The 72,089-nt window shown below is 36.7% G+C and overlaps 1 long non-coding RNA gene and 1 other non-coding gene across 2 annotated transcripts; one reads left to right on the top strand and one right to left on the bottom strand.

Annotated features, from left to right (window-relative positions):
• Nucleotides 1-18,126: 18,126 nt before the first annotated feature.
• Nucleotides 18,127-18,233, bottom strand: LOC123942877. The gene has a single exon (XR_006818510.1). It is a non-coding gene; the product is annotated as a U6 spliceosomal RNA (small nuclear RNA).
• A 7,156-nt stretch (nt 18,234-25,389) lies between these two features.
• LOC123942289 lies at nt 25,390-30,397 on the top strand. Its single transcript, XR_006818393.1, has 3 exons — nt 25,390-25,498; nt 25,799-25,825; nt 30,377-30,397. It is a non-coding gene; the product is annotated as an uncharacterized LOC123942289 (long non-coding RNA).
• The last annotated feature ends 41,692 nt before the right edge of the window (nt 30,398-72,089 follow it).

Below are 72,089 nucleotides of genomic sequence, written 5' to 3' on the forward strand. Positions count from 1 at the left end.
AAATTTTACTATTAGGTGATGGGGTGTGGACCTATTCTTGTTGACTTTGAGGTGGGTTCTCTGCATCTCCTGGATTTTGATGCTTGTTCCCTTTGCCATATTAGGGAAATTCTCTCCAATAATTCTCTCCAATAGGGCTTCTGTTCCCTCTCTGTTTCTTCTTCTTCTGGAATCCCAATTATTCTAATGTTGTTTCGTCTTATGGTGTCACTTATCTCTTGAATTCTCCCCTTGTGGTCCAATAGCTCTTTGTCCCTCTTTTGCTCGGCTTCTTTATTCTCTGTCATTTGGTCTTTTATATCGCTAATTCTTTCTTCTGCCTCATTTATCCTAGCAGTGAGAGCCTCCATTTTTGATTGCACCTCATTAATAGCTTTTTTGAGTTCAACTTGGTTAGATTTTAGTTCTTTAATTTCTCCAGAAAGGGCTTTAAAATCTCCAGAGAGGGTTTCTCTAATATCTTCGATGCCTTTTTCGAGCCCAGCTAGAATGTTCAGTATTGTCATTCTGAACTCTTTATCTGACATATTACCAATGTCAGTGTTGATTAGGTCCCTAGCCTTCGGTACTGTCTCTTGTTCTTTTGTTTGTGGTGATTTTTTCCGCCTTGTCATTTTGTCCAGATAAGAGGATATGAAGAATCCGATAAAATACTAAAAGGGTGGCAAAGACCCCAGAAAAATGCGCTGTAACCAAATTAGAAGAGACCCCAAATTGTGGGGGGGGGGGGAGAAAGGGGATAAAAAGAGGTTCAGAAAAAAAAAAGAAAAAAATTTAAAAAATAAAACAAATAAAGAAAAAATATAAAAAAAGAAAGAAAAAATATACATATTTAGATAAACTACTCAAAAAATGTTAAAAAAGAAAAGGGTAAAAGTTTTAAAAAATTTAGCAGAAGAAGAAAAAAGAAAAAAAGAAAAAAATTGAAAAAAGAAAAAAAAATCGAATTAGCCGCTAGACTAAAGAATCATGGGGAGAAAGCATGAGTTCCGTGCTTTGCTTTCTCCTCCTCTGGAATTGCGCTGCTTTCTTAGGAATTGAACCTGCTTTCCTTCATAGATGAACTTCGTCCTGGCTGGATATTTTGTTGATCATCTGGGGGAGGGGCCTGTTGTAGTGTCTTTGCCCAAGGTGGGATTGCACCGCCCTTACCGGGGCCCGGACTAAGTAATCCGCTTGGGTTCACTTTTGGGAGCTTCTGTTCCCTGAACGCTTTCCGTAGACTTCCGGAGGACAGGAATGACAATGGCGGCCTCCTAGTCTCTGGCCCGGAGGAGCCGAGAGCCTGGGGCCCCACTCCTCAGTGCGCCCCCAGAGGACAGCACCCAATCACTCCCGTATCCCCAGTCTCTAGCCACGCTCTGAGCTCACCCAGCCCGCAACCAGTTCAAGGTAACCCTGAGCTGAGAGTTCAGTCCTTGGCTCTGTCTCTGTAGCTGGCTTCTCTGTTCTAATACCTGCGAGCTCTGCGACACTCTGACACCCCCGATCCTTCTGTGACCCTGCAAGACCTGGGGCCACGCTGACCCCGCGTGGGCTTCACCCTGGTTTAGCCTCTGGAGCAATGTCCCTCAGTGGAACAGACTTTTAAAAGTCCTGATTTTGTGCTCCGTTCCTCCACTGCTTGCTGGGTGCCGGCCCCTCCCGCTGTGGTCTATCTTCCCGTCGTTTTAGATTCACTTCTCCACCAGGCCTACCTTTCAGAAAGTGGTTGATTTTCTGTTTCTAGAATTGCTGTTCTTCTTCTCTTCGATCTCCCGTTGGATTTGTAGGTGTTTGCAATGATTAGATAGGCTATCTAGCTGATCTCCTGCTACTTGATGTAGTCTCAGCCTGCTACTTCTCCGCCATCTTGACTCCTCCCCCTTGAACACATTTTAATTAATTTTTTAATTTAAGGACATAAAAGTTTTTTATGATTCTAAAAATTGTGCATGGATTGGATATGACCTATTAAAAAAAAGATTTTATTATTTATTTATTTATTTACTTGAGAGAGAGAGAGAGATTGTGAGAGAGAGACAGCACAAGAGGAGGGAGAAGCAGACTCTCTGTTGAGTGGGAAGCCCAATGGGGGCTCTATACCAGGAGTCCCAGATCATGGTATACCCTGAACTGAGAGCTCACTTCCTCGGCTCTGTCTCTTTAGCCATCAGAGGTAAAGGTAAAGGAACTTACCAATACTTGATCGAGACAGTGCTAAAAGGGCCTGAAGGTAGACCCTTAGCTGACTGTGCACCTCCTAGATATGTGCTATTTTTTATTCCTAGTATCACTGGGTTTGTGCTTTCTTTCTTTGGTCATTCATCCATGCCAAAGATAGTTGTTTTTATTACTCTATCTGAAAATCAATTTTGGTTTTGCTGAATATCTACTAACTATTTTTTCTTATTTTATAACTTTCTCTTTTAAACTTTAGTATTTCCTTCTATTTTATTTTATTAATGATTTTATTTATTTATTTATTTGACAGACAGAGATCACAAGTAGCAGAGAGAGAGGAGGAAGTAGGCTCCCGGCTAAGCCGAAAGCCGGATATGGGACTTGATCCCAGGACCTGGGAATATGACGTGAGCCGAAGGCAGAGGCTTTAACCCACTGAACCACCCAGGTGCCCCATTTCCTTCTATTTTAGTTCCTTTTTCTAGTTTGCTATGTGAAACCCTTCATTAATTTTCAGAATTTCTTTTTTAATGTAAATATTTAAGTTCACTCTAAGTTCATTTGCTATTTTTATTGTTGATTATTAATTGTATTATGATTTACTTACAAGTCAGATGTGTGTGATTTATATTCTCTGAAATGTGTTGCACCATAGCCTGGGGCAAACAGATCACTTCCTAGCAAACCCTGATAAACAGATATAAATTTATAGTGGCCTCACAAATAGTGTTTTTGTGAGCCTTAGATATATAGAATGTCTTGTCCCATGTTCTTCCACAGCATGAGGTCTGTGGCCTTAAGTTTTGCTCCTGATCATGTATTGAAAAGTCAACCTCCCATTAAGATATATGGGTGATGAACCTTCTCACTTGCTATCAAAATTATGGGCTCCTTACTGATAAATGACCCTTGGAGACTTTTCTTTCTAGTTTTCAAGTTCAGCTTTATGTTTTAAAACTTTAAAAATTATCATGCTCAACTTTTCCAAGTGGTTAGAGGAGAGGGTGAAATATCCATCTTGACAACAAGTCCCTTTCCCCTGCCTTGACTCTTTATCTTTTAATACCTAGAGACATCCTTATTTTGTTTTCTTGTTATTGAGCATCCCTACAGGACGCAAATGATTCCTGAGAAGTATAAATCCCCTGTAGAAGCTGTTATGTAGTATTAGTTTGGTGCAAAGATCTTTCAAAGGGGGAAAAAGAGAAAGAAAATTGAGAGAGAAGAGGAGGAGGAGAAATATAGGTAGAGAAGGAAACAGAACAAAGGCAGCAGGATCACAAAGAAGAAAGTCAAAGAGGGAGAAAAGTTTCTGGGGACCAGAAAGCTAGCAATCCTCACAAATATTGTTATTCCCTTACTAAGAGAAATTAAAAGATAGGCTATATAGATGTTGTAATCCCACCCTGCCATGAGAGTATTAATAAATAAATACACAAAAGCCCAAAAAATAATCCATAGATGGATGTTCATCTACCCACCACACTGTGTTGTCCCTGGTAATAGAAAATGAGATGTGACCCATTGCTGCTCTCTTTCCCACAACCTTTTCCTCATATGTAATCTATGTTATCTTAGATTCTCCCTAAAATACACAAATCTCATTCTTGTTTGCTTTCTTTTAGGACTGTCTCGATCAAGTATTGGTAAGTTCCTTTACCTTTCTCCAACTCAATTCAAGGTATCCCCAGTTTTGAATGGCAACAATGGAGGAGATATGTGTCCCTGAGCCACAGCTGACACTCAGGGGTTGGTGCTCCCAGGGGTTCCCTGTTCTAATATTCCCAAAATGAAAAGCAGCAATAAAAAAAAAAAGCCAGACAACCCCATAAACTTTTTTGTGTTTCTTTTTAGGAGAACAAAGAGATAAGTTCCTCTAATTCCCTTTGGTGTATCACAGACCTGGAGGTCATACCCTAACTCTGCCTATCCTTGTCCGTCAACTTTTCTTCCTTCTCTATAATCAAGCACTTTACCTGAAGTTAATGAGAGCTTTGGAAAATGAAAAGTCAACCGATTATGAATACAGAGAAGATTCAAATAGTTTTAGCTGGCTATGAGGGTTTCAGCAAAACAAAATACCTTCTTTTGCTCAGAAGCAGGAGGAAAGAAGAAGGCTGTGAAAAGGGCAGGGAATGAGAGTAAGGGGGACAGCTGTAATTACATAAGTCATATTTGTTGAATCCATATTCACAGGTATTATAGATAAGAAACTGAATTCAAGGATATTATCTAACTTACCCAAAGGCACATAGTTCATAGAAGGTAAAATGGAGGTTCTACACACAGAGCTTTTTTTTTTTTAATTTTTTATTTATTTATTTGACAGAGAGAGATCATAAGTAGGCAGAGGGGCAGGTGTAGAGAGAGAGAGGAGGAAGCAGGCTCCCTGCCAAGCAGAGAGCCCGATGTGGGACTCGATCCCAGGACCCTGAGATCATGACCTGAGCCGAAGGCAGAGGCTTAACCCACTGAGCCACCCAGGTGCCCTACACACTGAGCTTTTAATTAAGTCATGTGCTTGTCCAACTATCCCCAGGACACCATTAAAATTTACTTTTTAAAATTTAATGTATCTTCTTGAAAGGAAATTTAGAATATTATGCATATGTAAAAAATATTACATCAATTTTTAATATGTAATCTAAGAATGCAAAAAATGTGAATTAATCTAAATCTCAAAATTATTTTTCTAGTCCATTACTGACATAACTGCATGTGATGAATAAGGTTGCTTTTTTACATAGACATATAATATGTATATGTAAGATATAGATATAGATATATCTTACACAATGACCTTGGAAAACCATCAAGCTCAATATTTCATTACTGCTATAATCAAATCAGGTTTTATTTATTTATTTATTTATTTATTTATTTTTATTTTTTAAAGATTTTATTTATTTATTTGACAGAGAGAGAGATCACAAGTAGGCAGAGAGGCAGGCAGAGAGAGAGGAGGAAGCAGGCTCCCTGCAGAGCAGAGAGCCCGATGCGGGACTCGATCCCAGAACCCTGAGATCATGACCTGAGCCGAAGGCAGTGGCTTAATCCACTGAGCCACCCAGGCGCCCCCAAATCAGGTTTTATTTAGTTTTGCTTTGTTTTCATCCAGTTAAGTCACAGAAATAACTTACCACAGGAACAAAGTCAAATATCTTCAGGTTGATATGTGTTAAACAATCAATTCAAGTCTTCAATTTCTCCTGCAATATTTCAAGGCCCCGTGGTATATGAGTGTGGAATCAAAAATAACCATTGCTCAGAGGGCTGCAAGAGGCATAGTACTTTAAAGGACAATTGGGCTTGTTAAAACAAAATGATGGACAGAACATTTGGAGAAATTAAAGATATAGGGGAATCTGCTGATAGTAATTTCAGACAGCATAGTGTACAGGATTTCAGAGTGTAAGAAAGAAAATCAGATTAAGAGTTATACTAATCATTATGATAATATGCTCCTTAAAATGAGAATTATCTTCTGATGGCGAATAAGGTAAATGGACATGTGATACATGTTGGGATTAATCTCAGAGGAAGGTGAGTAATTAGTTATTATATATAGTATTTAGCTGAAAGATGCATGGGGCCATTCACCCCTGAAGTTCAACACACTGTGTGGTCCTAGAGGATGAATGAGGCCCTCCTGAGAGGTCATTCTCAGAGACATCTCAGTGGACTATGGTAACTTAGGGAAGGGCTCTCATACCAGGCACACAAAGGGTTTAATTCTATTATTTCTCTGAAAATCTTAAACCAGCACTGTGCCTGAGACAGAGGAGGCTATGGTCCATCTGTCCCATGCAGGTGTATACAGGTATACATAGATAAGGACTGCAATTTGAAACTATTGTTATAATATAGATGAAGTATATGTGTTACACCTTCATAGCAATGCTATGAATTACATATTACTATAAATTTTGTACTTAAAATGAATACTCTAAGACACAAAAAATTAAATGACTTGTGCAAGGTCACACAGATAGTAAATAGAGGAATTAGGATTGAAATTCAAGCATTCTAGCATCTGAACACCCACTGTATGTATCTCATGAAGACTAATCTGGATCCCCTCTCTAAAAAGAGTTCCATGAGAATCATAAGCTTTTTACACTATTCATCCAAAGTCTTGTGGATTTTGCTATTATTCCTCAGTGTCAACTCCAGAATATTTAAGTCCCTTTCTATTTCTCAATTCAGGAAACACACACATGAGTAGGCAAGAGGTGTAAGGACAATTAAAGAAAGTGTAACCAAGACTTAACGTCTTCCACGTTCCCTTCAGAGTTTCAGCCTTTACAAAGAAGACGTAAATGACCTCCCTGTTCATCTCCAGTCCTCTGTCTGGCCTCTGTGCCTCTTTCATGGCACCAAAGCACAGGATCTTTCTACTATTTGTGACCAAATCACAGGGAAAGGGAGTGGAGAGCTTCTTCCTGAAGCTTCTCCTCAAAGGGGTTTAACTCTGATGACTTTAAACAGCTGATCTCATGAATTTACCAGTGTGTCATTTAGCACAGTTTACAAGGGAACTAAGCATGTTTGATTGTTTCTCTGCCATGAATCCTTGATATCTGGGGATCTTGTTCTCCCTGTCTTCCCCTTTCCAGGCAGGTCCTAAACTTAGAATGTCAGTCTTTTTGCTTCCCCATTATCCTAGATTTGATTAGCTAAGGAAAGCCCAGGAACACAGGACTTCAGTTTGTGGATTTAGACTAAATGAGTCATTAAAAGTTGAACCTAACAGAGCATTGTTAAATCTTGTCTTTTTAGAGGTTGGTTAAATAAATTTCCAAAAGGATGACGGAAATGATCTAAGATCCAACTTCACACAGGAATTTAACTTCCACCATAAGGCAAATAAGACAAATGCTCAGCCTTCTGCCACTGAATATAGTGGGGTTCATGCTATAGTAGTTTACATATTACTAGTACTGTCATGATTTAATACTGAAAGTTCCAGAAACATTCCTATTATTTAGGTTTTTTTAATAAAAGGAACACTCCAGAGAGTAATAAAAAGAACAAAAGAGAGAGAGAGAGAGAGAATGTCAATATGTAGGAAGAAGTTAATTTACTTTTTAAGGGAATATTCCAGAAAGAACAGAAAGAGAAAACTCTATGCAGTACAGAGGAAAGTGCGTTGAGCTTTGAATTAGAAAAATTGGAGATGAAAACTACATATATTTTTTTCACATACTCAGGCACAGACTCTCTCCACCTCGGTCTTCTTTTGTTATAAAATTGGAACCTTTGTAACATTGTCTTTCTTCAGTTCTTGAAGCTATTACTTCATGGAGAGGAGATTCTCCAAACTGAGAAGAGGAAAGAAAGAAAGAGGGAGGAGTGGAAAACAGGGGAAAGGAAAGGTGCTGGATGAAATCAGAATGTTGAAAATACAGTAAACCTGGAGACTTCCCTGAGAATTTCACTCCTGGGTAGTGTCCAAGGCGGAGGAAGATTCAAGATCCATGGGTGGTAACCCATGTGCCTACTGGGGAATGGAGAGTACAGTTTCTGTAAAGACTTCTGGGAAATGGATGGATTATTTAAAGCATTAACTCTAAACTGATTTGAATATTTGTTATTGTTCTTTAGTATTACTGCAAGGATCCATGAGTAAGTTTTTGTTCTTCTTTCAAAATTTGCTGTTATAGGGCTCCCAAACTAGGCAGAGGATATCTTGTCTTATCTGGGGAGATATGCTATGTCAGAGTGAGAGGGTTTGAGGTTCATCATTCTCGACCTTCTCCTTCTTTAGTTATCTTATCTGCACCATGCTCACCCATCTCACCTTTCTCCCCAAGACAATGACACGCCCCTCTTGCTTTCAAGCAAATTCCTGCACTCATGTTATGTCATGGGACCTCTACTCCCAGCCCCACCTTTTCTTCAGCAGCCATAACTTCTTTTTTCTGTAACCTTGTACTTTTCCATTAACTCCCTCTCCCTCCTAGAGCAAATTTGATTTTCTTCCCTCCCAAGAGGCCCTCCCTGGACTCTGTGTCCCTTTCTAACTACATCACTCCCCCACCCCCACAAAGAAGGAAATTATGCAATTTACTTTGGCTGTGGCCTTGGGAATAAGTTGCTGCTCACCCCATTATTGAAAATATGCATTATTTCTCCATGAATTGCGAGTGGCATAATAACTATTAAAAACCACTTTAAAAATAAGTTTGGTTGTTAATTAATGTATTATAAATATACAGGGAGACTGTTACAGATGGGTTCTGTAACAATGGGAACAATGGGTTCTGGAGCCAGGCTGCCTAGAGTTGTATTCCAGCTCCCTATTTACTGTTTCTTTGAACATAGGCAAGTTATTTAATTTCTCATTAAACTGTTACAATTTCAACTACCAATCGAAAAACTAACAGAAAAGTGAGAGAATATAGAATACATGAATGGAGAAAGAAGAAAATTGACGTGATAAGGCTTAAATCATTCTGCTGGAACTGATTTCCATTTATTTCCGAAGCAAAATGAATACATTTTCTAAACAAAGGGAAGACAGAGAGAGGAATGAGGGGCAGAAAAGTAAGGAATTAGGGAAAGTGACACAAAAAATTTTAAAAGAGATAATCCTGGTTGACAGATTTTTTTTTCTTCTGAGCTATATGCTTCTCATAAAATTTTTCATACTGAATATTATATTTTTGGTCACAGTGAGTAAAATTACTTCTTGCTCAAAAATCATGATTTAATGATTTTTCTAAAAATATCACAACTTCCAGGTACTTCACAACCTGAACAAGTTTGTGAATTACAGGTTTTAATTAAATGTGACCCAACCAACACCTATGATTAAATTAGTAAAACAAAGGAATTTATTTGGTCTATCCTGATCCAGGCCATAATCTGTGGTGATGTGAATCTCACACTCTACTATTGTTGAAATATGTAGGGTACTCACTTAAACCCCTTCCTTTTCCAAAGTAGAGCTCCCAAATTGGCAACCCACTAGCCCAGTGCCACCTGTACATGTGTTCTGGTTGAGGAGCATTGCGTTATTTTAAATTCTGAACGTGAATGCTTCTAGATAGAGTGCGCACTTTTCAAGTACCCAAATTCCCCACTATCTCCTTAAACTGACAGATTCACAACTCATGAGACTTGCTGCAGCAATTGGGCATGTGTCCCCCACAAAGACAACCAGGATTTCCATTTAGAGTGGAAACTTTGGCACTCTCTAGGATAACTAATTCTGATATTCTCATTAGGCAGACTGTGCACAGAAGCTATGCCCTTAATCTAAACATACATAATACTCTGTGATTTGGCAGGATATTCAAGTCTTACAATTAAGCTTTTTATCTGCTTCTTCACTTTGAAAGTAAGTGGAAACATTTCACTGTCATGCATAATTATTTGTCTTCAACTGGACAAGGCTACAAAACTCTAAGTTCAAAAATTTCCAAAAATATATGATATATGTTCCTCTCTGTATACTTTTGCCTGTGGCAGGTACCACTGGGTGATCATAGTTCTCTTTCCTGCTTAGCCCACATACAATCTAAAAATTTTCTCATGTCCTGGGATGCTACTAATCAATGCTACTAATTGATCAGAATTAGCCTATTAACTCAAATATATTCATCATGCTAATATGGGTCAATATTCTTAAATACTAAGTATATGGGTGCTATATTTTATAAATTATCTTTGTTTGGTAGTGGAAATGGCAGTACATTACCTTAGTCTATAGCACATAGAAAAGGCAGGATCTCTTCCCAAGTGCTGAGATCCTAACATTTCTGTGAAAAGCTACTATTTCCCCCTAAACTCAACAAACTGGCAAACAAAAACGGAGTCATAAATATACAAGTAAAAACTTTAATAATTTTAAGAGAAATAAGCTGCAAATTTTTAACTACCTAAAAGCTTTCTTACTAAATATAATTTTTTAAAATAATACATCGGCCCTTAAGCAACGTTCAATAGAGAAATAAAACTACATAAGGAAAAAAAGATTTGAATATGTAAAAGAAGAAAGAGTGGAGAAGAAAACAATAAGGAGGAAGAATTTCAGCAAAAATTTCCAGAACAGGAAAATAGAAGTCCAAAGTAGGTTTTAAAACTAAAACCTTTGAAATTCCATGGGAAAATTAATTCATCACATACATAAACTTGTTTCAGTAAAGATGTCTTGACATCTTAAAGTAAGATTGGTTCCTCTGAAGGAAGAAGCAATGGTTCTCCACTGCTGCCAATCTCACTGGAACATCAATGGGTATAACTAAGGTACTGAGATAACCACGGAATAAAAGGGATTTTTTTTTTTTAAAGTGAAATCACACAGATCAGCAAACCAAAACAACACAATGAAGTGCTCATGAAAATGCCCTGTCACCGGCATTCAGAACTTTCCAAATGACAATAAAAGATGTAAGAGGGTGCTATAGTGAATGGAATCGATTCTCTAATTTGCCTTTCTGTATTTTCATTGTTAGTGTATAAGAAAGCCACTGATTTCTGTACATTGACTTTGTATCCTGCCATGTTACTGAATTGCTGTATGAGTTCTAGTAGTTTGGGGGTGGAGTCTTACTATAGCACCAAGAACCATAAGATACCTGGGAATAAACCTAATGAAAGAGGTAAAGGATCTGTACTCAAGGAACTACAGAACACTCATGGAAGAAATTGAAGAAGACATGAAAAGCTGGAAGACCATTCCATTTTCTTGGATTGGAAGAATAAACATTGTTAAAATGTCTATACTGCCTAGAGCAATCTATACTTTTAATGCCATTCCGAACAAAATTCCACCAGTATTTTTCAAAGAGCTGGAGCAAATAATCTTAAAATTTGTATGGAATAAGAAGAGACCCTGAATTGTTAAGGAAATGTTGAAAAACAAAAACAAAACTGGCAGCATCACGTTACCTGATTTCAAGCTTTACTGCAAAGCTGTGATCACCAAGACAGCATGGTACTGGCATAAAAACAGACACATAGACCACTGGAACAGAGTAGAGAGCCCAGATATGGACCCTCAACTCTATGGACAAATCATCTTCGACAAAGCAGGAAAAAATATCCAGGGGAAAAAACATCGGTTTTTTCAATAAATGGTGCTGGGAAAACTGGAAAGCTCTATGTAGAAGAATGAAACTCGACCATTCTCTTACACCGTACACAAAGATAAACTCGAAATGGATAAAAGACCTCAATGTGAGACAGGAATCCATCAGAATCCTAGAGGAGAACATAAGCAGTAACCTCTTCGATATCAGCCACAGCAACTTCTTTCAAGATATGTCTCCAAAGGCCAAGGAAACAAAAGCAAAAATGAACTTTTGGGACTTCATCAAGATCAAAATCTTCTGCACCACAAAGGAAACAGTCAACAAAACAAAGAGGCAACCCACCGAATGGGAGAAGATATTTGCAAATGACAGTACAGACAAAAGGTTGATATCCAGGATCTATAAAGAATTCTTCAAACTCAACACATGCAAAACAGATAATCATCAAAAATGGGCAGAAGATATGAACAGACACTTCTCCAATGAAGACATACAAATGGCTATCTGACACATGAAAAATGTTCATCATCACTAGCCATCAGGGAGATTCAAATTAAAACCACATTGAGATATCACCTGATAGCAGTTAGAATGGCCAAAATTATCAAGACAGGAAACAACGTGTGTTGGAGAGGATGTGGAGAAAGGGGAACCCTCTTACACTGTTGGTGGGAATGCAAGTTGGTGCAGCCACTTTGGAGAACAGTGGGGAGGTTCCTCAAGAAAGTAAAAAAAGAGCTTCCCTATGACCCTGCAATTGCACTGCTGGGTATTTAACCAAAAGATACAGATGTAGTGAAAAGAAGAGCCATCTGTAGCCCAGTGTTTATAGCAACAATGGACACGGTCACCAAACTGTGGAAAGAACCGAGATGCCTTTCAATGGATGAATGGATAAGGAAGATGTGGTCCATATACACGATGGAGTATTATGCCTCCATCAGAAAGGATGAATACCCAACTTTTGTAGCAACATGGATGGACTGGAAGAGATTATGCTGAGTGAAATAAGTCAAGCAGAGAGAGTCAAGTATCATGTGGTTTCTCTTATTTGTGGAGCATAACAAAGAACATGGAGGACATGGGGAGATGGAGTGAAGAAGGGAGCTGAGGAAAATTGGAAGAGGAGATGAACCATGAGAGACTATGGACTCTGAAAAACAACCTGAGGGTTCTGAAGGGGCAGGGGGTGGGAGGTTGGGGAACCAGGTGGTGGGTAATGGGGAGGGCATGTATTGCATGGAGCACTGGGTGTGGTGCAAGAACAATGAATACCGTTATGCTGAAAAAAAAAAAGATGTAGGAGGGAAAAATTGAGAAAACAGAAAAGAAGTAAGCTAAAGCTGAAGACTTTAAACACAATGAAAACTTCCTATTTTGCATAAGAGTTTCATTCCTTTGTAGTCACTGAATAGTTTTATCCATAACAATTCTGAAAGAACTTATCAGCTTTCCTATCCATTATTATTCTTGATTTTTCACCGTAACCATGCCTCTAAGAAAGGAGATATAATTTGCATTTTAAAGATAAGGAAAGTAATGTTTTGAAAGTTTAGTGACTTATGTAGTCATAGAACTAGAGAGTAGTGAAGCTTGGACTCTCTAGTCTTGGATGTTTATTTATTTATTTGAGAAAGAGAGAGATTGTGCAGGAGAGAATGGGGAGGGGCAGAGGGAGAAGGAGAGAGAATCTTAAGCAGACTCCACACTGACCCCATCATGGGGCTTGATCTTATGATCATGAGAACATGACCTGAGCCAAAATTAAGAGATGCTTAACCGTCTGAACCACCCAAATGCCCCTAGTCTTGGATCTTTAATCTCAAGACTATGTGTACCACACACATGGGCAGGAAGAAGTAGGATTGCCTACACTTCATGCTCTCTGAAAGTCTAAATCTGGATGACATTATACTTGTCTTTTTTTTTTTCTTAAACAAAGCAAAACTTTATCTCTCATAGTTCTTGTCATTTTTCACCAACTCCAGAACCTTTATGTAAGTTTCTCTTATTTTTTAACTCCAGTTTTTTTGTTTGTTTGTTTTGTTTGTTCTTTTGTTTTTTGTTTTTGTTTTTGTTTGGTCTTCTACAAAGTGCCTGCTATGGGGCAGTGGCTGGAGCAGAGGTTAAGTAGGCACATAAAGGAGGAGGAAAGGAGACATCTCACTATTTTACTGTTCTCCTTTTCTTTAACAGTGTGAGGAGCTTGAGGATGATTTCAGGATCCCTCTAAGTGACAATTTTCTTATTTAGCAAAGTGGAAACTCTGCTAATAAAATTAATTCATAGGTGAAAGGAAAAATCCTGTGATTGGATGAAGTTGTTTACCAAAAACAAACAAAATTTTAGAAGGATTTGATAATAGGAAGATAGTAAACATTGAGAACAAGAACAATAATTGTAGGAAATATGATTTTAAGAGTCTCCTTAAGGAAAAAAGGGGAGGAGGGTAGCCAGAATTACTTCTTCCTGCTTTCCATGTAAATATAATAATGTAGTAAATGCTTGACCTGAAGTTTCCTGAAATGTACATCTTTCAGTCATGCTGTCTCCAGACTTACCTCTTTGTGTTTGTATTTTAGCAGGTTCAGCAGGAACCATAAGTAAGTTCCTTTCCTACGCTTTCATTCCCATGTGCTTTGCTTTACTACACTTTAGAATATGTAAGACTCTGCTAGTCATGGATGTTTTTATTTCCTCCTGCACAAATTGTCAATTCTTTTCTCCTTCTTGATTCCCTAGTCCTATTTTAATAAGCTGGGAGCCTTCTGAGGAAGTACTATTACTTTTAAATTTCTCAAACTCTTGAGACTCAATTGGCAAGGGAAAAGTGTTAAGAATAAAAGTGTTAGAAAGGTAGGACGGTCCCTTGCTAGAAATCCCAGTCACACTCAGAGGAAGCTAGCAGCAAGTCCCAGCTCACTGACTGAGGGTCCCCCACTGTTAACAAAGAATAAGTCTGGAAGAAGTGTCCTGGTAGCATCTTAATGACATTACAACAAACATTTCTGGCAGAAGCACTGGGAATGAGGGATGGGTGAGAGACAGTTGATACAGAAAAGAAAAAAAAATCATAAATGTAAACAGTGACCTATACATGTTCTGAGATTTTACCAGTCACTTAATGGCCTGTTGCTTAAATTGGGCCCAGGGATCTGCATTAGCCTCACCTTGGAGTTTCTTGGCAGTGAAGAATTACCACCTAAGACCCACTAAATCAGAATCTGCATTTTTAAGAAAATCCCCAGGTACCTTAGAACCATTACTAACAGAATTTCCGTCCCTTATAGCTAGAAAAGTAATAGAAATTTGAGTGCACTACATCCAAGTTTAACCAGGTCTTCCATCCCTTCAGATCCTCCATAGCAAGAGTAACCTTAAAGTCAATGACAAGAAAAATGAAACTCACCAAGGGTTCATTCATTTATTAACGTATTTCTATCCATCACTCCTGAGGATCTTCCTAGGGCAGGGGCAACACTAAAGGAAGAAGAAGAATTTGAGGGTTCGAGCTCATGACAAATCACACGCTGAGTCTGCTCTTCCTGGAGCATTTATACACATGAAACCTGATTAAAATAAAGTCAATCACGAACAAACACTGGGGAAGTGTCACTAAAGCACATGTGGCCCTAGAGGTACAGAGAGGTGTCTGTATGTATGGTGTTTGTAAAGAAGGCTGTTATTGGTAAGCATGTGGGTCTAGTGCCTCAAGCTCTTTACCAGCCAACTGCACCTATGAAAGTCTTGAGCCATCTGAGAGTTCCTATTCCCTTTTATGCTCAGATATTGCAGGCCAAATTACTCTAATTAATAAGGGAGCTGAGGTCACCCACAGGAGACAGAAATTCCCACTGCCCCCTTCGGAAGATGAGGCCATATGTTCTGGCCAAACAAGTTCAAATTAGCCCAGCTAGAAGAAAAGCAATGGCTTGTGGAATCTACTGAGTTTCAGGGATTCATCAGGAAAGGCACCCTGAGCACTGCATCCCTGCAACTCCAGCTGTCAGATACCAGTGTTACGGGGATCCTCCATGGTGGAGAATGAAGAAAAGAATGTATTTATTCTTCTCCTGAAGTAGAAATTTTGTTCCCTGTGTCTGCATTTATGATGTTCTCCCCAAAATAATTTCAGTGCAAACTAAATTTTCTGCGCCGAAGAACAATTCTAATTAGTCTGTCTTGTTTTTCTCATATTTTAGCTGGAACCATTGGACCCATAAGTGAGTTCCTTTTCTGCTTCTTAATTCTAACACTCTTTGGTCTTCTGTGAGCTATGGGACTTCTCCTTACCCAAGCTCTTTCTATATCCAGGCTTTCTTACTCAAGCTAATTGCATGATTACATTTGAATTACTGACCCCTCCTGATGCTCAAGACATCAGAAAACAAAACAAAACAAAACAAAACAAAACAAAAAAAACCACCCTGAACTGTCACCGAGTTTAAGACAAGGGAAAGTAAAATCATTAATATTTAAAATAATATGAAATACAAATAAATATTTAAACCCGGGGGAAACCCCTTATTATTACGAAAATAATTAAAATAACTATTTGTGGACTTCCTTAAACTGAGGAAGCATCCCAAGAGCAGGTGGTTCTAGAAGAAGGCAAAAAAATAAGCATGATAAAGACAAAAGAGGAGATGGTGATGGGAAAAAAAAACACAGAACTGACATCCCACTTACCCCAGGAGTGTCAGTCCTTTGAGAGAGCTGAGTATTGGGCTGGGCAGAGAGGGAAAGGGAGGAGGAATGAAAGTGAAGGAAAGATGACAACCTTCAACCCCAGTTTTATATGTTTCCCTCTGCCATAGTTTTCTCATTGAAGATGAATGCCAAATGACTTAATCTGGAGGGAGGGCTATGGGGCTTCTTTGTTAAAATTATCTACTGATATGCAGTAGTAATTCTCCCTCTGGTTCAGCTGCTTCACAGTTTCTTTAAAAAGAATATTGGTGGCATGAGCATTCTGGTAATATCAAACCTGCTGATTTTCCTCTTCTTTGTATTTTAGTGCAATTCACAGCACCAATTCGTAAGTATCAAATTTGCTTCTGCACTCTGGTTCCTTTACTTTCTCACCCACAAAGTCTTAAGTACTGATCTGCCCTGCTTTCTTGATGCCATGTTTCTCAACTTCTCTAGTATTCCCATTACACAGTTTCCAAAGAAGCCATGCATGAAGTAGAGAGACTACAAAGCCCATGGGCTAGCATAAGAAAATAGAAAAGAAAAGGATCCTCTTAATAGCAGTCACAATACCCTGTCAAAAAAGGAAGGTTCACTTTTCAAATAACAATAAGATCTTAATGGAATGACAGAAAAAAGAGAGGGGAATTTTTAAAGAAGACATTATGAATTAGTATGGAATAAGTCTATCCCACTCCTCTAAATGTTGCAAATATTACTGAAAACAAGGGACGGCCCCATTCCTGGAAGTCCCCTATATTGTACAAAACGGAGCCTGTCTGAGGATTGCCATGCAAACAGCCCGTGATTTTCCTAGGGTTTCTACTTAGGACACTCCCTCTAGAGTGAGGGTTGAAGAATGGTTATTTCCCTCCAAGTGATAAAGCATACTGATTATCTCCCTCTCCCCCCACTCTTCTCCTCTTCCTCTCTCTCTCCCTTTCTCTCAGCAGGCCCTACGGAACCTATCAGTAAGTTTACTGCCTGATTCTTCACTGTAGAGAATTTTAATTTCCTATAGTATCTTAGGGACCTTTCCCTGGATTCTGTGTCGGGATTTCAGTGGTTTGGGGTCCACATTTTCTCGGACTTTTTGTTGTCGTCTACCTACCGTTTCAGTAAATCATTAATGATAGTGTGGATGTACATTCCAGTGCCAAACACAAACTATAAAGTGGAAGATGAACTCTTGAATGTTTCCAGGGGCTTATCAACATCACACGAAGGACTTTTAAAAACAGAATGAGATAGATATAAGTGAAATTATAGGGGAAAGGAAGAAAATTAAGTTTAAATGTAGAAGGATTTTTCCAACCCTCTGCGGGGTTTAAATGGGCCAAAACGGTGACTTCTGTTTAGTACCTTTGCTACTTAGCCTCTCAGTGAATCTATTAGATAAGGAAGCCCTTATATGTATTAGCATCCATGAAGAAAGTCAGCGTCCCTACTACCCTGCTGTAGCTGACAAGTTTAATGGCACAGATTCTCACCAGGAAAAGTATGCAAATGAGAACTATGGGCTCCAGTGCCCCAGAGCAGCAACTGATTTCTTTTCTCTTTCCTTCTGTTTATTTTTCTAGAGCTCTCTCAAAAAACCATTGGTAAGTCATCTAACGCTCAGTTGATTATTATTTCAAATGATTCATGCCTATGGACTCCAGGATCAAGTTTTTCCACTGCCTCATTATCCCATTCAGAATTCTTAGAGGTTAGATTCACCCAGGTTCTGCAATAAAAAGATACTAACTATGAAACTGAAATATGAAGTGAAAAAATAACCCCCACTAGGAGAGGTCTTTTCTAAGTTCTATAATCTAGCTTTCTAGAACCAACATGTAATAAACATTTGGAATGTAACACATAAACTTCTTGCTTTCCCTGAAAATAATTTTTATTAGATTATGTTCTTAGATTAGATTATTAGATTATGTATTTCTTACTATCTAATGTCTATGAAAATTTCTGTCCACTCTAGTTAGGTTTTATTTTGCCAACTTTTAGCAACATTTTTCCATGGAAACATTATAAATAATGTTAGGTTATTATAAATAATAATAGGTTCCAAGATACAGTTGTCCATAATTACATATTTACAAACTAAGAGCAAATAGTTTTTGCTTCACACACTAGGTTATAGGATTCCTAACAAAAATTAAGAATTTGTGAAATTAGAAACCTAAAAAAATATTTGCCTGACAGAATGAATGTAGGTCCTGTATCTGTACCTAGTCTCTCTTGGTGTGATTCCTTCATGAATTTGCCTGTCATCCTTGCCCACAGGCCATGCTAATCTTCTCTGTATTGTCCCAATTTTAGTATATGTGCTGCTGAAGTGAACACTCCCTATATGATTCCTGTAGTGGTTTACCATTTTTCTAATTCTCCCATGCATTATTTTGTTGGCTCTACACAGCATTTCCATGGTGGTAGGTAAAGTGGGTATTATACCCATCATGAGAGATGAAAAAATTGAGATTCAGAAGTCATTCCTCAAAAAAATAAGGGAAGGAAGATGATTAATGAAGTTGGAACTGAAGTTGTGATAACTCTTGAGTTCTTTCCACTACCATTTTGAGTGTTCTAAAAGGCTGTTAGGAATACAATGTACTTATAATATTAAAAATAGTGGACAAAAATGCCTATGGGGAGAGAAAGTGAGAGAAAATGCAATACAAAGACTAACAGAGAATAAAGGTATATGGTAAAAAGAGAAAAATCAAAAGAAATTTAAAAGGAAAAATGTAGGAAGGAAGTTGAAGGCAGGAGATTGAGTTGGAGGCAGGAGAATAAAAAAAGAAAAAAGAATAAATGAATATAACTAAAGCTGAGAAAGAGAAGTGAAAGAAGTCTACAAATGAGTCACAAGTTTAAAAAGGAATGAGTAAGAAAATACAGGAAAACAAAGAAAACAAAATAATATTTGAAATGATTATCTGTCTAAATTTTTAGTGGCTTATACCAGAGGGTAAATGTCCCAAGAATTCTAATCCAGGATCAAGGGTATTTTTTAAAAATAGATACAGTCAAGCAAATACTAAATTACTTTTGCAAAATACCTAAATTTCTAGCTTGTCTACAACTCATGGCCCACAATATCCACAAATGGTAATCTACCTTCTAGCTTTTTTACATGGGAAAAAAAAATTCAGAGTTAAAGGTTTGGGGACTTATGGGTTAGAACTGGGATATTTCCCCTAATGAGTTCCAATGAAGCAAGGAGCTATGGAGAAGAAAGATAATGTAATGCCCACTGAAAGGTGGAGTGGTCTTTTTAGACTCAATTAACCATACAGTCTCACGAGATGATCCCAGCTTTCACCAGGCTACTCAGCAGGACTTAAGGAAGGAAACACAGCTTGCCAGTAGGGCAGCATCAACCACCTCTTGTCTGTGACAGTAGTCCTTGATGTGGTCTATGCAAGTGTCTGCATTGCCACCCAGGCACCCATTGCCTCCCATAGGCTGCATATAGGAGTTGCTTGGAGTTAGAAGCCCAAGAACCAAAATATCCTATAAGAACTCCACAACATAACCTGCAGGGATCCTATAAGGAACATGCCCAAATACATAGTCACTACACTTAGGGAATCCCAAAGATATGACTTTCTAAAGGGTATTTATAGTTCTCCCAGTTCACATGCAGTTTATCAACAAGAATCACTCTTCCTTACATTTTTTTTAATTTTTATTATTTGTTTATTTATTTATTTTAAAGAGAGAGTGATTGAGGGAGAGGAGAAGAGTCTTAACCAGACTGTGTTCTGAGCATGGAGCACAATGTGGGTCTCGATGTCATGACCAGAGCTGAAATCAAGAGTCAGATGCTTTTTGATGGAGGCATAATACTCCATTGTGTATATGGACCACATCTTCCTTATCCATTCATCCGTTGAAGGGCATACAGTTTGGCGACTGTAGCCATTGCTGCATAAACATTGGGGTATAGATGGCCCTTCTTTTCACTACATCTGTATCTTTTGGGTAAATACCCAGCAGTGCAATTGCAGGGTCATAGGGAAGCTCTATTCTTAATTTCTTCAGGAATCTCCACACTGTTCTCCAAAGTGGTTGCACTAACTTGCATTCCCACCAACAGTGTAAGAGGGTTCCCCATTCTCCACATCCTCTCCAACACACGTTGTTTCCTGTCTTGCTAATTTTGGCCATTCTAACTAGTGTCAGGTGGTATCTCAATGTGGTTTTAATTTGAATCTCCCGGATGACTAGTGATGATGAACATTTTTTCATGTGTCTGATAGCCATTTGTATGTCTTCATTGGAGAAGTGTCTGTTCATATCTTCTGCCCATCAGAAAGGATGAATACCCAACTTTTGTAGCAACATTGACGGGACTGGAAGAGATTATGCTGAGCGAAATAAGTCAAGCAGAGAGAGTCAAGTATCATATGGTCTCACTTATTTGTGGAGCATAACAAATAACATGGAGGACATGGGGTAATGAAGATGAGAGGGAGTTGAGGGAAACTGGAAGGGGAGATGAACCATGAGAGACTATGGACTCTGAAAACAACCAGAGGGTTTTGAAGGGGCGGGGGGGGTGGGAGGTTGAGGAACCAGGTGGTGGGTAATAGGGAGGGCATGTACTGCATGGAGCACTGGGTGTGATGCCAAAACAATGAACACTGTTATGCTGTAAATAAACAAATAAACAAATAAAAAATAAATTAAAAAAAAAAAACTAAATACAAGAAAAGTAAAAAAAAAAAAAAAAAAAGAGTCAGATGCTTAACTGACTGAACTACCCAGGTACCCCAAGGATCATTCTTAAATTAAAGGAATGTTGTCAAGTAAGATAGCAGGTTTAGTCAGAACTAGAAAATCAATTGAAGGCCAAATTCTCATTAAAAACTGAAGGTTTTGTTGACTTTTTCCCAGAGATACAAGCCAATCTCAAAGCAGTAGTCAGTGAGCTGGAAACTGAGAAGACTATATCCTTACATCCTACCTTCATGCCTACCCTAGAGCATATTAGTTGGTCAGAAATATTTTAGTATGGGGTGGTCCTTTAAAAGAGCACCATCTTTTATTACTGACAGGAAAGAAAAATACAAAGTTTATATCTTTAATGTCTCTAGCCTCTCCTAGGTTGACAGTGATTCTAGAGAGATCCTCATCTCAGATTGAGTTGCAATATATGCTAAATATCTCTTTTGCTATGTATTTCTCATACCTGAATTAGTTCTCCCTAGTGTTATTACTATTATCACTTCTTCTCTACCTCCCAAAGCCCCACCCTAGAATAAAATTAATGAAAAATTTATTCTTCATACAGTCATACTAATATCCCAATCTTGATTTCTTTTTAGTGCAAACTCCAGGACCTATTGGTAAGTTTCCTATATATACATCAACTCATATATATTACTCAAATTCACCATAGGTAGCATAACATTTTTCTAATAATAATTATGGTAGGGTGCCTGGGTGGCTCAGCGGGTTAAAGCCTCTGGCTTTGGCTCAGGTCATGATCCCAAGGTCCTGGGATCGAGCCCCACATGAGGCTCTCTGCTCAGCCGGTAGCCTGCTTCCTCCTCTCTCTCTATCTGCCTACCTCTCTGCCTACTTGTGATCTCTGTCAAATAAATAAATAAAATCTTAAAAAATAATTATGGTAGTATGTCAGTATACATTAGAAGAATGTTCCAAAGCAAAGATGCAATAGAGCGAATCTGGGGAAAGACATAAGAAATGAGAAAGAAGACAAAAGAAGGAAGGCCAAGAGAGTGAAAAACAGTGACATGAAACAAGATGGAATTGGAAGAGAGACAAACCATAAGTGACTCTTAATCGCACAAAACAAACTGAGGGTTGCTGGGGGGAGGTGGGGTTGGGAGAGGGGGAGGGAGGTTATGGACATTGGGGAGGGTATATGCTATGGTGAGCACTGGGAAGTGTGTAAACCTGGTGATTCACAGACCTGTACCCCTGGGGATAAAAATACATTATATGTTTATAAAAAATAAGAAATAAAAAAAATTTGGTGATAAATAAATAAATAAATAAAAACAGTGACATGACAGAAAAAAGATGGGAAAAATTAAGGGAAAGGAATACAATAAAGATTTTACTTCAAACACCTGTAGCAGTTAAAGGCAAGCATGAAATGTGTCTCCCTCTAACTAAAACAGGGTTACAAGTATCCTAGGGGAAGATCTGATTCTTGGGGAGAGGATACAGTCCAGTAAAAATACTTAATCCTGATGACTGGGATTTAGTAATTCTGGCAAGGTATTTAACTGTTCTCCTTTGGAAAACAGTGGTATGTGTGTTTATCATGTTCAACAACCACAATAATTTGTTTCTATTTTTAGTGCAATATACTGGGCCCAGTGGTAAGTCTCTTATCTATCTTTTTCCTCTGGTGTTTTCTTTGATCTTCTACAGTGTATAGAGGGCTTGTCCCCTGTCTCAAATGTATCTATTACCATAAGGACAGTGGTTTTAGACACGTTTTCATGCATCTCAGTTTCATTTGCTGAGAATACCCTAAAGTTATTTCTTAAGAAAAAAAGGAAGAAAATGTCCCCAGTAATGGTCATAATGGCTTCTATAATAATACAGAAATTTCTAAAGTAACAGAGAAAGAATGAGGGTAGCTTTTTACTTCTGAAATAATTTGTAGTTCATAAAGGGCCTCTTCAAAGACAACAGAGACAATATAAAGAAAATTTTAAAAAAGGAAAGCAAATTTTAAAACAAATGTAAAAGAAGGAAAAAACAATCAAATTTAAATAGACTGAGGTCTTACCAGTTTTCTTCCAAGTTTCCTGGGAAAAGTGCACCAAAGAATAATACTAAGGATCTAGTCTGCACAGAATTCCCCATTCTTTTCTCCCAATACCTTCTCTTTCTTCATGTCCTATTCTGCCCCTTGTCCCAAACACCAACACACACACACACACACACACACACACACACACACACACCCCTTCAGGGAACAGGATATGATGGTAGGTGGGCTGCAATTATAGGAACTGCCAGATACATCAGACAACTACAAACGATAAATGAAAGAGAGTGAAGGGTAAGCTAATATTGTGACTAGGTAGGGCAAAACCAATGTCAAATTCTAGGGTGTCAAAATAAACCAAACTCAAGTCATTGAAAATTCTGAGTCTGGAAATTAAGTAACAGCATTCCAAAGTTTAAGCCAAACAAGAGGACATTATCAGAAGGCAAGTCAGATATACTCAACATTCCTTCAACTAGCTGAGCTCTTGTATCAGAAGCCGAGCTGAAGCTTAGGGATGAAGTCATGAACACTACATCAAAAATCTTAGGATGTACTATAGGCTGGGTAATTGAACATAATAAAAATAAATATACTTTCAAAATAAAGTCATGAATAAGAGAGGAAGATTTGGTTAATCTCTGGCACCATGGAGTTTAAGTGCCCTGAAAAGGGATGGGAAGGAAGGAGGACAGCCATGCTCCTGCCCCAGACCAGCAAAAGACCTGAGGATGTGAAGCACGGGGCTAGGAGCTTAAGACCAGATGATGCACTGAGCTAACAGGAAGGTTTTAGAGCTCCCTGCATCCTCCCTGTCGTTACCCTTTTCAACCCCATCATGGAAGAACTGAATTCTCTTCGTTCTACACACACTGATTTCTCCCTTTTCTTTCCCTTCCATTTTTCCACCAGATGAAACTTCAGAAATGACTAGTAAGTTCCACACTTGTTCTTATACAGTAGTTGCCTTTGGCTTCCTGCAGGGTCTGCAATCCTTTGCTTCTGTCTTGTGGGTATAGATTCATGTTTCTCCGCCTCTTGCTTATTCCACTACCTGCCTGCATCCCCATCCAAGGAATGAATGAATGAAGAGGAATACAAACCCCATTTAATAACCTGAAAAACTTAATATGGATATACTATATTACATAAAAATATCAGAGGAAACTATCTGTCAACAAGGGTGGGGGAGGACGTTTGTATGAATGAATGAAAGCTTGCACAGAGTGGCAGAAACTGGGAGTAGGAAAGTAAAAGCAGCATAGTTTAAATTACTAATCTCCTGTAGGATTTGAAGCAGTTACCACTCACTGCAAAAGGGAAGAGATAACTCCCTTTCCTGAAGCCTCTCAGACTAAGCAGGAGGCAAAATCCCCCAAGGCATGATGGCAGCTGGGTTCTCCAGCACAGTGCACAACATCTATAAGGGTTAGATGCTCCCTCCATGAACATTTCTGAAACTTCCTCTCAGAAAATGAGCAAGAAAACTAATTCCTCTTTTCACCAGTCTTTCTACACTGACTTCTCTTTTTGTTTTTCAGCTACAGGATCCTCTTGTAAGTTTCACTGTCTCCCTTCATGATGGAACTCAATTATCTCCAGCACTGTCTAACAGATCTACTTAAACAAAAATTTATCCATCCATATTGAGATAGCCATAGCTTAAGGCTCCTATTTCCTTGACCCTTATCTTGCCATTACCCAGAATTCCACTAGGTTATTAATAAGTTTCTAAAATGTTCACAGAGTCACACAAAAATTAAAGAGGAGAGAAAAAAGTTTCTCCATGGTTCTAAAGATTGGCAGGGAATTTCCATACAGAAGAAAAAAACGAACAGGAAAAACAAAGATACAGGTGATAGTTCTATTTTCCAGCTGGGTCATCTATATGAACAATTAGTAAGTTGTTTGTTTCTTTGCTGTGCACTTAAAGTCCAGCAATGTCTTAAAATTTGAGTTCTAGTATATGAACTTGAAACTTAATTTCTTAGTGTTTGCTTCTCCATTAACCTGAATTCCACCAGCTGACTGTAAGTTTTCTGTAAAGTTCAAATACTCCTGATCAGAAAAACTTTTCAAGCAGTTATATCACTAGAAAATTTACCAATAGAAAAAAATGAATAGGAGAGTAAAGGAGCAGGGGGCAATAAGAAATGTCTCTGCTTACTTTTTAGTAGTATCAACTCGTCACACAAATAGTTAAGTCTGCGTATTCATTTAGTTCTCTGCCATGGACTCAACTGGCTTTTAGTGGGGTCCAAGAGTCTTTATCTGGCTATGTTGTTGTGCAAAGGGCTTGAGGTACCTCGCGGCCCCTTGCTATTTCATTATCAAAGTCCCTCTGGGTGATTCATGATTCAGGAGAAAGTTCTAACAGTACGGATTTACATAAACAGGGGAGAAAAAAAGTTTTGCTTAGTTACAGAGACCACCAAGAGGCTGCCAACAGAAAAGGAAAAAATAATGGAAGAGAAAGGAGAGGATCAGAAGTTTCTAAAACAGTTTTTCATTTGGACCTCCTGCCCTACCTACCCAGTTTGTTTTTCCACATTTGAATTCCAAGACACCTGAGGACAATTTCCCTGACCACTTGGGATTTTAGAGGCCTGAAGTTCCTATTTCTTAGACATCCTGTATTCAAACTACCGATAATTCTCCTAGTTTTTAAATAATTTTATGGAAAAAGTCAAATTGCATGATTTACATAAAAAATGAAGATCAGAAGCAAAGGCTTCCCAGCAGTTAAAAATAGCATGTTACAAGGGATAAAACAAATTGAATAGGGAAGAAAGGAAAAGGAGGTAACAATTTTCTCTGTTCTGTTTTCCAGTTGGATCAGTTCCACCTGCCCTCAGTAAGTCCTTCCATATTTCCTCCACTGTGGAGTCCTATAGCTTCTTTCCCTGGCTATGCTGGGATTTCTGTGCATGGTTACATACTTCCTTAACCACTAGCCTTTCCATGGACAAATTCCATGCTTATTTATGTTTTCTTGAAAGTTCAAATCTTGCTCATTTACACTGAAAGTAAATAAAGACCAAAGGGAACATTTTCCCTCTTGTTATAATGACTTAATGAGAAAGAACTATAAACTGAGAGAGGGGAGAAAGAGTGGAAGAGAAAAGGCTTACAAAAATATTTCGTTGTCTTTCAGCTGGTCCACTACCTTCAATGCCCAGAGGTAAGTTAGTCTGTTTTGGTTTTTGTGGGGTTTTTTGATTGTTTGTTTTTAACTATTTTTTGTTGTTGTTGTCCTCTACATGGCCTACAGAACTGTTTCTGCCCTACTCATTTCTAATTCCTGTGCAGCAGCCTGAGACTCAGCTCTCACATTACTTTGCCTTCTGCTCATTCTGTGAAGTAAACTTCCATTTAATTTCAAACATTTGTTTAAATTGCATCTCCTCAGTGATAAGAACTATACAGGTGCTTTAACTACATTATATCCTATTTAATCCTTGGAGTAAATCAACTCTTTTAAGGGCTAAGAAACCAAGGACAGATACTTGCCCAGGAACACAGTTTATTGAACCATAGTTGGAACCAAGAGCCATGTGACTACCAAACTTCTTCCTCACACAAATATGCTTCCCTAGAAGGAAACTTGTTCCTTTCAAATAACTACTAACTGATATCTATTTTTTAAAAAAAAATGTGCCCCCGCCTCCCATAAGTAAGTATTCTGTTTCTCTACTATGGTTCTCAGTAAAAAGATCATGTATAGTCTAAAGAGGGTAGTTGCTGCTCAGGTCTAGCCAATTTCTCCATGCAAGAATACAGAACTAGAGTTGTCAAAACATCTCACTTAATCCAGATTTTAGATAAAATTTCCTAATTTTTAAACCATGGATCACTCTAACAGATTGCAAACCTTCTTATATAACCCTCTATTTCCATCTAGACACATTCTGATTATACTTTATAATACGAACTTTTGAACAACTGCAATAATGTTAAGACACAAGAATTAGTATCTGAGGAGGGAGAATTGGAACTGTTAACATAGACATTCTACATATTCTTTCTGAATCCTGAACAAGGAGACTGACCAGCTATATAGTCTCACTGCCAGATGAATTACTGAGTCAAAGGGTCAATGGAGCAGACCTAAGGATGAGGTTGGAAACCACAGATGTCCATGTTTGGGAATAAGCCCTATAACTGGGAACAACTGAGTTTAGCAAAAGGCACTATTGGTTTTGCATGTGGAAATTATAATCCAGAACCTAAAGTATAGAATTTAATGTCCTTTCAGTGGAGGTACCAGAAAGGGTGGAAGGAGAGATTTTAAAATCTAAGACTGAAGAGATTGGGAGGAGATAGAAACATATGCCAAAGGCACTAGAGAATACACCACCTTCTTTCTGGCTGGCTTGGTTTTGCCTGTTTCATTTATTATTATTAATTACTATTACTATTATTATTATTATTAAAACTACACAGCTAAGCTTAAGCATAAATAAAGAGGGGCTGGAGAGTAGAATGATTTCAGAACCCAGAATGGTAAGAATTGGAATTGAGACTCCCTGAGCAAAGCTGGGATCAGAAAATACCATACATATATGCCCTAGCCATGAAAACAGTCACCTGCACAGGACCAGACCTAATCTGCTCAGGGCTCAAAGCCCTGCTGGAAATATGCCATCCATGCTGTACAGGATCCAAAGCCAGAACACTTGAGATCTGGTTTGGTGATGCTGTACCCTGTTAGCTAAGGCAATAAAAACCACAAAAACTCCCCACAAGAAGGGAACTGCAGCAGAATATCCATGGGATAAAACATGACCCACAAAGCTAATTCTCAAGGAGTAAGAGACACCAAAAATTTATGAAACACATGAAGAAACCCAGCACCAAAATGACACTTAAAAGCCCCAACAAATTGGAGAATTTCAACCCAAAGAAATACAGCTGTAGCAATCTGAAAGAAATAAAATAATAAACTTTAAATCTTCAGAGTTACTAATGCATTTAACAAAAATATACTGGGTGCCTATTCTACACATTGAGAATATAATAGTAGGGAAAAAGCCACTGCACTCAAGAAGTTAACAGTTTGCAATAAAAACAGGCAAATAATAACAAATTAACATATAATTACTCAATATACCATCTTTCTCCAGTCTTTTCTGTTACTCTGCTTATATTTCTTCATGGCATTTATCTGAAAGTAATTATATGTACTCAAATCACTTTAGCAAATGCTAAGAAATTAAATTTCAAGTTCATGTACTAGAACTCAAATTTCAATAGACATTGCTGGACTTTAATTAAGTGCACAGCAAAGAAACAAACAAACAACTTACTAATTGTTCATATAGATGACCCAGCTGGAAAATAGAAATATCACCTGTATCTTTGTTTGTCCTGTTCGTTTTTTTCTTCTGTATGGAAATTCCCTGCCAATCTTTAGAACCATGGAGAAACTTTTTTCTCTCCTCTTTAATTTTTATGTGACTCTGTGAACATTTTAGAAACTTATTAATAACCTAGTGGAATTCTGGGTAATGGGAAGATAAGGGTCAAGGAAATAGGAGCCTTAAGCTATGGCTATCTCAATATGGATGGATAAATTTTTGTTTAAGTAGATCTGTTAGACAGTGCTGGAGATAATTGAGTTCCACTAGTTACATGTGAGTGTGACAAGAAGCATAGTGATCAGGGTGAAGATGGGGAGAAGTTTCCACATTCCATGTATTTTTAGGGTACAGCCAACAGATTCTCTCATTACACTGAATGTGAGTTTAAATGGAAAAGAACTAAAGGTAATTCTCAGGTTTGGGGCCAAAGCAACTGGGAGTATGGGGCTACTTACTGATCTAAGTAAGACGGGAAGAAGGGCAGATTTAGAGGAGGCAGTTTTGTGCATGTTAAATTCAAGATGCCTTGAACACTTATGACTAGTTTATTGAAAAGTCTGCACTCAGTAGGCCATAGGCATGGTCTCTGACACATATCTCTTCCCTACCCATTAACATTTGAGGTAGAACCTATAATTTTTAGTCATTTTAAACCATTAAAAACCCTCAGGCCACTCCTCTTGAAATAGTCCATTTTAGCAATCAATCTTAGGCCCACTGACTCCGAACAGGGAAGAAGTACAATCTCCTTCTCCTTTCTGTCCACCTCCTTTGATTATAGTTCCCATTGAGCTGAAGCTAGAAAGATGAGTTTCACTAATTAGGTGCACGATTTCCCTCCTCTGTTAGGTGCGATCTTTCTTCTGAGGATATCAGACTGGATACCTTTCAATGTCATTTAGGCTAGGCACTCAAATGTCTTGTAGAATATGTGTTGAATTTTTTGAAGGAATCTGCAAGAACTTGCCCAGTTCTGAGGACTCTACTCCACAGTCTCTGATGTGAGAGTATTGACTCCAGTATGGCCTATTCCAGAGCCCCTCAGCTCCCTCTCCACAGTATACCTCATCATCTGTTACTACCATCACCAAATATGTGTAACGTTGAGTCAGATACCAACACAAAATCTCAAGTTTGGATTGCTATGTCTGTTTTGCTTTGCTTTTTTTTCTTTCAAGATTTTATATTAATTCGAGTTAGTTAATACATAGTATTAGTTTCAGGGGTAGAATTTAGTGATTCATCCCTCTCATACAACAGTGCTCATTACTTAATGTAATAAGTGCCCTCCTTAATGTCCATCACCCATTTACCTCATCCCCCAACTCACCTACCCTCCAGCAACCCTAAGTTTGATCCCTATCATTAAGAGTCTCAGATATTTACATAAATAATATATATGTGATATATATAATATATATGTGATATATGTGATACATACATATATAAATCTACATATTTTTATATCACACCTTTTTTTAAATTTGGATTTTACAAACTTAACATATAGTGAATTATTGATTTCTGAAGTAGAGTCCAGGTGATTCATCACTTATAACACCCAGTGCTCATCATAACAAATGCCCTCCTTAATACCCATCACTCATCCACCCACCCTAACCAACTCCCTCCATCAACCCTCAGTTTGTTCTCTGTCATTAAGAGTCTCTTATGGCTTGTTTACCTTTCTCCTTTTTTTCTTTTTCCCCTCCCCATATGTTCATCTATTTTCTTTCTTAAATTCCATATATAAACAAGATCATATGGTATTTGTCTGACTTAGTTCACTTAGCATAATACATTCTAGCTCAATCCATGTTCTTGCAAAAGGGAAGATTTAATTCTTTTTGATGGCTGAGTAATATTCCAGTATGTGTGTGTTTCTCATGTATTTTTTTATCCACTCATCAGTTGATGGACATTTGGGCTTTCTCCATGGTTTGGCTTTGTTGATAATGCTGCTATAAGCATCATAGCGCATGTATCCCTTCAAATCTGTATTTTTATATCCTTTGAGTAAATACCTAGCAGTGAAATTGTTAGATCATATGATAGTTCTGTTTTAACATTTTAAGGAAATTCCATACGATTTCCAGAATGGCTGTGCTAGGTTGCATCCCCACCAGAAGTGCAAGAATGTTCCCCTTTTCCACATCCTTACCAATATCTGTTATTTCTTGTATTGTTAATTATAGCCATCCTGACAGGTATGAGATGGTACCTCATTGTGGTTTTGATTTGTATTTCCCTGATAATGAGTGATTCTGAGCATCTTTTCACGTGTCTATTAGCCACCTGGATTTTTTTTTGGGGGGGGAGGAGTGTCATTCATGTCTTATGCCCATTTATTAACTGGATTGTTTGGTTTTTAGGTGTTGAGTTTTATAAGTTCTTTGCAGATTTTGGATACTAACCCTCTACTCAGGTATGTCATTTGCAAGTATCTTCTCCCATTCTGTAGGCTGCCTTTTAGTTTTGTTGATTGTTCCCTTTGTTGCACAGAAGCTTTTTACCCCGATGAAGTCCCAATAGTTCATTTTTAGTTTTGTTTCCCTTGCCTTTGGTGACGTGTCTGGGAAGAATTTGCTATGGCTGAGGTCAAAGAGGTTTCTACCTGTGTTGTTCTCTATGACTTCAATTGTTTCTTGTCTCACAGGTATTTCATCCATTTTGAACTTATTTTTGTGTATAGTGTCAAAAGTGGTCCAGTTTCATTCTTCTACATGTCTGACTTTCTCAACACCATTTGTTGAAGAGACTGTCTTTTTTTCCCCTCCATTGGATATTCTTCCTGGCTTTGACAAAGATTAATTAACCATTTAGTTGTGGGTGCATTACTGGGTTCTCTGTTCTGTTCCATTGACCTATGTGTCTGTAGAGTATCATACTGTCTTGACGATGACTGCTTCGTAATAAAGCTTGAAGTCCAGAATTATAATGTGTCCAGTTTTGTTTTCTTTTTCAGAATTGTTTTGGCTATTCAGGGTCTTTTGCAGTTCCATACAAATTTAAGGATTATTTGTTCTAATTCTGTGAAAAATTCTGGTAGTATTTTGATAGGACTGCATTAAATATATAGATTCACTTGGGTAGTATAGATATTTTAACAATGTTTGTTCTTCCAATCCATGAGCATGGGATGCTTTCCAATTTCTTTGCATCCTATTCAATTTCCTTTATAAGTGTTTTATAATGTTCAGAGTATAGATTTTTACTTCTTTAGTTAAATTTATTTCTAGATATCTTTGTTTTGATGTAATTGCAAATGGGATCGATTCCTTGATTTTTTTTCTGCTGCTTTGTTTGCTGTATAGAAATGCAACAGAATTCTGCACATTGATTTTATATTCTGTGACTTTGCTGAATTCATGTATGAGTTTCAGGAATTCTTTGGTGGAGTCTTTCAGGTTTTCTATGTAGAGTATCATGTTGTCCACAAATAGTAAGTTTGACTTCTTCCTTACCAATTTGGATGCCTTCTTTTTTTTTTTTTGTCATCTGATTGCTGAGGCTAAGACTTCCAGTACTATGTTGAACAACAGTGGTGAGAGTGGACATCCCTATCATGTTCCTGACCTTAGGGAAAAATTTCTCAGTTCTTCCCCGTTGAGGTTGATAATAGCTGTGGGTCTTTCATATAATAGCCTTTATGATGTTGAGACATGTTCCTTCAATTCTTCCTTTCTTGAGGGTTCTTATCAAGAAAGGATACTGTATTTTTTTCAAATGCTTTTTCTGCATCTATTGAGAGGATCATATGATGCTTATCATTCCTTTTATTAATGTGGTACATCATATTGATCAATTTGCAGATGTTGAACCACCCCTTCAGGTGTAAAACTAGGAGTAAAACTTACTTGGTTGAGGTGAATAATCATTTTAATATACAGTTGGGTTCAATTGGCCAGCATCTTGTTGACAATTTTTGCATACATGTTCATGAGGGATATTGGTCTATATTCTCCTTTTTAGTGGGGTCCTTGTCAGTTTTAAATTATGGTAATGCTGGCCTTATAGAATGAGTTTGGGAATTTTCCTTACATTTCTATCTTTTGAAAGAGTTTCAAAAGAATAGATATTAACTCTTCCTTAAATGTTTGGAATAATTCTGCTAGGAAGCCATCCAGCCCTGGATTCTTGCTTGTTGGGAAATTTTTGATTACCGCTCCAATTTCTTTGCTAGTTATGGGACTGTTCAGATTTTCTATTTCTTCCTGATTCAGTTTTGGTCATTTATATGTTCCTAGGAATGTATCCACTTCTTCCAGATTGCCTAATCAATTGGCATATAATTGCTTATAATATTCCCTGATATTTGTTTATATTCCTGTGGTGTTGGTTGTTGTCTCTCCTCTTTCATTTATAATTTTTTTTATTTAGGTCCTTTTTCTCTTTTTTTCCCCCATAAATTTGGCTAGGAGTTTATTAATTCTGTCAATTCTTTCAAAGAACCAACTCCTAGTTTCATTCATCTATTCTAATTTTTTTAAAAAATTTCTGTATCATTTATTTCTGCTCTAACCTTTATTATTTACCTTCTCCTTCTAGATTTGGACTTTATTTACTGCTCTTTTCCCAGCTTCTTTAGGTGTAAGGTTAGGTGATTTATAGGAGAGCTTTCTTGCTTCTTGATAAAGGTCTATATTGCTATCTACTTCCCTCTTAGGACTGCCTTTGCTGCCTCCCAAATGTTTTGGACTGTGGTGTTTTCATTTTCATTTGCTTCCATGTATTTTTTAAATTCTTTAATTTCCTGGTTAACCCATTCATACTTTAGTAGAATGTTCTTTAACCTCCATGTATTTGTGGTTTATCCAGATTTTTCTCGTGGTTGACTTCAAGTTTCATAGCACTGTAGTCTGAAAATATGCATGGTATGATCTCAATCTTTTTTGTACTAGTTGAGGCCCAATTTGTGACCCAGAATGTGATCTATTCTAGAGAATGTTCCATGCACACTTGAAAATAATGTGAATTATGTTGCTTTAAGATGCTCTGAATATACCTGTCAAGCCCATCCATGTGATTCAGTATGCCATACAAAGCCCTTTTTCCTTGTTCCTCTCCTGCTTAGATGATCTGTCCATTGTTGTGAATGAGGTGGTAAGGTCGCCAACTAGTACTGTGTTTTGTCAATGAGTTTCTTTAGGTTTGCTATTAATTGATTTATATATTTTTATGCCCCCAACTTAGGAGCATAAGTATTTACAATTGTTAGACCTTCTTGTTGGATAGACCCCCTTTTTTATGCTATAGTGCCCTTCTTCATCTCTTATTACAGTTTTTGGTTGAAACTCTAGTTTGTCTGATAAAATGGCTACAATGCGCACTCACTCCTTGTGAAGCTCAAGCATCCTTGCTTCAAAGGAAAGGAAAGGAAGACCTGTTGCTCCATTGCATCCTTGCCACTCTGCACTATTCCCTCTTCCCAATTTTCTTTTCCTAATGCTTAAATAGTCACAAAACAAATCAACAAATCTACTATGAAAGCATACACCCAAGGGAAAATTGCCATGCATCCTTTCCCACATACATCCCAATCTTTGTAAGCAAATCTCTTGAAGTCCTTCTCATTTGCTTTCAGAAAGGATATCAGTATCCCTTCCTCCCCCCCAACACTGTTCCTTGTCAACTACTCACAACTTTGAAGATTTCTCTAAATCTCCTTTCTTGTACAGTTGTCTTTTTGGACTTAAAAGGAAAGTGACATTTGGTACAGGAGAACTAATTTAGACGCCACTTGTTAAGGCCTGAGAGAAGCACCTGTGCCTTGCAACAACTCCAGGAATCCCTTCCCATTGTGTAGATTTCACAACTATGACAATCTCTTCATGAGGGCTTGTCTCATTTCAGCTGGGTCAGGAGGGACATGGGAGATTATAAACTCTTTTCCTCAAATTTTTGATGCTAGTTGTCAATTTGGGGATAATAGGAAAACTCTCCCTCAACATACTGTTCCCATCCAAGCATATACTCTGTATCAAAAAACAACTGAATATTTGAATCTGAAGCTACCAGGAGAGGCCAGGTAAAGCATAAATTTGACAGTGATTAGCACATAGTTAATGCTTAAAACCACTGAACTAAATTAGATCACCAAAGGTGATCTAAGGATTGAGCTCAAGAACATCAATTTTAGAGGTTGGGAAAAAGAGACATATCTGGCAAAGTATATGCCAAAATATAAGCATATAAATATCTGGTATATGAAGTAAGTAGGAAGAAAAAAAAATAGGGTGGATGTGTCATAGAACTCAGAGTATTTCAAGATAGAAAGGATGAAATGAATGATTGACTACATCAAAAACTACTGAGAAATAAAATTTTGGACTGGAAATTGATCACTGAATTTTATAAACAGAAGTCATCAGTAAACCCTGATAGCGTAGATGGGAACAAAATCCTAACTGGAGGTTTAAGGAGAGAATTTTCATTCCCATAGAGTATTTTCACTTTCAAACAAAGAGCAGATGATACAGCATATAGCATAGAGTCGAGATAGCATAACACCAAAGAGGAACCAAAGGTTAGAGTTTTGATAAGTCTTGGCTTCCATAGTGGGAAATGAAAGACTATCCATTAGGACATATATATTTTAAAGATATTTTGGAAAAAGAAGAGGAGATATAAATAACAAAGCCGAAATCTTAGAAATGAAAAACTGTTACTGAAGTTGAAATAATAGATAATTAAATAATATATTAATATTTATAGTTATGTAAGTATATAGTTATTTCAGTAACAGTTAGGTATTATACTAATCACTTTTAAAAAGAGTAAACTAGAAGACAGAACTGAGGAAATCTCTCAAAAGAGTACACAGAGATGAAGAAAAATCAGAAAGAAAAGAACCAGGCTTGGATAGAATAAGAAGGTCAAGTATAACAAGAATTTAGAGAATTCAGAGAACAAGTACTAAGTAATATTTTTAAGAAATAGTAATTAACAACATTTGAGAAGAGAAGAGACTTAAATCCTCAGATCAAAAATGCTGAGTGCTAGAAGTAGACAACTTTAAAATAGACATACACACACACAGGACTTACCATAGTAAGTGATTAAACAAGACAGAGATTAAAGAAAAAAATCATAAAAACAACCAGAGAAGCCAGGATTAATCTACCAAAAATCATTTTAATGTTAACTTCTCATTAGCAATACTATATTCCAGAAGACAGCAAAACAATGTCATCAGTAAACTGAAAGAAAATTACTGTAAACCCATATGATACAATGACCCAAATTGCCAGTTATGAGTGAAGATGAACTGAAATCTTCTATTTCTATATATTCAAGAAGCTCACTAACCTCAGTGAAAGATTTGCTGAGGAGACATACTTTAGTGAAAATAAAACTTAAAAAGGAGTTAGAAGCAAAACATATATATATAATATATATATATTTTCATATATGTAATAAATATATACATATATGTATATAATACATACATAATATACATATCTATTACATATATGAAAATAAACTAACAAAACACAATGTTAAATCCAAAATGTTGACTATAAAGAAGAAAAAGAACAAAAAGAAAAGGAAGCAAGAAGAGAAGGAACTGAAGGGGGAGAAATTTACTAGTTTGTTTTAAAATGAATAGATCTCAACCATCAGAAAAAACAACAGAGAAGCAAGGCCGGTGATTACTTATGAAGATAATTTGTCAGAAGGACAGAAGTGTTGATTAACATTAAACTTTGTTTAAATATAAATTTGAATATTAAGCTACAAAAAAATCTATTAATTCAATAGAATTACAACATACACCTTGTGAACCTATAGGATAAAATAAAAGGAAACTGGTAAAACAAAACCTGGTTAATCTCAAAAAAAACAAAAAAACAAAAAACAAAAAACCTCAAAAAGAAAAAAAAATGTTTGTTTTAAATGAGGTGGCAGAAAAATATCTATACATTTTCCTTAACACAATACAATAAGTAAAGTAAATTGAATAAACATTTAACATGGCATCACAAAAGACCCTGAACAGCCAAATCAATCTTAGGAAAGAACAACAAACTTAGAGGCATCATATTTCCTGATTTCAAACTATATTACAAAACTTTATAGCAAAATCAAAACAGTATGGTATTGGCATAAAAAGAGAAACACATATCAGTGGAACAGAACAGGGAGCCTAAAAGTAAACCCATGTATATTTGGACAATTTAAACAAAGGAGTCAAGAATATACAATGGGGAAAGGACAGTTTTTTTAATTAATGGTGTTGGGAAAACTGGATAAACACACATGCAAAAGAATGAAACTGGACCAATACTTACAACCATTTACAAAAATCAATTCAAATGGACCAAGCAATTAAATTTAAGACCCCAAACCATAAAACTCCTAAAGGAAAACATTGGTTTCTGACATTGGTCTTTGCAATGAACTTTTTGGATTTGACACCAAAGCCAAGGCAAGAAAAGCAAAAATAAACAAGTGAGAGTATATAAAACTAAAAAGCTTCTGTATACCAGAGGGAACGTTCAACGAAATAAAAAGATAACCTACCAAACAGGAGAAAATATTTGCAAATCATATATATAATAAGGGGTTAATATCCAAAGTATATAAAGAAAACATACAACACAATAATGAAAAAATAAAGCTTGATTTAAAAATGGACAGAGAAACAGAATAGACATTTTTTTTCGAGAAAGACAACTAAATGAGTGGCAGGTGCATGAAAAGGTGTTTAACATAACTCATCAGGGAAATGCAAACCAAAACCATGAGATGTCATTTCACACTGGTTAGAAGGACTACTATAAAAAAATACAAGAGATAGCAAATGTTGGCAATGATGTGGAGAAAAGGGAATCCTGTGTGTTGTTGGTGGCAATATAAATTGGTTGAGCCACTATGGAAAACCCTATAAAGGTTTCTGAAAAAATTAAAAATAAAACTATGGTATAATCTAGTAAACCCATCTAAGAATAACTCCAAAGGAATGAAAATAGGGTATTAAAGAACGATCTGTACTCTCATGTTCACTGTAGCATTACTCACAATAGCCAAGATATACATGTTTATCAACAAAGGAATGGATAAAGAAGATACTGTGTGTGTGTACACACACATAAACACACAATGGAATATTATTCAGCCATGAGACAGAAGGAAATTCTGTTGTTTGTTACAACATTAATGGACCTTGAGGACATTATACTAAGTGAAATAAGACTGAGAAAAATACTGTGTGGTATCACTTATATCTGGAATCTTAAAAAGAAAAATCAAACTCATAGAAAGAGAGAGCAGAAAAGTAGTTGCCAGGAGTTGAGGAGTGGGGAAGATATGGAAAGTTTGGTTAAAGGATATACACTTTTAGCTATAAAATGAATAAACTCTGAGGACCTAATGTAGAACATGGTGACTATAGTTGTTAATACTACATTATATAATTGAAATTGTATAAATGAAATTTGCTGAGAGTAGAACTTAAATATTCTTGCAAAAATTATATATATAATGAGGTGAAGATGTGTTAATTAACTAGATGGGAAGAAATCTTACACAACGAATTTGTGTATCAAATCATCACAATGTACACTTTAATTATCTTACAGTTTTACTTGTCAGTTATACCTCAAAAAGCTGAAAGAATAAAAAAAGAAAAAACACCAAAAGTAGAAGAAATTAATAAAATTAAAATTAAACATTAAAAAATCTTTTTTAATTTGTTGAAAAAATTTAAAGAGAAAAAAGGAAAAACACAAATGTAGGAATAAAAAAGGAACTTACTTATCAATACAATAAAATTTTCTAGCATCATAAAAGAATGCACTAAACTAAATGAGAATACATTAAAAACAAATACCAATTTTTTGAAATATGTGAATTATCAAAACTGACTCAAGAAGAAATAAAACCCAAATATTGTTGATAATTATAAAATAAAATGAAAAGTGAGTCAGAAAAACCCTCTCACTTTAAAAGCCCCGGGGGCGGCGCCTGGGTGGCTCAGTGGGTTAAAGCCTCTGCCTTCAGCTCAGGTCATGATCTCAAGGTCCTGGAATCGAGCCCCGCATCGGGCTCTCTGCTGAGCAGGGAGACTGCTTCCCCGTCTCTCTGCCTGCCTCTCTGCCTACTTGTGACCTCTGTCTGTCAAATAAATAAATAAAATCCTTAAAAGCCCAAGGGGTGCCTTGGTTAATTGTAGACTTCAGCTCAGGTCACTTCTGCTCATGTCATGATCCCAGGCTCCTGGGATGGAGCCCTGCATTAGGCTCCCTGCTCAGCAGGGAATCTGCTTCTTCCTCTCCTTCTGCCCTTCTCTCCACTGATGCTCTCTGTCTCTCTCTCTTTTAAATAAATAAATCTTAAAAAAAAAAAAAGTCCCAGACGGTTTTGCCAAATTTTCAAAAAACAGATAATTCTTGTATTTGGAACTGTGCCAAAGAATAGGAAAGAAATGAAATCTACTTGAACTCATTTTATGATGTTGTAATTCCTTGATTTCAAGGCAAGGCAAAAATTATGTAAGAAAAAAAATGCATAGGGTCACCAGGGCTACAGGGCTTAGTCAGTTAAGCTACTCCCTTCTGCTCAGATCATGATCCCAGAGTTCCAGTTGAGCCCTGCATTGAGCTCCCTGCTCAGTGGGAAGTCTGTTTCCCTCTCTGCCCCTCACTCACTCACTCTCATTCTTTCTCTCTCTCAAATAAATAAATAAATATATCTTTCAAAAAATGCATAGACATATTTTACTTAGAAACACAGATACCAAATTCCTAAACAAATAGTGCAATGATACACTGGTCATAAACACAGTGATACTATATTTTTTAATGCTTCATAACCATGATAGAAATTATTTTAAAAACTATAAATAAATTTGCTAAATTCATCGATAAAAGGAGAAAAATGTATGATTATTTAAAAAGATGAAGAAAACTTATTTTATAAGATTCAACACAGAATTCTAACCAAAACTCTTATTAGCAAGAAATAAAAACTCAAAAGGGAATAAATAAGAACTTCTTTAATCTAATAAAAGAGATTTATTCCTTTATCTTTCTTAAGAATTCTAAAAAACAACATTTTAGAACTGTTGCCACTCAAGTCAAAATCAAGAACAATATTACTACTACTAATTTATGCCAGCCTGTGCAATAAAACAAAAAAGATATAAAGACAAAGAAAAGGAAGAATTTTGTCATTATTTTCAGACTATGACTATTTGCATAAAAGACTATGAAACAAGAACAAACTGCTAATTCTTAATACAAAGTCAGCAAAGTTGCTAGATACAAAAACAAACTGAACTTAAAACATTCTTATGTCAGCAATAACATTTTAGAAAATATAATTTGAAAATAAAATCATACCATTCACTAAAGAAACAAAATTTACAAATCTCCTAAGAATAAACCTCCAAAAAATGTGTTGTCTTATATAAAGAGAAATCAAATGGAACACCTTATTTTTACCTAGCCAACTCAGCCATTTTCTCTGAGCACTTGATATTATAGGAGATGGAAAAACTTGTATCCTGAAATAAACTGAGAGAGAATATAAGGAGATTAGGCAGGTAGGGTAAGAGAAAGGAGAAGAAGGAGGAAGAAGGGATGGGTGGGAGGGAAGACAGGTTAGCCATCTAACCGGTATTGTCTACTGTTAAATAGATCAATAGTTCAGTTTAGCACCAGGCCCTCAAATAAAACCTTAAGCCCATTTGTTCCTCTATATTATTGACTCCCTGATGGAAATAATTTCAGTGTCAACTTTTACAATGTTGATTTAGACACATGTGTAGTGACTATTGTCAATATATAATTATAATGCAGAATTCATCTATTCACCATGATAATAATGAGCAAACTGATTATAACTTTGTAGATTTTCCCCCTTATATTCCTGCTATGTCTTTTGCTCTGTGAGCCAGTTCTGAATCATGACAACTTAGAGAGGGCATAAGAAAGAAAGAAAAATGTTTCTTGGTATTCAGTTTGCCTCCAGTTTTAGAGAATACCTTTAAAAAACATAATATATGGGGCGCCTGGGTGGCTCAGTGTTAAGCCTCTGCCTTTGGCTCAGGTAATGATCTCAGGATCCTGGGATCCAGCCCCGCATCAGGCCCTCTACTCATCTGGGAGCCTGCTTCCCCCTCCCTCTATGCCTCCTCTCTGCCTACTTGTGATCTCTCTCTCTCTCTGTCAAATAAATAAATAAAATCTTTAAAAATATATATATTGAGACCTGAATAGATACATAAACCATTTTCAAAGTTTCAAAAATTCATTTTCAAAGAATTTTCAAAATTCAATAACAGTATAAATGTTAATTCTCCCCTCAACCAATTTACAATTCAATAAAATTCAAGTAAAAATCCCCAACAGGAATTTTTGTGGATTTTGACAAATAAATTCTATATATATATAAAAGAAAAAAAATCCAAGAATAAATAGCATATTTGTAAACATCAAGTTCCCAAGAGGGAAGGCTCACCAAATTATCAAATCAATCATTTGATTATCAAGTCATTTTAAAAAGAATACTGATTGAATGCATGTGGTCATAGCACAGGAATAAACTAATCACTGGGGGGTATGTTAACTAGTGGAGTAAAGGGGAGTGGCATCAGCAAAATGGCAGCAACAAAATTTCTAGAACTTGTCTGATCCATAAACACCAATTTGAACAACTATCCATGTATGATAATACCTTCACAAGAGCCAAGGATTCCAGATGAGGGACTACAGAACCTGTGTAAAGCACAGAAATAAGAAAATATCCACTGAGGAAGGTAGGAGAGATAGAGTCACATTATTTCTATCACCCCTTTTCCATGTACAAGTGGCCCAGCACAGAGGGAGACACCTTTGGGAGGAGAGACCTCAGCTCACACTGGCATGTACTGGCCAACTCCTATGGCATCAGGCTCCTAATGAATTCCCATGGATCAGACTCCCCAACATATCCTAGCACTGGTGGCTCCTGTGACATAAGGCTCCAGGATAACCTTATCACCAGGCCATTTCTCCTCAGCCCTAGCTGCCACACCCATTCCCATGAAGCCAGGCTCCAGGCCCATCCCTATATTAGACCAACTTCCATGGGCTCAGATGCTGGGCACACCTCAGTGGTCAACAATGCCTGGTGGGCAGCTGTGGACACAGGATCTAAGTCTGCCTATGCTGATTCAGGGCTCAGTTCCTTCACCACAGACTCAAGGACCAGGCCTGGCACAATGAAGCCAGGCTTCAGGCTTGACCCACAGACCCATGTACCAGGCTGGTCTCCATATACCTCAAAATAAACCTACCTACCTGCTAATCCAGGAATCAGACCTTCTTCCCCAAACACTCCAGTAGCAAGCCTTCACACGGCACAGCAAGAGGGCCTATCCATAATCTCTTAATGGCCTGAATGGTAGAGTTTTGCCTGCCAAATCCAGTCTGTAAAGACTGGAAATGATGCCTCCTCCTTCAAATGCATAGACACCACCACAAGGCCACAACCATCATGAATATATAACTCCATCAAAGGAAACTAATAAAAAAGTCCAATGACTGACCCTAAAGAAATGAAGATTTATGGACTATTTGACAAAATATTCAGAATGACTCATCACTCTTTTTTTTTTTTTTCTGTGTGGTTGAGTCTTTTATGTAACCTCTCTATTGATTTCTTCAGTTGAATGTTTTCTTCAGCTCTAGGATTTGTTTTTTTAATGGTTTCTATTTCTTTGTTGAATTTCTCATTTTGTTTATGCATTCTTTCCCTAATTTAATTTAGTTGTCTATTTTACAGTTCTCTAAATAGTGAACTAGAAGGCAAGTTATTTGAAATCATCTCGTTAGAGGAGCAAAAGAAAAAGAATGAAAAAGAGTAAAGAAAGCCCACATGAATTGTGGGACACAATTAAAAGAAACAATCTGCACATTCTTGGAGTCCCAGAAAAAGAGGGGGAAAGGAATAGAAAGCTTATTTAAAGTAATAATGACAAGAAACTTCCCAATCTGGGAAGAAATTTGGAAATCTAAATTCTTGAAGCTAGTGTGAATCATCTCAAAATTTCCACCCAAAACACTTTTATCCAAGCTATTAATTACACTATCTAAAAGCAAAGACTAAGAATTTTAAAAGCAGCAAGAGGAAAAAGTGCTGTACATCACTCAGCATCAGGGAAATACAAAGCAAAACCACAATGAGATACCACCTCACACCAGTCAGAATGGCTAAAATTAACAAGTTAGGAAATGACAGATGTTGGCGAGCATGCAGAAAAAGGGAACCCTCCAACCTGTTGGTGGGAATGCAAGCTGGTAAAGTCACTCTGGAAAACAACATGGAAGTTCTTCAAAAAGTTGAAAATAGAGCTACCCTATGACCCAGCAATCACACTATTGGGTATTTACCCTAAAGATACAAATGTAGTGATCCAAAGGGGCAAATGCACCCGAATGTTTATAGCAACAATGTCCACAATAGCCAAATTATGGAAAGAACCTAGATGTCCATCAACAGATGAATTGATAAAGAAGATGTGATTATATATATATAGTCATCAAAAGAAATGAAATCTTTCCATTTGCAATGGCATGGATGGAACTAGGGGGTATTATGCTGAGCGAAATAAGTCAATCAGAGAAAGACAATTATCATATGATCTCTTTGATATGAGGAATTTGAGAGGCAGGCCAGGTGGTTGTGGGGAATAGGGAAGGAAAAAGTGAAACAAGATGGGATGGGATCAGGAGGAAGACAAACCATAAGAGACTCAATCTCAAAAAACAAACTGAGGGTTGCTGGGGAGTGTGGGGGTAGGGCGAGGGGGGCTGGGTTATGGACATTGGGGAGGGTATGTGTTATGGTGTGTGCTATGAAATGTGTGAGTCTGATGATTCACGGATCTGTACCCCTGGGGCAAATAATATATTATATGTTAATAAAAATTAAAAGAAAATAAAAAAATTTGAAAAGCAACAAGAGAAAAAAATAGTTTCACATATAAGGGAACCGTCATAAGGCTTTAAGTTAATTTCTCAGCAGAACTCTTACAGGCCAGGAGAGTAGACTGATATATTCAAAGTGCTAAAAGGAAAACACTGCAAACCAGAGAGACAACCAAGCGAAGTTGACCTTCAAGAATGGAGGAAAGAGAAAGACTTTCTCAAAGAGATAAAAACTGAGGAATTTCATCACCACTAGACCTGACTTACAAGAAATTCTGGAAGGAATCCTTTGAAGTGAAATGAAATACTGCTCACTAATATTATAAAAATATATAACATACTGGTAAAGTTAAACATATAGTCAAATTCAGAATATCTATTACTGATATATGGTAGTGTATTGATCATTTAAATCTAGTATAAAGGTTTAAATGACAAAAGTATTAAGAATAACTATAACTACAATAATTTGTTATGGTTATGCTATACAAAGAAGAAAATTATGACATGAAAAACATAAAAATATAGGAGAAGAAATAAAAAGAGGTTTTGTACAGGATTGAAAATATCAGCTTAAAATTGACTGCTATAAAATGTTTTATGTAAGCCTCATAATAACCACAAGGCAAAAACCTACAGTATATCCACAAAAGAAAAAAGAATGGGGAGTCAAATCATACCACTTAGGAAAATCATCAATTCACAAAGAATGACAGCAAAAATACAGGAACAAGGGACTTAAAAACATTTAAAAACCAATAAAATGGCACTAATAAATCCTTACTTATCAATAATTACCCTACATATAAATTGATTAAATTCTTCACTCAAAAGGTAAAATGGATTAAAAAATAAGATCTAAGTATATGCTACCAACAAGAAACTCACTTCACCTTTAAGGACACACTTAGGCTTATAGTGAAAGGATGACAATGACATTACCTGCATGAGGAATTCATGAGAGGGCACAGAAGTAGCTGTACTTGTATCAGACAAAACAGATTTTAAAACAAAGATTGTTACAAGAGACAACAGTCATTACATCACTATAAAGTGATCGATTCTTCAAAAGGATATAACAATTGTAAATGTATATGCACCCAGCATTGGAGCAACTAAATATATTAAGCAAATACTAACATGTGAAAGGGGAAATAGAAAATAGAATAAAAGTAGGGGATTTCAATACCTCACTTTCAACAATGAAAATGTCATATATAGACTGAAAATCAGTGAGGAAACACAAGATTTGAAACATACCTTAGATCAATGAATCTAACATACATATACAGAACATTCTACCAAGAGCTAAATAAACATTCTTCTCAAGTTCACACACATATTCTCCAAAAAAGATCATATTTTAGGGCAAAACGTAAGGCTTAGCAAATACAGAAGATTGATCATAGCAAATACCTTTTCCAGTCACAATGCTAAGAAACTAGAAATCAAACTAAGAGAAAAAGAAAATTCACAAATGTGCAGACATTAAACAACAGGCTGCTGAACAACCAATGGGTCACAGAAGAAATCAAAAAGCAAGTTAAAAAATTTCTCAAAACAAAAAGTGGAAATACAACATACGAAAACTTATGAGATACAGCAAAAGCAGTTCTCGGGGGGAAGTTTTATAATGAAAAACACCTATATTAAGAAATCAGCCTACAAACAACCTAACTTTATACCTCAAGGGATTACAAAACAAACTAAGCCAAACTTAGCAGAAGGAAAGAAATAACAAAGATCAGATCAGAAATAAATGAAATAGAGACCAGAAAAATAACAGAAAAGATCAATGAAACAAAGAGCTGGTTTTGTGAAAAGACAAACAAAATTGACAAACTGTTAGAATAAGTAAAAAAGAGAGAAGACTCAACCAAAATCAGAAATGAAACAAAAGCTATTGAAACCTTTTTTAAAAAAGATTTAATTAATTTATTTATTTGACAGAGAGATCACAAGTAGGCAGAGAGGCAGGCAGAGAGAGAGGAGGAAACAGGCTCCCTGCTGAGCAGAGAGCCTGATGCGGGGCTCGATCCCAGGACCCTGGGATCCCAGGACCCTGGGATCATGACCTGAGCTGAAGGCAGAGGCTTTAACCTACTGAGCCACCCAGGTGCCCCTTTTACAAGTGAAACCTATGGAAACACAAAAGATCATAAGACTACTATGAACACTTATATGCCAACAACTGGATAACCTACAAGAGATGGTTAAGGGGCACCTGGGTGGCTCAGTGGGTTAAAGCCTCTGCCTTCGGCTCAGGTCATGATCTCAGAGTCCTGGGACCGAGCCCCACATCGGGCTCTCCACTCAGCGGGGAGCCTGCTTCCCTTCCTCTCTCTCTCTGCCTGCCTCTCTGCCTACTTGTGATCTCTCTGTCAAATAAATAAAGTCTTAAAAAAAAAAAAAAGAAGGGATGGATAAATTATCAGGAACGTACAACTTACCAGGACTGAATCAGGAAATAATAAAATTTGAACTGTCCAATAATAGTAGTAATCAAAACCTCCCAACAAATAAAAAGCCCAACAGCAGACAGTTTCACTGGTGAATTACATCAAACACATAGAAAGAGGTGACACTAGTCTCTGCCAAGCTCTTCCCCAAAAAATGAAGTGGAGGGACACTTTCAAATTTTATGAGGCCAGCATTAACCTTGTGATAAAGACAAATAAAGACACTACAATAAAAGAAAATTACAAACCAGTACTCTTGATGAATAAAGATGCAAAAACATCTAAACAAGATACTAGTAAATATCACATTTACATGATCATACACAATGATAAAGTAGGATTTATCCCTGGATGGCTCAATACATGCAAATCAAAAAATGTGCTACATCATATTAATAGAACAGAAGATAAAAAGCATATGATCATATCAATATATGCAAAAAAAGCATCTGACAAAATTCACTATCTTTTCATAATAAAAATTCTCAACAAATTAGATATGGAAGAAATATACCTCAATATAATAAAGCCTATATATAAAGAACCCACAACAAACATCACACTCTATAGCAAAAGTCGAAAGTTTTCCTTAATATCAGGGACAAGGCAAGGGTGCCCACTTTCACCACTCCTAGTCAAAATAGTACTGGAAGTCCTGTCCAGAGAAGTTAGTTAGGGAGAAGAAATTAAAGGCATTCAGATTGGAAAGGAAGAAACAAAGTTCTCTCTGCACTCTCTGCATGCATGTGATAAAATTTTATATACACAAATCTTTAAAGATTCTACCAAAAATCTGTTAGAACTAACAAATTCAGTAATTGCTGGACACAAAATACACACAAAAAATCAATTGCATTTCTATACACTATCAATGAAACATCTGAAAAAAATGAAGCAATCCTATTAACAATAGCATCAAAAACAATGAAATACTTAGAAATAAATTTAACCAAGAGTGTGAAAGATCTGAACACTGAAAAGTACAGAGCAGTCATGAAGAAACGTGATGACACAAATAGGGGTGCTTGGGTGGCTCAGTTGGTTAAGCGTCCACCTTTGGCTCAGGTCATGATCTCAGGGTCCTGGGATCTAGCCCTGGGTCAGGCTCCGTGCTCAGCAAAGAGTCTGCTTCTCCCACTCCCTCTGCCATCCCCCCGCTTGTGCTCTCTCTCAAATAAATACAATCTTTAAAAAAATGAAGAAGACACAAATAAATAGAAAGATAGTCCATGGATTGGAAGAATTAATACTGTTAAAAGTCTGTACTACCCAGGGGCACCTGGGTGGCTCAGTGGGTTAAAGCCTCTGCCTTCGGCCCAGGTCATGGTCCCCAGGGTCCTGGGATTGAGCCCCGCATCGGGCTCTCTGCTCAGTGAGGAGCCTGCTTCCCCTCCTCTCTCTCTCTGGCTGCCTCTCTGCCTACCTGTGATCTCTGTCTGTCAAATAAATAAATAAAATCTTTAAAAAAAAAAAGTCTGTACTACCCAAAGCCATCTAGAGAGTTAATGGAATTCCTATCAAATTTCCAATTCCTATCAAATTTCCATTATTCATAGAAACAGAAAACACAATTCTAAAATTTGTGTGGTACCAAAAAAGACTCTGAATAACCAAAGTCATCCCAAGGAACAAGAACAAAGCTGGAGGCATCACATCACATCTAGGCTATTACAAAGCTATAGTAATCAAAATAGTATGTTAGTGGTATTAAACAGACACAGAGACCAGTGGAATAGAATTGAGAGCCCAGAAATAATCCCATTCATAGACAGTCAAGTAACACTTGACAGCAGACCCAAGAATATTCAATGGGGAAAAGGATAGTATCTTCAATCAACGATGCTGGGGAAGAAAATATTCACATGCAAAAGAATGAAATTAGACTCCTATCTTACTCCACTCACAAAAATAAACTCAAAATGGACAAGACTGAAAACTGTAAAATTCTTAAGAAAAGATAAAGGGAATAACTCCTTAACATCGGACAAAATAATAAGATGAAACTACACCAAACTAAAAGGCTACTGTATAGAAAAAAAAATATGAACTGCAAAATGAAAAGGCAATCTATGGGATTAGAAAAAAATATCTGCAAAATGCCCTACTTGATAAGGAGTCATTTTATACATATATCTTATATGTTATACATATGGAACTCATCAACTCAATAGCAAAATATCTGATTTAAAAATGAGTAGCAGGGGTGCCTGGGTGGCTGAGTGGGTTAAGCCTCTGCCTTTGGCTCAGGTCATGATCCCAGGATCCTGGGATTGAGCCCCGTATCGGGCTCTCTGCTCAGTAGGGAGCCTGCTTCCTCCTCTCTCTCTGCCTACCGCTCTGCCTATTTGTGTTCTCTCTCTCTATCAAATAAATAAATAAAATCTTTAAAAAAAATAAGCCGCAGAAGTTGGAAAAAAGTCAGTGTGATAAAATCAAGAACCCAGAGACAGACCCTTATATAGGAGAATAGATTTATGACTCAGAAAAGGAGGCTTTCTTTTAAAGTGCTGAGAAAACAGATAACATAAATGTTGACTAATAAAATTCAAAATTTTTATTGACCAAATACACTACAAATAATGTTAAAAGATAAGAGGCAATCAGAGTGAGAGAAAATATTTGCAGTGTGCATAACTATCAATGTTATTAGTATTAAGAATATAAATAAAATCTTGGGGCGCCTGGGTGGCTCAGTGGGTTAAGCCTCTGCCTTCAGCTCAGGTCATGATCCCAGAGTCTTGGGATCGAGCCCCGCATCGGGCTCTCTGCTTGACAGGGAGCCTGCTTCCTCCTCTCTCGCTCTCTCTGCCTGCCTCTCTGCCTACTTGTGATCTCTGTCTGTCAAATAAATTTTAAAGAAAAAAAAAATAATAATATAAATAAAATCTCACAATTAGTAATAAAAATAAATGATTTAAGGATAAGAATAAACAGTTCACAAAATAGGGAAACTGAATTCCTAATAAACATAAGTTTCCAAATCTCATTAATAATAAAAAATACAACATAAAAATGAGATACTTCTTTTCTGCACATATGTGGGTAAAAATTTTAAAGCTTGACAAGATCAAATATTTATTTGATTTATATTATTAAGACATGTGGTAAAACAGCACCTGGGTGGTACAGTTGGTTGAGCATCAGACTCTGGTTTTCCACTCAGTTCATGATCCCAGGATTTTGAGATTGAGCCCCAAGTCAGGCTCTGTGCTCAATGTGGAGTCTGTTCAAGACTCTCTCTCCCTCTGTCCACCCTGTCCCCCCAACACTGCACTCCCTCCCTCTCAGATAAATAAAATCTTGAATTTACTTCTGGGTATAAACACAAGAGTAAAGTCTTACATTTGTACATTAAATGTCATGTACAAAGATGTTTATTGTGACACTCAATAATCAGAAATAAATTAACATATGTAAACTCATAAAATAGAATAATATAGTTTAAAATGAACTAATTCTATGTGTTTGTATATTGTAATTGAAAAAAGATCTCCAGTCACAGTGTTGAATGGAAACAAGCCAGATGAAAAATGGTATTTCCTGATACAAACATAATAATAGAGAATAAGTATTTCAGAGAATGAATAACAATTTATGTATCAAGATTTTAAAACAGACACACACAAGTTAAAGCAAAAAATATTTTTGCATTGCAAAATATTGCATGGAGAATCTATTGCATAAAGATCCACATATATATGAAAGTACTTTTTAAAATTGTTGGATACACACTGAATGCTAAATTAAGGGAAGAAAATGAACCTGGGATTGGTGATTCAAAGGGTAATCTTGGATATCCCTATATTATCTTTTTTCTTAGAAGAAAAATTGGGAACAACTATGACAAACATTACAAGTAGTATGATTTTTTGATTTCTGAGATATTATTTTTTACAGTATCTCAAAATAAAAAGAAAGCAAATAAAACAATAATACTGTGAAGCCCTAAGGAGGCCGGTCATCGTGGCAACATTTGCTGTGGATCACCAGTGTGTCCACCCACAAAAGATTCAGCCTCTCTTGCAATGCATCCTGCTCCTTCAAGCTCTGAGAATCTCTAAGGAGGTGATGACACATTTTCACCCACTAGTCTACCAGAACAAACCTCTGGTTCCTCTTATTTTATTCACTGTCCATGAGGCTATTTGAAGGAACCCCACTTACTTCTATGAGTGATGCCCTTGTTTGTCAAGGTGCAGCTTCTGAAAAAAAAATCACTGATCTTCAAAATTACTTGGGGTGCTGGGTTCCATGAAAAATGAAATTTTTATACTCTGCACTGATACTTATACCCTGAGCCCCAAAATAGCACATCTGGAGTTTAGTCTCATAACAATACTTGAGTGAAATTTTTGCTTAGTCAACTGTGAACAACAATACACATACGCATACACATTCTTCCACAGTCAAAGAACAGTTTTCACCATTAATGCAACCCAAATTCATACTTAGAAAACAATAATTTTCTTCTTTGTGTGTTTTCTCATTCTTACGTAGTTCGATTATTCAGAGTCATAGTGTATCAACCCTTCCTTTTCAAATTGTACTTTGTCATCTCATCTCTGCTTTGTCACACCTGGCTCTTTCTAGTGATTCTCTAGAACCAAAAAAGCTGCCCCAAGTGTATTAAACTGCTCCAAAAGTATATTATTTCACCTCTTGCTAGATTATTTAAAAAAAAAAAAAACTCCTTATAACTTTGAAATCATTTTTCCTAGCCTGATCAAAATCTTACAACTAAAAATTCTCCAGGACTTAGGCACAGAATGTCATATGTTCACCACTCTCCCAGCAATCTCTTTTGCTCGCCCTCATGCATCTTGTAAGCAGAGATCTCTGCATGCCTTCATATACCCCATACCTGTTTCACCTATAAGGCACAAAATATTCTTAATGGGTGCTTGAAGAGAACAGAGGGAAAGGAGGACCATTCTGATGCTGGCTACATACAGCAGGGTGATTTTTTTCCTTGATTCAGTACCCATTTGCTAAATGCCTGCTCTTGCAGAGGCCATGCTAAATGTGGGATTCAATGAAGAGAAAATAAAACCTCTCTCACTGAAGGGAGTAACAGAGTGGGCAAATTAAGTAAGGAATCTTGGTGAGGACCACAAAGATTAAGATTATCAGTTCAGGAGTGCCTGGGTGGCTCAGTGGGTTAAAGCCTCTGCCTTTGGCTCAGGTCATGTTCCCCAGGGTCCTGGGATGGAGCCCCACATCGGGCTCTCTGCTCATTGAAGAGCCTGCTTCCTCCTCTCTCTGCCTGCCTCTCTGTCTGCTTGTGATCTCTGTCGGTCAAATAAATAAAATCTTTAAAGGAAAAAAAAAAAGATTATCGGTGCAGATCGGAAAAGCTCTGTAGTTTATTTAGTTTATTAATATTTTCAGCATTTTTCACCTTCTAACTTCTTGTTTCTCTATTCCTATTTACAGTAGTTTGCTCCATTTTCAACTATCAAGGTCTATTTAGAGGCTATAATTGAAACTAATTGGTACTTAATGTGGTACAATAATAATAAATAATATTCAGTTTTTATTTAATTTTAATTTTATATAATTTTAATTTTTATATTTATTAATATTTATTCAATGTACAAGGCACTGTACTCAGCACTTTATATATGCATATACATTATATCAGATAGGTATTGTTATTCCTATTACAAAGAGAATAAAAGAGTGAGACTAGGTAACTTGCCCATGATGCCACAATATAAGCAGCAGAAATTGGGATTCAAATCCAGGCTCTAAAGGTCCAGCAGTGCCTCCATCCCAGTCAAATGGTGAGAAATACAGTCACCCAGCCCTACAATATGTATGTTTATAGGGAAAAGAGAAAACTTTCTAAAATTAACACAATGAACAGCAATTAGCAAAACAAGAATCATAGCAATGCTCATGATAAACCAATACAATCATTCCAAAGAAGTGATGGGAAGAGAGGAATAGTAAGAAGAAAACAAAGTGTCAGTAACATAAAAATCTTATTAGTTGATGAAGAGTTTGAATTAGCAGAGAGAAACCAGAAATAGCATCTCCCATCTCTTAACCTTTCTTTCCAAAAAGGCATCCAAATTAAAAGGGACATTAGCAAAACAATGTGAAGATATTCATTCTCAAATCATATTGAACTGATTCTAAGTGCAGCATCTGGTGGTCTCTCTTATTTCAAAACTTCTAGCATTAATTTTGAGAAGTAACTCTGCTGTTCATCCAGAAATCTTTCACTCACTCACTCATTTGATTTCTTTTTTGCAGCAAGACAAGAAGAACCAAGTAAGTTCTATATCTATGCATCAATTCTGGGGTTGGTTCCAACATTAGTTATATTCTTTTCTGAACATGAAAGACCTTAAATTCAAATTTTTCAATTTTGTCTCTCTTGTTTTTATATTAAATAACTTCATCTGTAGTAACTGGGGAATTATTTTAGAAAGTAAAAAACCCACAGAGGGAAAATCAAATACTGAGCTGGCTAAAGTTGACCTGGAATTAGAAATAATGCTTCTGAGCATTTGTTGTAAATTGTCACCTATGGAAAAATATGCTAGTTGTAACTACTTTACTAGAGTTTATAAATGCTTTTGGTAGAAAATTTTAAATGTAGGAGATGTCAGAAATAAAATTCAATTGGCAGAGTTAAATCAATTGAGATCTTAATTAATTAATTAATTATTCACTTATTGAGGGCCTACTCTGTGTCAAACACTGGGCATACAGCAGGGACCAAAACTGAAGAAAATATCTGCCCTCTGGGAGTTTACATATGAATTTAAACATTCCTGACACCCTTCTTCAGAGAAACTGGGGAGAATGCAAAAAAAAAGTAGTTAATTTCTCCCACTTCTTCTAAAAATGGAGCTCTTGCATCTGACATATATGCTTTAGTAGTAATTGAGAATATATTTGTCTTCAGTCATTGAACAGTATCAATGGCAGTCATGTTCTCTGTATCCACTTTAAGACACCTGCAATTCTTTTTTTTTTGTTTGTTTGTTTGTTTATTTACAGCATAACATTGTTCATTGTTTTGGCATCACACCCAGTGCTCCATGCAGTACCTGCCCTCCCTATTACCCACCACCTGGTTCCTCAGCCTCCCACACCCCCCCCCTTCAAAACCCTCTGGTTGTTTTTCAGAGTCCATAGTCTCTCATGGTTCATCTGCAATTCTAAGAAACTCCCTTTTTGTTTCTGTTATGCACTCATTGTGGGTTTTTTTCCCCCTAAATGCAGCTGTTTCCATTTGAAAAGAAAGATAAACATTATATTTCCCATACCCTCTACTCAGAATCCTACTAGAATATCTATGATTTTATATAAAACAGATACCATAAATATTGGTGGAAAAAATAAACATGATTGATTTTTTTTCTTAGTAAGTTATAATGTCCCACTTAAAACAAGACTTTATCTACTTAAAAAAGACTCATGATAAGGACATAAAAGAGATCACATACTATAGCCTGAGGAAGGAAGCAGGAAAAATCAGATTTATCCTCATTTCTAACTGGGCTGGTGCCACTCCTATGCACTGATCTTTGCTTACACATTGACCAACTTCTTCCCACTTGGATTACTGAATAATATCTGGAAAATGAAACTGAGAAACAGAAATAATTAAGAGTGAGTTGAAAACTTCTTTGGATTGCCTCTACTGACTTTTCAACAAAATACATTTTCAACTAAATATAAGGTAGAAATCACAGATAAAAGTAGGAAAACTCATGAAAGAGTAAGCAATGAGAGAAGGGAGAAGAATGAAAATGGAAGCAAAATTTATAGGAAATGAGGCTTTTCCAGCTCTGTGGTATTTCAATTTCTGAAAGAAACAGGATGATAAGAGAAAAATAACACTTCTTTGCCACTTTTTCAAAATGACTATGTTACTACTGGAAAAGAGAGATTAAAGTAACTCAGGTCAAAATTCAGGAGTTTACTTTCCCTTTCATTCAGAAATTCCTGTCTGGGAACAGTCTCAGTAAGATTATTATCAATGTCAATTTCATTATCAGTGTCAACCTATACTAATAATTTGTATTTGTATTTTAGCACATGGAGCAGTACCTATCAGTAAGTTCCTTTTGTTTTCATAAACCTGGTACAAGTTGGGTTCCCAAAATAAGGAGAACATTTTTTCCAACTTTGACCAATTCCATTCAATGCTTGTATTTATAAATATTTCCTCTCCCTCTTGGTAACTTGCTGGGTAATTACTCACTCAATAGAAAGAATAAACATTTGACTAAAAGACTAAGTATAAAAGAAACATTTTGTTTTCTAAAAACAATTTCAAATACCTTTTAATAACAAATAAAAATTGCCACACAGCCAAAAGGAAAGATATATAATATACAGTGGGATATCCCAAATGTGGAGATACCAACAGAGGATAAAGGAAAAATCAGGAAGATATCTAAGGTGTAAGGAAAGGAAAAAGAATAACCACAATTAGCATTAAAATTTGCTATTGCTTAAAGTTCTCTGCAGGATTTATTTTTTTTTAATATTTTATTTATTTGACAGAGAGAAATCACAACTAGACAGAGAGGCAGGCAGAGAGAGAGGAGGAAGCAGGCTCCCCGCAGAGTAGAGAGCCCAATGTGGGGCTTGATCCCAGGACCCTGGGATCATGACCTGAGAGGAAAGCAGAGGCTTTAACCCACTGAGCCACCCAGGCACCCTTCTCTGCAGGATTTAAATCCTCTATACTAGATGAGAAAGAAAAAGAATGCCAGAAGCACATATGTCCCAGCCTGCTCTTTCTTTCCACTAAATTGAAATATAAGAAAGCAAGTTAAGTCAGACTGAAACTATTCTTGTACCACAAAAGAAATACTAATCCCTCTTATTTTACTGTGGACATTTTTATTGGGGGAGGTTTGGTGTCTCTCAAAGATCTCTTTGCGAATACCTTGGAAAAAGAAAAGAAGGAAACTATATTTTTGGTCCAAAAACTCTGGTTAATGTATTTTTATTCATGTTATTTTGCCAGTTACTCCAGTACCTGTTGGTAAGTTATTATTCATCTATTTCTCTTTTCTTTATTCATCTATTTCTTAATTCCAGTGTCCTTTAGAAAAATTTCCCTACAGCAAAGTGTTTCACATTCATGTTTTCAAACCCCTTTTCCTCCCCATTATCTAGTACCTCTTTAAGTTACAAATGAATTTAGAAACTATAATAGCCCAATGCCTAGGTAAATAGATAAATAAATGATAGAAAATTAAGTCCCTGAGGTAGTATTTTTCACCTAATAAAAAGAAAAATTTAAATATGAAAGGCAGTGTCAGCAATGCTTTGGTAAAAAAAATATAGATATATATTAATACATCATTGATCCCTTTTAAACTTATGTGAACCTGGGGCCCCTGGGTGGCTAATTGTGTTGAAGCCTTTGCCTTCAGCTCAGGTCATAATCCCAGGGTCCTGGGATTGAGCCCTGCATAGGACTCTGCTCGGCGGGAAGCCTGCTTCCTTTCCTCTCTCTCTGCCTGCCTCTCTGCCTACTTGTGATCTGTCTGTCAAATAAATAAATAAAATCTTTAAAAAAAAAAAAAAACTTATGTGAACCTTTTAGAAAGCAAACTTACATTATGTTGCAAGATACAATGAAATACAGTATCTCTTCAAACATAGTGATCCGAAGGGGCATGTGCACCCAAATGTTTATAGCAACAATGTCTACAATAGCCAAACTATGGAAAGAACCTAGATGTCCATCAACAGATGAATGGATAAAGAAGATGTGGTATATATACACAATGCAGCCATCAAAAGAGATGAAATTTTGCCATTTGCGACAACGTGGATGGAGCTAGAGGGTATCATGCTTAGTGAAATAAGTCAATCGGAGAAAGGCAACTATCATATGATCTCCCTGATATGAGGATATGGAGATGCAACATGGGTTGTTAGGAGGATAGGAGAAGAATAAATGAAACAAGATGGGATTGGGAGGGAGACAAACCATAAGTGACTCTTAATTGCACAAAACAAACTGAGGGTTGCTGGGGGGAGGTGGGGTTGGGAGAGGGGGAGGGGGGTTATGGACATTGGGGAGGGTATGTGCTATGGTGAGTGCTGTGAAGTGTGTAAACCTGGCGATTCACAGACCTATACCCCTGGGGATAAAAATACATTATATGTTTATAAAAAATAAGAAATAAAAAAAATAAAATTTAAAAAAAGAATAAAAAAAAAGAAATACAGTATCTCTTAAACTCATATTCCCATTTTAAGAGATATGCTTTAAGGAATAATTCTAAATATGAAATAAAACCATATACATCATATTAAATTATAAAAACAAAAATGCTAAGGTGATATATATTGCAGTGGTTAATAAAGCAATCAGATATACCTAGGTTCAGATCCCAACCAGAACACTTAACCAGATATGTGGATCTGGGTAAAGTATTTAATTTCTCTAGAACTTTAATCTGTGTAACCTCTAGGGTCTTTAAATCTGAGGTTTTCATTGTTCTTATTCCATATTACTGGAACAACTGATTTATTTGTGTATAAATCAGCGGAAGCTCTAAACCACAACTGTTAAAAAAATGATAATTAGGGAAACAAGTTTAAATATTTTGCCAAAAAACCAAGCTACGAGGGAAATCTAAAGACAAAGAGCAAGAAAGAGCAGAGAAACCAGGACTCAGCCACAAGAGTAAGGATATGAAAATTGTGAAAATTCAAATATGGAAACACTTGATTCTTTCCTCTTACTAGGGCTTCAAAGGTTCTACTTTAGCATACTTTTCAGTGGATGATTTCCAAGAGAGACACTTCCAAAAATTACCCATGAATGTGGATTTTTCCCCCAAATTTCCCAAGAATTGTATATATTTCCCTGTCTTTATCAATATCACCTAAAATAGACTTAAATTTTTCATGCTTTAGTTAGTAAAGGATGATGACTTTAGCAACTCAATTACTCAGAAAGACCATAGTAGTTACTCTTCCAAAGTAATCTTTCCAGAGAGGATCTGTTTGTCTGTTTTGGGTTTTGTTTGTTTGGTTGGTTGGTTGGTTGGTTAGTTGTTGTTGTTGTTTGATTAAAGTACAGTGGACACACAATGATTTCTACAGGTATTTCAGGCATACAACAAAATGACTGGACAACTCTGACACTACGCTATGCTCACCACAAGTGCAAGCTACCTTTTGTCACCATACAACCATTGACTATATTCCCAATGCTTGTATATTTTTGGTTTTGATACAGGATTCTGAAGTAACTCTAAGAGTTTAGTCCATTCTTTGGTGGTCATAAAGAGCTTCAAAGTTGACAGAAGCTAGTGCAATCACTAAGTGTTGTGAGATAGCTGGGTTTTTTTTACCAGATTATATAATCTTTGTCCGTTCTTACCATAATTAAGAGCACTAGAATTAAGACAAATTCTGTTCAAGACCCTAAGTGGAGGTATGACTTTGACTTGGATGAAATTTTCTATATAAACTCAACAGCTCTCCATATTCCCTCTACCTCATATAAAAAGGGCAGCCATTTCCACTGAATGACTGTATTTCAACTCTTTTCTAAAGGACTGATGAGCAAAGAATGAATCTTTATTTTATTGTAATAATAGTCTTTACAGTCAGTATTAGCTCAAAACTCATAAACAATGCTTATCAACAATGACTGTAAGAAATTAATATTTGATACTCACTGGAAACTAATATCCAGACATTAATGATTCCTAATAACATAACTAACAGTAATAGTTTGGCATACACACTGTTGCCTGCAGTTTATATAAACTTGGGGGTATACTGATGCCTCCAGCTTTGTCCTCTGCCTTTCCCAAGGTTACTGGACAAAACAATGGAGGAATTGATATATCATATTTCTTTGCAGCTGCCTTCTTAGAAGGGAAGATAGTTTTAGGAATTCTTTTCGACTTCTGCTATAAATAATATGATTAGTAATTGAGTTTTGGTGAAGTTAAATTCTGTGCTAGCTTCATTAGAGTTTTGTTTTGTTTTGTTTCCACCCCCAAAACCCTCAACACCATTGCTTGGCAATTCTAGCATCCTTTGGACTCCTACAGGGTTGAGGTTTCATGCTATCATGGGCTATAATCACTCCTGTTAATGCAAACTTAAGTGGCATATTTTGCCATCTCTTTGCTCTCTGCATGTCTCTGCATGTCCTGCATGCTCTCTGCATGTCCTAAAATTAATGATTTTAAGTGAAAAATCTATTGATGCAAAGGAAAAAAAGGACAGGCATAATATGAACTTTTTAATTAAAAAAAATTTCCTAAAGTAAAAAAGAATTTAACTCAGATTAAAAAAAAAAACTAAAATAATAATGTTATGAAAAGTAAAGAATAGACCAAAAACATTATGAGGTAAGAGACTGAAATGGGAAGAAAAGCAAAATAAGTGAAATCTAAATAATCTTTGCTAGCTCCTAAAGAATTTTAAATTATTGTAAAATCTGGGGCACCTGGGTGGCTCAGTGGGTTAAGCCACTGCCTTTGGCTCAGGTCATGATCTCAGAGTCCTGGAATCGAGTCCTGCATCAGGCTCTCTGCTCAGCAGTGAGTCTGCTTCCCTCTCTCTCTCTCTTTGCCTGCTGCTCTGTCTCCTTGTGATCTCTCTCTGTCAAGTAAATAAATAAAAATTTAAAAAAAAATTATTGTAAAAACTGATAAGAAAAGGAAGAGGGGTTAACCTCAATTCCATTTTGTTTACTCTAAAGTTAACTATCATGAAAGATTTAGGACTAATGAAGAGGATCAGGAGATTGAAGCTCTTGGGATTTCTTATTTGTTATTATAACTGATTTTCACTATACCCTATTCTCCACTGTTGAAAGATGTGCAATAACCATCATCTTACATGGTTTACAGGTCTTACTACTGCTACTTCTTAGGTCAGATTTAAAATTCTGATTAACCCCCAGAGATTCTCAGAAAGAAAAAGAAACACACACAGAAATATTATCATGACAAAAGTGTTTACGTTGACAGTTATAAACTTTCTGTGCTGCAAAAAAATTAACATGGTGAGCACTGACATGGTGACAGTTTTGAAAGTGAGACAGAATGCTGAAAGAGAAGTAAATGAAGAAGGAACTTAAGTTACTAATCTTTAACTGGTAGCCAGTTTCCTGTAAGATTGTGACCCTTGGACATGGTTAAGAATGTTAAAAAAAGTTATTGCATTAGAAAAAGTAACTTTACTCATATAACTCATCAAACAGGACTTCCAAAATGGCCTTAGGTTATTAAGGAGTAGTAAATACTGAATTAATAAGATAAAGCATATTCATATAAGATTTCATGTTTCCCAAAAGTCCTTTTTCCAATGTTCCAAGTAGATTTTCAATAGAAACTAAGTAATTTAAAAAAAAATAATAATGTATTTTATTTTCTTTTTCAGTAATTGGTGCAGTAGCAGCTGGTAAGTTTTAAGTGCTTTCTCAGTGTCCTCTGTCCTCTGTAACATCTGGGTTCCCTTACTTACACTAATACTTTTGACACCTGGCCAGTCTGAGCCCTGAGAGTTAGATTATTTTTCATCTCTGCTCCTCCACATTTTCTAGTATTCTTTTAATTTACAAATAGTTTTGGAGTGATGGGTAGTATATCAAAGCTCCACAGAACAGCAAAGACAATGAAAAATTTGTTCTTTGGTTACCATATTAAGTTACAAAACAGAAATAAAGGGAAAGAATGCTGACAAAATATGTTGGGGTCAGATCACAGGAAAAAAACATGGAAATAAGTCACTAAGAAAATTATATTTCAGTCTGAAGCTCTACAGTCACAAAACAAAATTCAAAAGATAATTGGTGTAAAGCATATAATGCGAAGATATGAGTGAGAGCATTAGGAGGGACAGAATGCACATGCAAACAAAGAAAACACTAAAATAGAGCTGAAGACAAAAAAGAAAGGCTGATCTTTGTCCTCTCCTTCATAAAGTTTATCATATCTAAGCCTGAACCACCACTGCTGCTCAGTGAAAAAGGGTCAGGGTACTTTAAAAGCCTCTTCTGACTTCTTCTCCTTAAAAGAATTGATTGAGATTTGCCTTTCATCCTATTCAGGCAAACTACAAAAACTTGTGCTTCCATAAAAACAAACAAACAGAAGCTTTTGATTTGATGAAGTCCCAAAAGTTCATTTTCACTTTTGTTTCCTTTGCCTTTAGAGGCATATCTTGAAAGAAGTTGCTGTGGATGATATCGAAGAGGTTACTGCCTATGTTCTCCTCTAGGATTCTGATGGATTCCTGTCTCACATTAAGGTCTTTTATCCATTTCAAGTTTATCTTTGTGTGGGGTGTAAGAGAATGGTCAAGTTTCATTCTTCTACATATAGCTGTCCAATTTTCCCAGCACCATTTATTGAAGAGAATGTCTTTTTTCCACTGGATATTTTTTCCTGTTTTGTCAAAGATTATTTGACCATAGAGTTGAGGTTCCATATCTGGGCCCTCTACTCTGTTCCACTGGTCTATGTGTCTGTTTTTATGCCAGTACCATGATGTCTTGGTGATCACAGCTTTGTAGTAAAGCTTGAAATCAGGTAATGTGATGCCGCTGGTTTTATTTTTGTTTTTCAACGTTTCCTTAGAAATTCAGGAACTCTTCTGATTACATACAAATTTTAGGATTATTTGCTCCAGCTCATTGAAAAATACCAGTGGAATTTTGATCAGAATGGCATTAAAAGTATAGATTGCGCTAGGGAATATAGACATTTTAACAATGTTTATTCTTCTGATCCAAGAGCATAGAATGGTCTTCCATATTTTTGTGTCTTCTTCAATTCCTTTCATGAGTGTTCTGTAGTTCCTCGAGTACAGATCCTTTACCTCTTTGGTTAGGTTTATTCCCAGGTATCTCATAAGATTCTTGGTGCTATAATAAATGAAATCAATTCTCTAATTTCTCTTTCTGTATTTTCATTGTTAGTGTATAAGAAAGCCACTGATATCTGTACATTGACTTTGTATCCTGACAAGTTACCGAATTGCTGTATGAGTTCTAGTAGTTTGGGGGCGGAGTCGTTGGGGTTTTCCATATAAAGTATCATGTCATCTGCGAAGAGAGAGAGTTTGACTTCTTCACTGCCAATTTGGATTCCTTTTTTTCCTCTTTGTTGTCTGATTGTTGTTGCTAGGACTTCTAATACTATGTTGAACAAGAGTGGTGAGAGTAAGCATCCTTGTCATGTTCCTGATCTCAATGGAAAGGCTGTGAGCTTTTCACATTTTGGATGATATTTGTTGCGGGTCTTTCATAGATAGATTTTATGAAGTTCAGGAACGTTCCCTCTATCCCTATACTTTGAAGCGTTTTAATCAGGAACAGATGCTAGGTTTTGTGAAATGCTTTTTCTGCATCAATTGAGAGGACCATGTAATTCTTCTCTTTTCTCTTATTGATTTGTTCTATTACACTGATTGATTTTCAAATGTTGAACAGTCCTTGTAATGCAGGGATGAATACCACCTGGTCATGGTGGATAATCCTTTTAATGCGCTCTTGGATCCTGTTTGCTAGGATCTTGTTGAGAACCTTAGCATCCATATTAATCAGTGATATTGGTCTGAAATTCTCCTTTTTGGTGTGGTCTTTGCCTGGTTTCGGGATGAGGGTAATGCTGCCTTCATAAAAAGATTCTGGAAGTTTTCCTTCTGTTTCAATTTTTTGGAATAGGTTCAGGAGAATAGGTGGTATTTCTTCTTTGAAAGTTTGGTAGAATTCCCCAGGGAATCCATCAGGTCCTCTGCTCTTGTTTTCTGGGAGGTTTTTGATCACTTCTTCAATCTTATTACTAGATATCAGTATATTCAGGTTGTCAATTTCTTCCTGGTTCAGTTTTGGGAGTTTATGGTTTTCCAGGAATACATCCATTTCATCTAGGTTGCTTAACTTATTGGCATATAACTGGTGATAATAACTTCTGATGATCGTTTCTACTTCCTTGGTGTTAGTTGTGATCTCTCCCTTTTTATTTACAATTTTACTAATTTGAGCTTTCTCTCTTTTCTTTTGGATTTGTGTGGTCAATGGTTTATCGATCTTATTGATTCTTTCAACAAACCAGCTTCTAGTTTCATTGATATGTTCTACTGTATCTCTTGTTTCTACCTCTTTGATCTCTGCTCTAATCTTGATTATTTCCCTTCTTCTGTGTGGAGTTGGTTTAATTTGTTGTTGATTCTCCAGTTCTTTAAGGTGAATAGAGAGCTGGTGTATTCTGGATTTTTCAATTTTTTTTTGAGGCAGGCTTGGATGGCTATGTATTTCCCCCTTAGGACCTTTGCCGTATCCCATAGGTTTTGGACTAAAGTGTCTTCATTCTCATTGGTTTCCATGAATTGTTTAAGTTCTTCTTTGATCTCCTGGTTGATCCAAGCATTCTTAAGCAAGGTGGTCTTTAGCTTCCAGGTGTTTGAGTCCCTTCCAAACTTTTCCTTGTGATTGAGCTCCAGTTTCAAAGCATTGTGATCTGAGAATATGCAAGGAATAATCTCAGTTTTTTGGTATGGGTTGAGTCCTGCTTTGTGACCCAGCATGTGGTCTATTCTGGAGAAGGTTCCATGTGCACTTGAGAAGAATGAGTATTCTGTTGTTTTAGGGTGGAATGTTCTGTATATGTCTATGAGGTCCATCTGGTCCAATGAGTCATTCAATGCTCTTGTTTCTTTATTGATTTTCTGTTTGGATGATCCATCTATTACTGAGAGAGGCATGTTAAGATCTCCTACTATTAATGTATTCATACCAATATGACTCTTTATCTTGATTAGTAGTTTTCTTATGTAATTGGGTGCTCCCATATTGGGGGCATAGATATTCACAATTGTTAGATCATCTTGGTGGATAGTCCCTTTAAGAATTATGTAGTGTCCTTCTGTATCTCTGACTACAGTCTTTAGTTTAAAATCTAATTTATCTGATATGAGATCACTCTCCCGGCCTTCTTTTGAGGCCCATTGGCATGAAAGATGCTTCTCCAATCCCTTCACTTTCAGTCTGGGTGTATCCTTAGGTTCAAAATGGGTCTCTTGTAGATAACATATAGATGGGTCCTGTCGTTTTATCCAATCTGCAACCCTGTGTCGTTTTATGGGCACATTTAGGCCATTCACATTGAGAATGATTATTGATAGATACGTTTTCATTGACATCATGTTACCTTGGTAGTCTTTCTTTCTGTAGATTGTCTCCATATATTTCCGTTCAATTATATTCTTAGGATTTTTCCTCTTTTATAGAACCCCCCTTAATCTTTGCTGCAGTGTCAGCTTGGTGGTCGCATACTCTTTTAAGTCTTGCTGGTCTTGGAAACTCTTTATCTCTCCATCTATTTTGAATGTCAATCTTGCTGGATAAAGTATTCTTGGCTGCATGTTCTTTTCATTTAGTGCTCTGAATATATCTTGCCAACACTTTCTGGCTTGCCAGGTTTCTGTGAACAGGTCTGGCATTATTCTGATGGGCTTTCCTCTGTACGTAAAGAGCTTCTTTGTCCTAGCTGCCTTCAAGAGAGTTTCTCTACAATTATAATTCCTCATTCTTATTATTAGGTATCTAGAGGACTTTCAAGAATCCATAACCCTGGGGGGAGACCATTCTTCCTCTAGTACATGAACGCTGGTTCCATTCATGAGATTGGAAAAATTTTAATGGACATCTTGTTCCACTATATCTTCTAGACTTCTTTCTTTCTCCTCCCCTTCAGGGATTCCAATAATTCTGACATTGGAATGTTTCATGGCATCATTTATTTTCCTAATTCTGTTTTGGTGGCTTCTTAGCTGTTTGTTCCAGGCTTCCTCCTGATCCTTTCTCTCTATCTGTTTATCCTCCAGATCACTAATTCTATCTTCTGTCTCAGTTACCCTAGCTTTTAGGGTATTTAGATTAGATTGGACTCATTGAGAGCATTTTGAACATCATCCCTGGTGGCTTTCAGTTTTTCTGTAGTCAATTCCGTTTGTCATCCATGGGTTTCTCCAACCTAGCTATTGCCGGATAATTGTTAGCATGAATTCCTTTTCCGACATATTTTCTATATTGTTAGCCATTAGATCTGTTGCAGAAGGCCCAGCCTCTGAATTTTTCTTCTGTTGGGCATTCCTTCTCCTCGTCATTTTGGTGAGAGATGACTGGATGGATGTAGCTGGATGTATCAACCGTGGTGCAGTCAAGGTGCAGCCTGGTATGCTTCTGAGCAATCAAGTATCCTCACCCAAAGGAAAGAAAAAAAGAAAGAGAGAAAAAAGAAAAAAAGAGAGAGAGAGACAGGAAAATAAAAGAAAGGTAAAAGTGAAGCCTCAGCTCGAATGGGCCCCAAGGTAAGATTTATGAAGTATACAAACAAAAACAGACAAACAAAAAGACTGATAAAAGTAGATGATAAGAGAAATATATATATATTATATATAAATATATATATTATATATAATACATTTTTATATTTTAAAATATAAAATATATTTTATATTTATATTTTATATAAAATATAAAAATATAAAATATAAAATTATATATATATATATATATATATATATATAAAAGCAAAACAAACAAACAAAGAAAGAACCTCATCAAAAAGAACCCCAAGTATGAGATTTATATACTACCAGGACAAACACAAATACATAGAAACACTGGCAGAAGAAAAAGATTGGAGAGTGGTTATAAATTCTCAGTGTGGGTGAGGAAGGTTATTTTGATTCTTCCTGGATGTATCTTGATATCTTTGTTATAGGACTCAACTTTCCAAGATAACCGGGGATTAAAAATTCGTTTACCTGTAGGGGTAGCATTGATTGGGGTAAGGGGATTACCTTGAAGTTTAACTCTATATGAATATTAAAAAATAAAAATAAAAAAAGAATGAACTAAACTAAACTAAACTAAAATTTTAAAAAAATTAAAAAAATAGAAAAGCGAAAGAAAAACACGGGTATATGTATTGAAAATTTCAGGTTAAAAGGTTATTATGGAATTTGATGTACTGGACATCTCACTGTGATGGTAAAGAGGCTAAAAAATTATCTATATAAAAAATAAAAAAGATAAATAAAATGAACCAGAATACTGGGAACGAATTAAAAATTAAAGTTGTATCTATGAAGTAGTGGTGGTTGTTCTCTTGTCGGGTTTTTTTCGTTTGTTTGTTTTTGGTTTTGTTTTTTTTCCAGTTGGCTTTATGGGGGAGGGGCCTGCTGAGTGGGTTTTCAGGCAGTATTTCCTGACTTAAGTCCTCCTGCCCCCCTCAAGGGGGTGGGCTCTGAGGAAACTGGCTTTTCAGGCTTTTGTTCTCTGGAGGTTTTTATGTTTGTTAGTTTGTTTTCTCTCCCCTTGGTGGCTCTGGATGGTTTTTGGAGGTTTAGAGGAAAGCAAAGTGCACCCAGACATCCCTCTCAGAGAGAAGCCTCAGTCTGTTCCCCTGTGGGTGCTGCAGAGCACATAAGTAACCCCTCGGCCGCTGGCAGACCACGTTCCGAGTTGTGGTCTCTGGGAACACAGGAACTCCTACTTGTACCCAAAACCATGACAGCGGCAGCTGTCGGGGCAACTCCAGACCGCCAGAGAGATTCCAAGCAGTGATTGCACACTGAGACTTTCCCACTGCCCCGGGCTCTGAGTTCTCAGCCTTTCCTGGACCGAGAGCTCTCGGCTGGTGCCTGCGCACACCTCTGTCAGGGGAGGGTGTGGGGCCGGACACAGGCTTTGATAGCACGTCATGGCTCACGCATGGGGACAGAAAAAAGACTGTTTCTGCCAGCTGGTGAGGCTCCCAGCCCCTCACAGGAGCTGCACCTCACGCGACCTCAGGCGTGCTCCCTCAGGGCTCAGGGACCAAGATCTGGTTTCTCCGCCATACTCTCTCTGGCTCAGCACCAGGGGTGGCTGTCCTTGGTCTGGGGACTTAAGTCCCTGTCCCTAGCCACCCCAATTCCCATAATTTCCCCCATGATCCTTTGCTCTTTTTGAGTGCTTTCAACCAGACTCCAAGTTAGTGCTGGTCCCCAGTCGTAGGGCACTCTCGTATTGGGGTATCACTTTCTAATGGGTCACTTCTGGTGGCTCCCTCCCCCTTTTGTTTATCTTCTGATATCAGTCTGACATTCCCACTCCACTTTACCTGCCCACTGGCATTTTCTGCCCCCGTAGAGATACAGAAGTGTATAATTCTAATCTCAGGCTGATTTCATGGGTGATCAGAGTTCCTTGGTAGGTAATCAGCTCACTTTAGGGTACAGGTTGAAATGGCTCCTCTTCCTAGTTCCTTGCCATCTTGTCCCTCATTTTTATTTTTTTTTTCCCTTCCTGTGGTGATGTGTCTAGTAAGAAGTTGCTATGGCCAAGGTCAAAGCAGTTTCTACTGTGTTCTCCTCTAGGATTTTCTTGGTTTCCTAGCTCACATTTAGGTCTTTCATCCATTTTGTGTGAGAAAGTGTATGGTGTATGGTGTGAGAAAGTGGCCCAGTTTCATTCGTCTCCAGGTTGCTGTCCAGTTTTCCCAACTCAGTTTGTTGAAGAGACTGTATTTTTCCCATTGGATTTTCTTTCCTGCTTTGTCAAGGATTGGTTGACCATAGAGTTGTGAATTCATTTCTGGGTTTTCTATTCTGTTCCAGTGATCTATGTGTCTAGTTTTACACCAGTACTATACTGTCTTGATGACTACAGGTTTGTAATAGAGCTTAAAGTCTGGGATCATGGCACCTTCATTTTTGTTTTGTTTTGCTTTCATATATTTTTATTACTGTTTTCAGTTATCCAACATATAGTATATCATTAATTTTTCATTTAGTGTTCAACAATTCATTAGTTGAGTATAACACCTAGTGCTCATTACCACACATTCTCTCTTTAATTCCCATCACCTCCTTACCTCATTCCCCCATCTCCCTCTCCTCTGTAACCCTCAGTTTGTTTCTTGGAGTCTAGAGTCTCTCATAGTTTTTCTCCCCCTCTGATTTCATCCCACTCAGTTTTTCCTCCCTTCCCCTGCGGTCCTCCATGTTATTCCTTATGTTCCACATATGAGTGAAACTATGATAATTATCTTTCTATGCTTGACTTATTTCATTTAGCATAATCCCCTCCACTTCCATCCATGTTGATACAAATGCATGGTATTCATTCTTTCTGTTGGCTGAGTAATATTCCATTTTTTATGTGAACCACTTCTTCATCCATTCATCTGTTAAAGGACACCTCAGATCCTTCCACAGTTTGGTTATCAAGGACATTGCTGGTATGAACACTGGGGTGCATGTGCTCTTTCTCTTCAGTACATCTGTATCTTTGGGGTACCCAGTAGTGCAATTGCAGGGTTGTAGAGTAGCTCTAATTTTAAAATCTTTAGGAACCTCCATACTGTTTTACAGAGTGGCTGTACCAGCTTGCATTCCCACCAACAGTGTAAGAGGGTTCTCTTTTCTCCACAACTTTACCAACATTTGCTGTTTCTTGTTTTGTTAATTTTTGCCATCCTGACTGGTATAAGGTAGCATTTCATTGTATTTCCCTGGTGGCTAATGATGTTGAAGATTTTTTCATGTGTCTGTTAGCTATTTATGTCTTCCTTGGAGAAGTCCATGTCTTCTGCCCATTTTTTTACTTATTTGTTTTTTTGGGTGTTGAGTTTATAGATCTTGGACACCAGCTCTTTATCTGTAATGTCCTTTGCAAATATCTTCTCCCATTTCATGGGTTGCCTCTTAGTTTTACTGACTGTTTCCTTTGCTATGCAGATGCTTTTTATCTTGATGAAGTCCCCAAAGTTCATTTTTGCTTTTGTTTCCCTTGTCAATTGCTGACCAATGTTCCTAGCACCATTTATTGAAAAGACTGTCTTTTTTTCCATTGGATATTCTTTCCTGATTTGTTGAGGATTTGTTGACCATAGAGTTGAAGGTCCATTTCTGGGTTTTCTATTCTGTTCCATTGATCTCTGTGCCTGTTTTTGTGCCAATACTAAGCTGTCTTGATGATTACAGTTTTGTAATGTAGCTTGAAATCAGTCATTGTGATGCCTCCAGCTTTGTTTTTTTCCCAACATTCCCCTGCTATTCAGGATTTTTTCTGGTTCCATACAAATTTTAGGATTATTTGTTCCAGTTCTGTGAAAAATGTTGTGGGTATTTTGATACCATTTTGATGATGTTTGAAAGTGTAAATTGTTCTGGGCAGTATAGACATTTTCACATTCTTTATTCTTCTAATCCATGAGCACAGAATGTTTTCCCATCTCTTTGTGTCTTTTTCAATTTCTTTCATAAGTATTCTTCAGTTTCTAGATTAAGATCCTTTACCCCTTTGATTAGGTTTATTCCTAGGTCTCCTATGGTTTCTGGTGCTATTCTAAATGGAATTGATTCCTTAATTCTCTTTCTTCAGTTACACTGTTGTGTGTAGAAATGTCCCCTGATTTCTATGCATTGATTTTGTATTCTGCCACATAGCTGAATTGCTGTGTGAGTTCTAGTAATTTTGAGGTGGAGTCCTTTGAGATTTCCACATAAAGAGTCATGTCGTCTGTGAAGACAGTTTGAGTTCTTTGTCAATTTGAATGCCTGTGTGTGTGTGTGTGTGTGTGTGTGTGTGTGTGTGTGTGTGTGTGTCATTGCTGAGGCCAGGGCTTCTAATACTGTGTTGAATAATAATGGTGAATTGGCAGCCCTGTGCTCTTCCTAACCTTAAGGGAAAAGCTCTCATTTTTTTCCCACTGAGAATGATATTCACTGTGGGTTTTTAACAGATGGCTTTTATGATATTAACATACTAATATGTTAATACCTCATATTAAAATATGAGGTATGTTTTCTCTATCCGTATACTTTGAAGAGTCTTAATCAGGAAAGGATGCTGTATTTTGTCAAATGCTTTTTCTGCATCAATTGGGAGGATCATATGGTTCTTGTCTTTTCTTTTATTAATGTACTCTATCAGATTAATTTTAGTCAAGTCAGATTGATTTCTGAATGCTGAACCACCCCTGCAGCCCAGAAATAAATCCCAGTTGGTCATGGTGCATAATACTTTTTATGTACTGTTGGATCTGATTGACTAGTATAACTTGGTGAGAATTTTTGCATCCCTGTTCTTCAGGGATATTGGTCTGCACTTCTTCCTTCTCATGCTTTCTTTGTCTGGTTTTGGGATCAGTGTAATGCTGGCCTCATACAATGAGTTTAGGTTTCCTTCTATTTCTATTTTTGGAAATGTTTCAGAAGAATAGATATTAATTTTTAAATGTTTGGTAGAATTCCCCTGAGAAACCATCCAGCCTAGGACTTTTATTTGTTGGGAGATTTTATATTACTGACTCAATTTCTTTGCTGGCTGTGGGTCTGTTCAAATTTTCTATTTCTTCCTGTCTCAGTTTTGGTAGTTTGTAAGTTTCTCGAAAGTTGTCCATTTCTTCCAGACTGCCCATTTAGTTGCATATAATTTTTTGTAGTATTCTCTTATATTTGTTTGTATTTCTGTGGTATTGGTTGTATCTTTCTTCATTCATTCATGTTTTTGTCTCTTTGGATCCTTTCTCTCTCTCTCTCTTTTTTTTTTTTTTGATAAGTCTGTATAGAGATTTATCAATTTTTTTTCACCTGTTCTCCCAAGAGATTTATCAATTTTATTAAGTCTTTTGAAGAAGCACCTCTTAGTTTCATTGATCTGTTCTACTCTTTTTTTCTTTTTGTTTGTGTCTACATCATTTATTTCTTATCTAATCTTTATTATTTCCCTTCTTCAGCGGGCTTTAGGCTTTATTGCTGTTCCTTTTCTAGCTCCTCTAGGTGCAAGTCTAGATTTTGAACTTGAGAGTTTTTTGCTTCTTGATGTAGTCCTGTATTGTAATATAATTCCCTCTTAAGACTACCTTTGCTGCATCCCAAAGGTTTTGGACTGTCCTGCTTTCATTTTCATTCACTTCCATTCATTTTTAAAAATTCTTCTTTAATTTTCTGATTAACACAGGATGTTCTTTAATCTCTGTATTTGAGGTCCTTCTAAATCTTTTCTTGTGCTTGACTTCCAGTTTTGTAGTGTTGTGGTCTGAAAATATGCATGGCATAATCTTGATCTTTTTGTATTTGTTGACAGCTAATTTGTGACCCAGTATGTGATCTGTTCAGGAGATTGTTCCATGTGCACTCAACAAGAATGTATATTCTGTTGCTTTAGGATGACATGTTCTGAATATATCTATTAAGTCCATCTGGTCCAGTGTGTCATTCAAATTCAAAGTCATTGTTTTCTTATTGATTTTCTGCTTAGATGATCTTTAAATACTATTATTGCATTATTATCAACAAGTTTCTTTATATTTTTTATTAATAGATTTATATATTTGGGTTCTCCTAAGTTGGGGCATACATATTTACAATTGTTAGTTCTTGCTGGATAGACTTGGTTATGGTATAATCCCCTTCTTCATCTCTTGTTACAGTCTTTGTTTTAAAATCAAGGGACACCTGGGTGGCTCAGTGGGTTAAAGCCTCGGCCTTCGGTTCAGGTCATGATCCCGGGGTCCTGCGATCAAGCCCCACATTGAGCTCTCTGTTCAGCGGAGAGCCTGCTTCCCTCTTCTCTCTCTGCCTGCCTCTCTGCCTACTTGTGATCTCTCTCTGTCAAATAAATAAATAAAATCTTTAAAAAATAATAAATAAATAAAATTAGCTTGCCTGATATAAGTACAGGTACTCAGGCTTTCTTTTAATGTCCACCTTGTGGTTGATGGTTCTCCATCTCCTCACTTTCTATCTGCAGATGTCTTTAGTTCTAAAATGAGTCTCATGAGGTGCCTGGGTGGCTCCATCATTAATTGTCTGCCTTTGGCTCAGGCCATGATCCCAGGTGGGATCAAGCCCCACATAAAGCTACCTGCTCAGGAGGAAGCCTGCTTCTCCCTCTCCCATTCCCCTTGCTTGTGTTCTCTCTCTTACTGTGTCTCTCTCTGTCAAATAAATAAAATTTTTAAAAAATGTGTCTTGTGTAGGGAGCATATAGATGGATCTTGTTTTTTTATCCATTCTGATATCCTGTGTCTTTTGATTGGCACATTTAGTCCATTTACATTCAGAGTGATTATTTAAAGATATGTATTTAGTGCCATTGTGTTACCTGTAGAATTAGTGTTTCTAGTGATGTTGTCTGGTCTTTTTTATTCTCTGTTGCTTTTGGGTTTTTTTTTTTGTTTTTTCTTTGTTTTTTATTTTTATTTTTTCTCTAGTCAGAGTCCCCCTTAAAATTTGCTGCAAGGGTGATTTAGTGGTCATGAACTTCTTTAGTTTTTGTTTGTCTGGACAACTTTTTATCTCTCCTTCTATTCTGAAAGACAGAATAGAATGCTGATTAGACAGAATGCTGGATAAAGAATACTTGGAAGAATACTTGGAAGCACGTTTTTCCCATTCAGGACATCGAATATTTCCTTCTACTCTTTTCTGGCCTGCCATGTCTCTGTGGAGAGATCATCTGCGAACCTCATCTGCCTTCCCTTTTAGGTTAAGAACCTGTTTCCCCTTGCTGCTTTCAGAATTCTTTCTTTCTTTGTGTATTTTGTGAATTGGACTATGATATGCATTGTTGATGGCCAGCTTTTGTTGAATTTAATGGGTGTTCTCTGTGCTTCTTGGATTTTGATGTCTGTGTCCTTCCTCAGATTAGGGAAGTTTTTAGCTATAATTTGTTTGAATAAACCTTCTGTGCCTTTATGTCTTTCTTCATCTTCCAGGACTCCTATGATACAAGTGTTATTATGCTTTACTGATTCATTGCATTCCCTCAGTCTACCTTCATAGTCCATTACCGTTTTTTCCCTCTTCTTTTCAGCTTCATTATTTTCCATAATTTTATCTTCTATGTCACCTATTCAAACCTCTGCTCTATCCTTGTTTTTATGGCCTCCATTTGTGTTTGCATCTTGGTTATAGCATTTTTTATTTCAGCCTGACTGGATTTTAGTTCCTTTATCTCTGTAGTAAAGGATTCTCTAGTTTCTTCTATGCTTTTTTTGAGCCCAGCTGTTATCCTTATAATTGTTTTAAATTCTAGTTCAGACACCTTACTTATATCTGTATTAATTAAATCCCTGGTTGGATTTCTGACTCATGTTCTTTCTTTTGGGATGAAGTTCTCTGTCTCACCATTTTGTTCAGAAAAAAAAAGAAGAAAAAAAAAGAATACCAACAACAACAACAACAAAAAATCAAACAGAAAGAAAACACACACACACACACACACACACACACACACATGTGACAAACAAGAAAAACGAAAATAAAAAGACAAGAAAACCAAATAAAAACAAAACTAGATCCTGGGTGTTTTTTGGTCTACTTGCTAAATGAATTTAGATCTCAAAATAAATTAAATAAATAAATAAATATGTAAAATACATTAAAATAAAATAAATGTGAAATATATATATTAAAATTTAAAAAATAAAAAATAAATTGGAAAATATAAGAAAATAAGTAAAAAAAATAATTTTAAAGTAAAAAATGAAAGTGAAACAGAAATTAGATCTTATTTCCCCCATAGCTTAAACTTTGTTGTAGTCTATGATCAATAAACTTGGTGTGACTAGTTATTTGTGCTGGTCTTCTGGGGGATGGACCAGCTGCATTGATTCTTAGGGTAATTTGTTTCAGTAGAAATGCATTTCCAGGGTGGAAGGGGGTAGGGCTTGGTGTACACAGCTCCAGCCTCCAAT

Source organism: Meles meles, chromosome 5 (genome assembly GCF_922984935.1).
Source record: "Meles meles chromosome 5, mMelMel3.1 paternal haplotype, whole genome shotgun sequence".
Classification (NCBI taxonomy): Eukaryota; Metazoa; Chordata; class Mammalia; order Carnivora; family Mustelidae; genus Meles; species Meles meles.